Source organism: Lepeophtheirus salmonis, chromosome 8, assembly GCF_016086655.4.
Source record: "Lepeophtheirus salmonis chromosome 8, UVic_Lsal_1.4, whole genome shotgun sequence".
NCBI classification, from domain to species: domain Eukaryota; kingdom Metazoa; phylum Arthropoda; class Copepoda; order Siphonostomatoida; family Caligidae; genus Lepeophtheirus; species Lepeophtheirus salmonis.
The window spans coordinates 8869641-8941729 of record NC_052138.2 but is presented as its reverse complement, the minus strand read 5'-3'; the positions used below and the strand labels follow the sequence as shown (position 1 = coordinate 8941729).

Genomic DNA, 72089 nt, shown 5'->3' with positions numbered 1-72089 from the left:
ATCCAAAACAGCATTTATTGTACAAATCTAGCTATTTCTTTGATATTTCCAGTACCTAAGCAAAGCCACTAATTGTTTTTGAGGTTGATTTGTTTTAATGATGAAACCAGACTTTGCTGTCTAACCCCGGAATGCAAATGCCTCAGTACTCGACATATTCCAAGTTACATGCAAAATGTTGGGAACTAACTTTTCAGAGGAAAAGTTAGTTACAAAACTTCCTAATCCTAGCAAAGTAGTCACTAAAACAGTCAGTAATGACACCATTCATATATTGGCAATACATGGAATATTCGATAATTGCATTATCCTCATCCAAACTATTGTAAATCCTTCATTTAAAGTTATTAATCTCATTTTTTGCTTGCAATTTGTCCAATTTACTTATACCAGTTCCAACAAGCCACTGACGGCAAGAAATATATTGCATAAATGTTGTATATAAAAACTGCCACATTATACGTTTTCAGTTATTTTATATGGGGAAAATTGAGTGATTCGTAACTTGACTATTGCATCGCTTCTTGACACTCCTTCCAAAATGAATTAGCATTGAGTTCCAAGGTTCTACAGTACGTTAGACCTGTTCAAATTTCAACTTTTTTTTCAACTTTTTAATATTTGACTTTTTCTCGTTATCCAAGGTGTATAGAAACTAAATATACCAGTCATTTGGATTTCATACGACAGCTATGCCTGCCCCATGAGGCTTGAAAATTTAGTGTTGGTGGCTCTAAAAAATAGCGTGATTGTTTGTATTTTTTTGACTATAGCTTCGCAATGGCTAATTTTATAGCATTTATATGGGTATCTAAACTGTGCTTTAATTTGTATAATTATGTTATTAACCCTTTATTTGTACATATGGGTAAATTTTACCAGAGCTATTAAAAAAAATATATTTTCCCCCGGTCTTTGAAGTATTCTCCTAAGTTATTATTATCTTGACGTATGTGTATAAAAAATAGAATAAAATACAAAAATTCATTTTTCCTTGAACAAAGCTAATAACTCAATACTAAAAAACAGTAGAATATAACATACTGGAAATCTTTATGGCTTCAAATAGATTTCTTGAAACTAGTTTATGTATTTCTGTGGTAGCCTACAACTTGCCGAAAACAGTTTTTCTACTCTGGGTTGGAGGTAATCCGAGCTGCAAAGTCACTCATGAGTTTTACGCCTCTTTCAGCAACATCATTGGTAAATTTTACTGACTTTACAAACTCCCAGGCTACTTAATGGTTTTCACAACTGGGTAAAATTTACCCTTGAACACAAATAAAGGGTCAATAACATATTTATAAAAATAATTAAAAGGTTTGAAAAAAAGTTAAAATTTGAACAAGTCTATAAGTATGTTCTTAATATGTTTGATATTATATCTTCAGTATTTCAAATTCATTGGATATCAAAAAACGGAATGATTTTGTAATCCACTCTGGGCAGGGGATGTACGTCCTGGAGGGGATGTAATTATCGCTTAGATGGAAGAAAAAATAATGAGAAAAAACAAAACCACCTCTGCAGTTATCTACGTTTCGTATTAATTCATTTTAATTAATTTCGCTATATTTTAATAAAACAATAGAACAACCTGATTTATTTGTTGTTATTTTTAAAAAGAATAACCACTATTCTTTTTGTAATTTATATGAGATGAAAAAGAAAAGCCGACGTAGAGGTTTCAGCCCGAAGAAGATTTTAAGGAAATTGAGGGGACCTTACGAGGACTTTTTAAGATTTTGATTCAAGTAAACTGGTCCCGGAACTACAGCACCAAAGAGGACAAGAATTAGACTAAAAATAACTGGGGAAGCGGTAAAAGTGGTCAAATAAGAGTTCTCCGAAATTAATTGCAATCTGTTAAAAAAGGTCTAAAGATATAAATAGATCTTTAGATTTCATACACAAAATAATCAAGAAAGATCTCATGATATAGGCTAGGATTCGTCATTTTTTTACAGAATCCTCTCTTGCGAACTGAAGAAGTTGAGCTCCATCTCTTTTTGTAAAAATCGTACAGCCTTATCACATTGTATTCAGTAGTGAGATACTTTTTAATTCGGAGGCCATTAAATACCGTAATAGGCGTGAAATCATATCCAAAGACATCAATAAAGGATAAAAAAATTGTGACCAAACATATCAAAGCCCCTCCTGTGATGGCTTAGGGATCGATTTTTTCCAACGGGAAAAAGCTTCCTAAATTTTTCTAGAAAAAAGACTCAAAATCAACTTCAGAGTCTATATTAACATCCTTTTGGGCTATGTTGTCAAGCGCTAGTTTCAATCTAATACCATTTAAAAAGACTCATACTAATCAAAAATGAATGAAGTGGTTATTTTTTTATATCTGATTCGGTTTAAGGTGCCCTCCTTCTTCGCTAGATTTAAACCCTATGGATTATTTCATAAAGGGTTATCTCACAAGGAAGGTCAATGGCAAAAAACTTTATCAAATATTGAAGTACATTATGATGGAATATTTAGATGGAATTAGTTAATGATTTTCAAGAATGGGTGGATTACATCTGTGATATTAATTATGCCATTAACATGAGAGTCCAAAAACAGTTATAATCTCAGGAGTTAATTAGGAGTTACATTTAATTATCTAATAATGAACCCCTGGTGAATGAGAATTTTCCATCCCTTTATGAATCAACACCACAGTAAGGTATAGCATCCAGGTTTGTCATGTGATTCTTTTAAGTTTGTCCGTCGTCAAAATGGTGGATTAGTTGAAAAAAGTTTTAAATAAATATTTTTGATCTTTTTAGAGTATTGTTTCCCATAACTTTTCCTCTAAATTATATATATTTTCACAATAAAACAACTGGTTTACAAAGGGAATTTTGGTTTTTTTTGCTTGTTATTTGTGGCATGATAACATTGTGATTCCTGTTATATTTTACAGATAGCTTTTGAATTACATGACAATATTGGTACATGAGAGCATTGTTGGCCTATAATGATTAATGAAAGCTTCACATATTTGGCTGTAATTATTATCTTTTAGAAGGTAAAGTTTTTAAAGCGATTATTTTTAAAGTTACATTTGCAGTGTAATGTGACCATGGTCGATTTGGTAAGAATTATAAATAATTACTCCTTAATTTAACTTGATAGATAATTTCATACACAATATCTTTGGTCAAATTTATTTAACATCGGCCGTCGATTCAAGCACTTTATTTACGGATGAAATCCTGATTCGTATAGATGCTAATCATTGTCTTATACTAGGCACAATATAGGATTTAAAAAAGACAGCTTAGGTCAACCTAACTAATCAGAATTTATACTATAAATGGATCTGGCTTTGAATGATAAGAATAAAATTGAGCAAGGGCACCATGAAAGAGTGGTCTAGGGATGTTGCTAAAATCCAGTGGCCTCAAAATACTTTAAATATATTCTATTAAAACAATAATAATATCACTGAATTTTTTGGGGGAGATGCCACCCCCAATTCCAACGACATTGTGTTGCCCATCACCGTGACCAACTTATAGTGATTTTTGTTTAGACACACCTCAAGGTTGTAAGTGGTTTAGGTTGCCCAAGCTCTATCATTGAGTCAAGAAGTGGTAGGTTGGGGGAGGGAACAAACTGTGTCTATGTGTCTGATTTTGCCCTAAAAATTTGATCAAATAAGTATTTAATTGTAGAGAAACAAAAAATGGAGCAGGCCCATAATCACTGGGGAGGGGGAGTGCCGTGCTGAGTCAGTGTCAATATATTGTAAGTTTTTCGAATTATTTTATTTAGTTGTGAAGATTATGAATGATGTTGAACGTAACCCTAGTAACAATATTATAATATCAAATGTAGGCAGTTGTTTATATAACTATTTCAGTATTTCATTTTGACTTCTCAATAACAGGGCAGGGCTGTTGTTTGATTACGGAAGAGCGAAAAAGAAAGAGAGTTTGAGTGTTTCAATATAAAGAACCTTTCAGAGACTTGGTGGGTGGAACAAATGACGTCATCAATAACTTTGTTAAGAGCAAAGAATTGATTTTATTATATGAATAAAATCCTTTGATAGAAATATAATATTATATTATATAATTTCCATTTAAATGCGAGTCCTTGAATAAAGGGGCAGATGGCGCTGATACTGCCATGCCCCATAAAAATAATTTATTATATTCTCGTCTATGAATACACATATTGAAATAATAACAGAAAAACATATTCTGAAAAAAAAACCTCTTGGTTCGTCTTCCCTCCCATTGAGCGTGTTGTATATCAAACGAGGAAGGAGTTACGCCAAACACCCCATATAAAGGTACACCCGTCGCAGAATGTTATAATCCAGTAATTACATTTTTTATTTTGAAGTAAAGTAACTCCAATCTAGTATCAATAAATAAAAGGCCAAGATATGCTTATATCTTTAAATTATTCATCATGTCATATGGAACTATATACTATAAATATATATAAATTAATAGAATATCGATATATTGAATATGTATATTTATTTAACTTGATTTGAATAATTAATGTGGGATAATTATATTAAGAGTTGCGCTGATATTTTAAACGAGAATTTGACGTATCTCTTTTATCGAATACGAAAAAAAGAAAATAATAAAAAGAGAGAGAGAGAGAGAGACAAAGGGGGGAGAGGAAGGAACTGGAGGAATTGAGGAAAGGCTGGGGAGGCAGATCGAACTTTTTCTTTCTGTACTATAAGTTATAACGACTTATTGTGATTATTTTTCTCCTTCTTTTCCCTCTCTCTGTCTCTTCTAGTGTGTCTGTACATTTCTTTTCTCTCTTCCCTGATTATAAAAATATATTATGGAACTACTGTATACTAATAAGTAATAATATAATATGAACTCGCTCTTTCTAGCTGTATTACTTAACAACAACAACGACATGAAGGGAAAGAGAAGGTTATTCGTATTTTTCTCTTTCTTTCTCTTTCCCCCCCCCCCTTACTCTTCTCTTATTGTGGAAAAATAAGTCGTTGCTTCATTCCCACTTTTATCAGATGATAATAAAAGCGTCAAAAAGCGCGTATATTTTGCGTCAGTGCCCTCATCATGCACCATCATCTCTATTCTTCTTCCTTTCTTTATATGTGGATAACGAGTGAGAGAGAATATATATATATTAAAAGAAAACTGTTGATTCCCCGAAAAGAATTTCATTTATTTAACTTTATATTAAGTAACTAAAAAGACTTGCTCTTGTATGTACATACTAAATACATAAAAAGAGTATAAAAGATCCCATTCATTCAGAAAAGATAATATAAACTTAATATAAAGCAAGTAACTTTTAAAAACGAGACTCGTTCAACAAAAAGAGAGAAGAAAATGGAGATAAAAAAAAACAATGTCATCCACTTCAACCTTTGTTGATGTTGTTATTTTGACATTCTCGGAATTTGTATTCTTTTTAATTAATTCACCTCAATATTCAATAGAGGACAATGCTACATTTTAATGGTAAAAGATGGACTCTCTCTGTACCGTTGTCAGGAAATGAGAAGCAGGTTCTTCTTTCAAAGTCTCCTTCTGAGCTGGATACGAGTACGTATTCCTTATAGACCGTCATAGAAGTACAAGAAGAACCAACATTTAAACAGCAGTTCATAACCGAAGGAAGAAAGGAAGTAATTGCTTGAGGGAATTCTTTTCTTTTTCTTTATTATAAGTAACGTTTTCTGTTGTTTCATGTTCTCATAATCATATATGTCGTGTACAAGATGTAACTTGTACACTACAGATTGTACAAGTTGAGATGAAGAAAACTATATTAATTGAAGAATAGTACAATGAATGGATTTTCAATAAATGGTCGTCAGTAATGTGTTAAAAGTATTAAATTGATTGGTGTTATAATAAGGAATTTTTAGAAAACTGAAATGCAACTTGTACACTTCGAATTTTTATGACCATATTAGATGTTTTTGAAAAATGTGACCCATACTTATTTTATGAAAGATGGATATCCATGATGATAAACACCCTAACAAGATCATGTATGCTACAGTCCATAGGATGGCAGTTGCAATTCGTGTTTATCTCAAGATTTCAGCTTTAATAAAATGTCTGATAGACAAGGTTAATAGAAATACCAAGGTTACCAAAACATTTATCCTAAAAAAAATTGACTTCCACCACGCTTTTTAATAGTGACATCAAAGAGTATAACTGCTATACATCACCTTCCTCGACTATTACTGTTAAAGTACCGCTGTTATACTCTATGACGTCATATTTTTCTATCTCTCCCAGCAGTCGGTAAGGTACATCAAATTGAACATTCTAGCACCAATTTGACCAAGTTAAACTGGTATTTTGGTTAAGACCGTGGTCTAAAACCATCAACCGAAATTTAGTAGTTTTGAAACTAATAAAATTCATATGTTGTTATTGTGCGGATATTCAGAATTTGGATACACACATGTAGAGATAGATACTATGTACCCGGGTACGGTACAAGTAAACTTGTATTATAATATTATGTGTTCTGGGTGGATCAGTAGTTGGATTGAAATAGTTGGATATTTGGGTAACGTGCCTATAATTCAATAACTCATTAACGATAATGATGAGAAGGGAAAGGAATAATGACTCAACAGGAGCAATAATAATATTATTATTAGTTTATTGTATACATTCAGAATAGTTGTATATTATGATGTACACATAAATTTTATCTGGATAAATTTAACCACTAATCCCTCATATAGTATTGGCACTCGGTCGATTTTTCCTTTTCCAAAATTGGTAATTTTTTGTAGAACTATTTGAACTGATAGTTGTCTACAAATCCAAGTCTCAGATCGTGTATAGAATTATTCGCCCTCGATTTTTTCTCCTATCCTCATTTACGAGTTGTACAATGTCATTGTGTCGACATTCTCAATTTAGAAACTCATATAATGAAGTCATCAAGAATCCATGGATAAAACAAGTCAAAACTAAACAATAACGGTCCCAGACCGAAACATATCACTAGTTAATACATACTGGGCCATGCAAAATTATTTACCGATGATTTAATACACTTTTTAAGAGGTTTTGTGGCAACCAATCTGATTGTTTCCTGTTAAAATAAACAAAAATCCTTCCTGTGAGAGCGTAAGACCATGTCTAATCAGTAAATTATTTGGTCATAAAAACATTAAGGAACAGGTTGGGACCTCGTTGAAGACAATTCAACGTCCAAGTGCTTGAGGCTGGGGTGATCTCAAGCATTCCCCTGGGGCTGGCATTATTTTTAGTGAAGAGGACTCCCAACAGGTCCATTGCCGACATGGCCAGAAAGATGGGAACGTCAGATGTTTCAAGGGCATTGAAAAGGGCTGGAGGAAAGTCCCTGGCGTACTGAACGCCCTCTGCTAACTGAACGTCAGTGAGAAGTCAGACTTGAGCATTTCTTGAATGATATCAAGAGCTCATCTGGACGCATCATCATTTTTTCAGATGAGAAAACTTTTTACGGTCGATCCTGTTTTCAACAGGCAAAATGACCGTAGCTTTGGAGATGTTTGGAGATCCAACGGGAAGGCCATGAAGCCGGTATGATTCCCCACTAAAACAGTGGAATTAAAGATTCTGGTCCAAAGTCCTTCCGTGGATCAAACCCATAGTCGGCAACTCTCCTTTGAACAAGATGGAACACCCACCCACGCTTTCAAGAGTGGCTCAAGGACAACATTTTTGGCCAAGGACTAAAAACCCACTAGACTATCTAGTAGACCAAGGCCTAAAAACGACACAAGAACATAAATGCCTTAAAGGCTGCTGTCAACAAGGCCTGGGCCTCCATGGAATTAATCCAGCTTGATCGCCTGACCAACAAATGAAATTAAATTTGATCACAAACTATTTTATTATTCTAAAATGTATGAATAAATTGTTTCTCAAGTCATTCGAAATTAATTGTCCGCAATATGTTGTGAACAAAAATCGGTAAAAATAATTCTACACAGCCCGGTATATATGTACGAGGGCAGTCTCATCTCAACTTGAAGATGGCAGCTCTTGTTAATAAAAGCTAGTCACATCTATTCCGCATTTGTTGATAGGTAATTATCAAAGTTTGAGCACTTTTGGACCCTCAGTTGTTATGACACAGTCGTTTGAGAGGGTTGATGGGAGTGAGTGTTTTTGTAAAAATGGACATAATCGAAGTTCGAGCACTCATTAAATATTTGTTTTTGAAAGTGTAGCCTACAAATAGATTCTAACAATAACAGACATATACACTGGCAAGAAAAAGTTTTGAAAATCAAATGGAATTTCACTTATTGTTTTAACTGCCTATGACTTAATCATCAGGTAACATAGTAAGTAGACTATTAAAATGAAAAAAAATGAAGGTTCAATTATAAACATTTATTGTAAAAGAGCCATGTATTTTTGTTTAAATTTTAGCTTCATCAAAAAATCCTCCCATTTTAGACTTGGTATTCTTACATTTATTTTTTCAAGAAAGGCAGGTATCATTCCTAGTCTTTTTTAAAATTTACACTTATTTGTGGGGCACTTTTCCCGATTTTTTTGTCTTGGTGTTCCCACAATAGCTCTATTGGTATCAAATCAAGAGATTGAGCTGGTCATTGCATAATAGATAAGATGTGAGAGGCTTCATTCTTTTCCGAGAAGTTTTTGAAGAGCTTGGATGTGTGTTTTGGGTCGTTGTCTTGTTGAAAAAACAAGCGTCCTTCCAATTAATCTCTGTTCAAAGGAATGGCTTGCGTATTCAGATAGAATGGTAACCAATCTGAAGCAGCTGGATTTTTACAGACAAATAATTAAAAAGTATTGTATGGATCTATTTTTTTCATAAGAATTTTCATCGTGTTTAAGCAAAAATATTGATAAAGTCATAACCATATAAAAAGTATCTTGGATTTTGGACGGATAACAGAGATGGAAGCATCCCTGGGAGAAGTGTGTAGAATTACAAGGAGTCTACATTAAAAAGTTAAAATTCAGAAAAAAGGTCTTGTATCATTGTTAGGTCGACAACTTTTCAGACCACCCTTATGTATGTGAACCAAACCATTAACATGCCGTCGCTAATCATTCTTTTAATAAAAATAAGAATAAAAGTCACAATAATACATTACGTAGGCGACATTCTAAACTGTTGATATCCAAGAATAAAAACAAAAATAAAATAAAAGAGGACAGTGCTTGGAATGTTAAATATTTGATGATCGCTTTTTTCCTCTTCTTTCTTAGGAGAAGCGAGCCTTAGTTACTTATTAGTTCTTAATACATATCTAGTCTCTTCCATTCAAAATGAAGGTCAAAATAGCTCCCAGTACAAACATCAAAAATAAATACAGAGTGGACAAGGTAAATCCGGAATAACTTTAACGGCTAATTATGAGAAGGGTAGAGATTATTTGATAAAAACTTTAATACTTGTAACAACCTAAATGTGTTAGTTGTCAAATTTAATAACAGGTTTTTTGAGTAACTCGTTGTTCAAGATTGGAAATAGTCAGAAGAAGCTCGCCGCCCGGGACACTCCACACAAGAGATACTTTCCTTCTTTAAATATCACAAATCAAAAGTTTATGACGTGTTTAAGGCCTTTGATGAGGAGGGAAAGACTGATACAGCAGCTCATTCAACAAGATCTGATAAATTCCAGACAAAAAGGCTCATAGCTGGCTTGAAACGATCAATTGACACTCATCTAGACACACCAATTGCTAGGATGCCCAAGGACTTCAACGTGGCCAAACGGACTATCAAAAATGTCATAAGAATTGTCACTGATATATACATTCTAGCAAGACTCAGAACCTGCTTATAAGGGAAAGATTGTCAAAGAGTCTTTAGGACAAAATGTGCCAGATTTTGGACCTCCATTTTATTGGCCAGCCAACAGCCCCGATCTCAATCCCTTGGGTTTTTTGCCTGTCGGTCAGGGTAGAGAGGATTGCCTGCAAGAATTATCATATGCACAGTTGAGGCCTTGAAGGGCCCCATCGTCTATACAATGAAGGACATGGATCCGCACGAGGTAAAAGAGGCATCCAAGACATTCAGACGCCATTACCAGATTTATCGAGAACGAAGGCTTTCATTATGAATAATCATTTTACATTTAATGTGACTTTCAAATGTATAAAAATAATCTTTCTATTTCTTATACAAGTCTCATAATTAGCCTTCTCCACCCTGTATATGATGCATTTCTAAGGTCATCATTATCCTTTGACTCTGAGCTTCCTTGTTGTAGATAAAATAAGACCTTTACTCAATAGGCATCCGTAAAGAAGTTTGGGCATGTATTTTGATAGTACGTATACTACAAATGTATAATTTGGTCAAGACGAAATAGCTAACAGATGCCAACGTATTTTGATTTTTATCTGTTTCTTTATTGATGAGAAAATTTTGCAGAGACGATTAAGTTAACAAGGTTATATATACTGGGTAGGGCAGCAACCCGTGGACTGTTAATTAATGTTTATTTTCTCAATACTGTGAAAAGGTTTTTTTAAAAATATATATTCTGTTTCCACGGTCTTTTTTACATAAACAAACTTAACTAATCATATTGTCAATTCATCATCATGAGCTAGCAACAACAAGCAAAAAGACATTGTTAAGTGCTCTAGGAGGCTTTTTTTTAAAGCCTGGTTTTTTTAAAGTTGGCCAGGATGAAATAAAGGGAAAGACCTCTCTAGGATCTCAAGAAGAGTAAAACATAAGTTAACCATTTCAGACCCACACGGAATTGAAAAGAAAATCAAAAATAAGTATAGTCAATTCTTGATCTTTTGATCATATTAGAACTAATTAGAATTATTTCAATAGGTTCTCCCGAATTTGATGGGACACTGGTGCCCCTTTCGATGTGAACGGTAATTTTTTATTATTTATAAACAAATTACTAAAGTTACGCTTTACTTTTTATTTATAATTCAATTAAGTAATAATTATACTATGAAAAATTAATTTAGTAACTGTTTTTTCATGTGAAACATAAAGAAGCAATGTCTTACTAAGTATAAAGCAAGATTACAAGCCATACAACTGACCAAAGTTCGATTTTCTATATTTTTGCTTGCACAGTAATCACATATTTTTCTTTTTTTGTTCAAACTCCAGTAAATGTCCAATATAACAGATACATTTTTTCTTCTCGTTGTTATGTAGGATTGGGTTGACCTGTTACCCCCTTCATAATATTTAATCAGACTCTGATTAATTACAACTTTCAAGTCAAGAAGCGATAATTTATTTGGATATTTAATGTTATAAACAATATTAAATACTAAATCTGGAAGATTCTTAGATAAAATTGTGTTGATGATGAATCTTAGTGGTACCAAGCTACCTTCTTATCCATGAGATCGACATGCCTATGCCAGTTGAGTGCTCAAATGTAGGTACAAAATTTTTGTAAACATTCTATTTCTTAATTTATATGTTTTATCACTTTAATCATTTTGTATATTATAAAGTAAAATTTTTTAGTAGTATAACGATGTGAATGTTTTCAGGAGTCAATGAAGCATCTTTGCAATCGTTTATAAAGCAACCTCTTCATCAGCTATAACTTAAGTATTTTATTCCTATAATTAATTGTTTATGTTTTCTTCCTCACCAATGTCTGCTTCTTCTAAAATGCTAAAAATTTGTTTAAAATAGTGCTGCTAAAAAGGTCAAAATATCCCATTCTTTGATGAGGATGGGATCAGGATAATCTGTCTACTAATAAAGAGTACTTTAGGAATATCGGCGGACAAAAATACATGTCTCAGTCCTGAACAAATTTTAAAATCTAATAAATAGAGAAAAACCTTTCAATCCTGGAAGGCGGAACAATTTGGACTGTGCCATTTGCATTTTTCAGCAAATATAAAAAAAGGAATCAAAAATTGAAATGTCCATACATGAAAAGAAGTAGGTAGATTTTTCTTTAAGGAGTTCAAAAAAATGGCATAGTTTGAAGATTTAAATATGGACGAATAAAAAGTCCACTGATAAAATGTTTTTTAAATTTAAGAGATCTACTACTACTCCTTCTAATAATTGGAAATATTTTAAATATAATGAAAATTAATGCAAGGACGAATGAATGAAAATACGGGACAGCAGGGTCCCATGGATGCAAAAGGGTTAAAGAGGGATACGAAGCTCTTGTTAAGTTTGGAGAAGAATGTCAAGGAGGATTCCATTAAGTCTGAATCACCTTCCAACAACTTTGTCTCTTAGTACCATCCTGAAGGGCTATAAAGCACACCTCGGGATTAGTTTCTTTCTCAAAGACCCCCTTCTGACAGAGACACCAAAAGGCTAGAGCTACAAGAAAATCTTCACATGAATCAAGGCAAAGTGGTCAATTGTGAAAATGTTCTTCAGACGAGAAGATTTTCATAGTTGATCAATTCCACAACTGCCGGAACGACCGCTGGTTAAAAGAAACAAAAGAAAAAGTCCAAGTGCCTTACAGCACCAAATATCCGGCCCAAACAATGGTCCATGGCGTTGTGGCCTCTGATGGAAAGAGGATGACTCCATTCTTGTTCAAGGCTTGATAGAAAATCGGCCAGGAGGCCTACTATAAGATGCTTAGGTACAACATCTTGCCATGGCTGAATGCCAACTACCCGTAGGGTAACTACGCGTGGACTCAACTGCTGCATGGAGTTCAGGCAACTTGCAGAGGATGTGATTGATCATGAAGGTGGCTATATTTAGTGAAAAAAGTTTTGTGTCTACATGTTTTGTTAAAATTATTTTTCCCCATATTATTATCAATATAAAATTATTGATGTACTTCTACCTACCCTGTAAATATAACTTAAGTTGTGAAAACATGACCTTTGCTCAGTTTTATTTATTTTAAATAAGAAGTGCCTAGAATGAAACAGATAGCACAGAAAGAAGTTTTAGATAAAAAAAATTCTTTTAAGAGTTGTAGATAATTAAGTTGGGTAGATATTATATTTTATAAAGAAACATTCAACCCTTGCTTATTAGCTAAAGGCCTACAAGCACCTCAACCAAAGTCACATCCCTGCTCATGACCATATGTATACATAAGAAACAGGGGGTTACAACCATGTATTTCATAAGTTGAAATACAGTTCGGAAAATGTATTTTATAAGAAAATCCCTACCCTCAATTTCTATTGATTTATTTATTAACTCCCTCCACAAGTGATCATGTCCCAAATACTTCATTATCCTTCTCCAAATACTCCAAAATATCCCTCATAAACCAGCCCCTCATTTTGTATGACTGTGTGTATCTTGTTTAGATCATATATTTGGAAGGAACTGTTAAAACCATAAATAAAATTAACTTCTGCAAGCTCATAAATAATAAAACTGGTCATACATAGTATATACAATGTCAGCTAATACATTTTAATTATATTTATATAGATCCCTTTTGATATGTTCCAGTTCCTGCAGCATAGATAGGTATACGATACGTGCTCTCATTGATCCATAAAATATTTCTACAACCTCTGTCGTCATGAAATGAATTAATAAAAAAACCACAATAATGTTCAACCCTCATAAAACCACGCCAAAGAAGCAATAAAAGCCTCGGCAATCAGTGATCCTTTCAGTGATATGTAGGATAACCGTTGAGTTTGTTCCTCCCTTCTTTTAATTTAGAGGCACTTGGAATGTTCGTAAGTGTGTGATGAGATCGTTTTTTAAAATCAACTTTATTCCTTTTAGTTTGGGATAATGTTCAAATAATTAATCTAATTGGCATTTATAAATTAGTCAAGCATATCGACATGGATTAAAAGATTCTTGGGTGTCTACCACATCAACTAATCCCTATGACAAATCCTTCTCCACGGTTTTTAGCCAAGACGAATAGATTCAAAAAGTTTAAGAGTTTTGCATTGGATAGCTAAAAGTATGAACTTTAATTATAAAAAAAGAGCCTTTTCAAAAATGCTCTATATCGTCGTCAATTTAAGATAAGGCCAAGACAATATTTCAAGGAAAAACTAATTTTTGAATTGATCTCATAATAAAAGTCCATAACTATTCGTATGCCCCAGTTAGAAGAGATAGAAACAAAGAAAAAGAAGAAAAAAAGATATAAAATAAAGAGAGAGAAAAAGAAAAAGGATTTGCTCCGACTCCCTTAAATGTCCGTTTTTGGAATCCCTCCCACTTAAATGTCCGTTTTATTTATACAGTTTGAGAATCCAAAATAGTATAATATAGCTTTTGAATCCCTCACTCACTACGGGTATTCAAGGAGTCATCTTGTATTTATGAATCCGAAATAATTTATTTATACAGTTTGAGATATGAGACTTAATGTAATACAAAATAGTATAATATAGCTTTTTTTTCTATCTCTTTGTTTCATAGCAAAAATTAACAAAAAATGTATGGCCTTTTTTCTGAAGGCCACGAGGCTTTGAGAAAAAAAGTAAGGCCATATTTGGGATCAAATTGCACTAGGTTGAGGATATGCTGTTCTTGTGCATAAAAAAAAGTGTGATTTTGGTGGATAGTGTTGTTAGTGATGTCCAAATAACGCATAAAACAGGAGTAAATATAAAAATGCAGAAAAAGTCCAAAATGCAAATAAATCAGCTAAAAAGAGTTATTTTAGTTTTGAATATTTTTATCATATTATAATTTTTTATTCCAATAAGTCTTATGCCACTGAATAATCATCTGATTCCTGGGGTTGTTCTCCGTTAGCATGTTCCTCTTATAGGTGAGAAGGTCCTTGAAAATAGTAAAGGTTATTTCACAGTCCACGGATGTCATGGGGTGTAGTTGAAGCTTGCTATGATGTTGGATTTTTCTTCACGCCAGACACATTCTCACCAGAGAGTATCAAACCAATATTAAATATATTCTGAAATGCTGGAGTCTTCTTGAGAATGTCTTCTAGCTTGTGGGAAAACTTGGGTATGCTCAGGCTCTCACGGATGTTCTTAATGATGGACAAGGTCTAGACAAGAGGCAATATTTTCTTGAGCGGATTGAAGCTGTCCTTTTGGACCTTGACGTATGACTTAATGAAGGCAAGGTCTTGCACACGATCTCCTTGCCTTTTTTTCTCCCTGGTCTTGGTCATGGTGGTGAGGCTGGACATCGTCTTCTTGGTGGACTTCTCCACAAGAAGTCTTTGTACTCCTTGTTGTCAATCTAGGGGAGGGGAATGTTTGCAGAGACCCAAGGCCTTCATCAGGTCTGTATTAAAGATGCCTTTGCTGTGTTTGTTGGAAGATATGACGTTTACCAGGTTCATATCTCCTTGCAATCTTTTTGTTCCTTGGGCTCTAGGATAGACATCCTGACTGAAGTTGCAAAGTTTATACAATCGGTATTTTGTTTTTGGCACATTGGTGCCACCGATTTCCTGTATGAATACTGAGGGTTTCACAATCTTTGGTAAAGTCAAATACTGAGGTTTGTAATAATTAATATTTGATAAAACACGGTATAAAAGGTAATTGTTCTCCAGTAGAGTTATATATCGGTAATGAAAGGAAACATGGATTATAAAAGCCTCATTAGCTTTGGCGGCAAGATGGATAGTATAAACTGGGGTGAGGAACCTAAAAGACGGAGTTTTCTTGTTTTGGAGGGGGAAAATTAGAGAGTGTGTTATCAGGGAACAATTGCACAAATACACATGAAATGTTGAATAAGAAAAAAAAATGCAAATAAAGTTCGAAAATGCAAATACATCTTATTAACATAAATTGGACATTAGTAACTAAAGTAAACTTACTGTTTCGTCCAAATTTCAACTGATGAATATGCTCTTTTTTCTTCTATATGCATAGAAACAGAAACTAAATGAATCCTTTTCATCACTTTTTTATTGTTATTCTTATATTTTTTGGTCAATGTGGTTGTATATGTTGACTGTGTGTAAAACCATTCTTCTTCTTTTGAATTTATCTTTTATTGAACATTTCAAAAAACAATCTCTCTATATATGAATGTATGTTATGTATATAAATATCAAATCTCGTACAGAGTGTGTCTCCTGTAGATAAAATATATTATTAAAAAACTTTTGACCCTCCAACAGAAAATCTGTACGGAAAATAATTAAATGATTATTTTAAGAATGCCTTTTGATCTAGACACCCTGTATTTCTGTCTTTATTTTTGTCTTCTCCTTTTTTGTTCGAAACAAAGTATTTCTTGCTTTTGTTTTTCTTTTGCCTATTTGAAGTAATGTATTATATATATGGATATGTACAGCATTCAAATGCCTTATCTATGTATGTACCTAGAAAGAACATTGAACTTAATATCCAAGAAGTCCGTTTTCAGTTCTTTTGTCTCTCCTCCTCTTCTCGATATTAGTGTTGCATATATTTTATTATATATATCATGTAAGTCGTGACCCGCTATTTCATTCAAATTTCATAAAATTTCCCTATTTATATACAGTATATAACATTTCAATCTCTTTGATATCTCTCAATGTCAATATTTAATGTGTTCCTCGCACTCTTTTCCTTCATTTTTAATGACATTCATAGTTAAAAATGTGATGTATAGTTTGTAACTTGTATAAGTAAGTTGTACAAGTTGCAAATTATTCGTCTTTAACACTAGAACAATGATGTTATCATTTTTATTACATTTTGACTTTGATACTTATCAAAGTGATACTCTCTGATTTTGATGAGCACAATATTGCATTCGTGGTTACACGAACAGACAAACTTTTTTATAATTAAAATTTTCTTTTGATGAATATCAAAATAGTGGTACTGATAATTGATAAGAGCTTGAGAAAACAACTTTCAGGTTCCCAACAACAAAATCTATGCTTATGATTTACTGCCCTAAATATATGTACTCTTATTTTCTTTTCTTCCTAATATAACGCGCTAAGCTATAGCTAGACATGCTCGTTATTAGATTGTTATTTCTTGGATCAAGTAGTAACTCTTAAAAATGAGGTACCGACAAACATACAGACAAATCAGAATTCATTTTTTATAAGTACAAAAAATTCATCATTCAAAATCTTATTTTAGGGTGGCAACAATTTTCTTGTACGAGTTACATCATATGATATAAAACCGTCAATAATGAAAGCTCCTTTTAATTGTCAGAGATTGAGAATCGCTGTAAATGTGAATGAGGAAAGGAGGGAAAGGACGAGGGATTATTCAATTAGTAAGGAGATTCATTCCTTAAATCCTTTTTTTTAGTAGAATGTCAAGTTTCCTAAGAGATGCATCCTAGTAACTAACATCTTTTTTACTCTATGATGAAAGGTCTTAAGAAGCATTTGATTGATAAGAAAAGACTAGGGTCAGGTTCTTGCTGTTAAGATAAAGCTTTTTTTTTCTTGTTTATTTTTTATTTATTAGAGTCTACTTTTACTTCTTTGGAACTAAATAGATACTCAGGGCCTATTTAGAATGAAGGATCCCTCCCTATGCATTTAAGTGACATAATGATGCTTTCATACTTATTAGAAAAAAAATCTGTTCTAGGATGTAAAGAGAATCGCTATGTTAGACTTCAAAAAAAAAAAAACCAGATATATAGCTTAGGTAAATTATAGTTACACCACTAAATAAGAGGGGAGAAATCACTCTCTGTGACATGTAAAATCTGCCAAAATCGTTGATTTAGCAGAAGAGTCGAAAGATTCAATGTTGACCCTGAAGGGAGTAAATTGCATTGCTAAAAAGTCTAACCTTATATCTTTTAATGAGCATTATTAAAGGGTGTATTATTCTCTCTCTCTCAGACCACCTACTCTAATAGTCCCATTTATTAATACCTCCGGTTAATATTAAGGTCATCATTGGAATGTAACGATTTCAAAATGTTGACATTCCGTTCTAAATCTTAAGGACACGTCTGAATTTGAAGCAAAAGTCGTCCCGAATACAATCTTTGCTGAATAAAATCATTATAGTTATACCCTATAACATAATCATGAATCAAGCTTAGCCAATTCTGATGACAACAGCAAATACTTTAATTATCCCTGAATTAAAAATAATGTTAAGCAATTTTCGTGCATCAAAGGTACTTAAAGCTTCGTAAAACTCATTCAATTGGTAAACTGAAGTACTTTACTTTAATATTACTTATTGAATTCATAAATTCAAGAATTCCCTTCAGAAGAATGATTTAGACTTAGATTTATTTTTAAACAAAACTGTAATACTTTTTCCTCCAGGAATACGTATCAATGTACAAATCCGAACTGGATGCTGAATAAATAGGAGTATGTTCAACTTTCAAATTAATAAGAAAGTCTAGAAAATTGGATACACATTTTAATGACTAAGTAGCTTTGCAATCATATATTCATTCATCACTCTTTGTGATATTTCTAATCTGGAGGTCAGTAGGATTTCTTTGTCCATCACCCTTTATGATGTTACTACGGACGTTTTATGTGGTATCTGGCTTAGGACTACCTAATACTTTAAAAGAAATCGTAAAGGAGAATTATCCATCTTCAACGGATTGAACTCTGGGAGTATTTTCAAAAGGTATAAATTGAAAAATCTTTGTCTCTTCCGTTGAGACGTGCTATCAATTAATCGTGCATTACCCTCCATACGAATATTATATACTTCTGACAACTAAACCTATCTTAGCTTATCTTCTTTCCATTTCTAGAAGGAAACTAGGGCGCTGGGATTTAGTCTTGGACACTTATACTCGCTTTAGATCAGGGCCCTCTCTTAAAATAATATGAGTACTTAATGACAAACATAGAACATTGTTTGACATGTTGAACCATGTCCAACGATTTGTTTGGTTCTCAGGCAAACCCAAATCTAACTACATATATCTTCTTATAAAATACCTCTTTGAGTTTCCTGCCCAAACGTCACCATTATTTTGAGCCTCTATGTACCTAAAGATATGCACATCTACACTTTCTCCCAATTCCTCTACTTCGTTTTTCTCTCTGTACTAAATATACAATATTAAAAACACATTCTTCCAGGTGTTAAATATTTCCTTAATCACTCTTTGACAGGTCTAACTACATACATAATTCTACGCATATAGAGTTTCAGAGGGAAATAATAATATAATGAAATAAAAAGACGTTTTAAAATACGTTTATTCACTATGTAACTAACATAAGAAAATATCTTCTTCCTTCTTTTTATCTTAACAATTTTTCAAATGCATTAAGAAATAGTTACAAAAATAAACTTTAAACTTCTGATAGAAATTTAAAGTTTATTAAATATTAATTAATTCACAAAATGTTCTTGTTGTTTTTTCTCTGACTAAGTTTTGTATTCTTTCCATTTCTTTGAGGATAAGTGTGTTTACGCACATTTATCCTCGAAGAAATGGAAAGTTTAAAATGAAAGTTTAAAGTGTTTCATATTGCATTGTGTACCGCTCGTAAACCAGAGATGGTGAGAAAATTGGTCCATAATAGAGTAAAACCCAAATATGGATCCATGGTCTGAGATGACAATGGTCTATACGGAAATATCCGTCAAGTAAATGTAACCTCTTAAGACAGAGCCGAAAAAAGTCGGTACGACTCTATTATGTAAATACCTCATTTTTTTAAATACACTTTTGAAAGAATGACTAAATGATATGCGTTCATAGAGAAAACACATATTATGTACTGCATTTAATAAATACAGAAAATAAATCAGCGTCATTATAACCTGTGATTTTTTTGTCTTCCTTCTTATTCATCCACTTTCTCAAGAGTATATTTTTTAATTATATTTATTTGTGATGTTTGTTATATCCAAGTACGTAGAGATATTATGTATGGTATGTTATTTATTCTTAGCATCATGAGAGATGGAAGGGGGTTTCTTTGTATGAGATCCCTTGTTTGCTACTTCTATGTACTTGAATCCGAGTAGATAATGTTGTTTTTCTTGAAAAAGAGGAAGACAACACAATACAATAAATGATTTGTCATTTTGGATGATGATAAAGAGAGAGAGAGAGAGAATTGAGTGAACTGTTGCTACAATACCTCTAAAATGGATGATGACACACGATGTAATGATCCCCTTAGCAGAAAAAACCTTCATATCCATGTGCAATACATAGATTAATATACGACTAAATATTTAAGTATAGAGGAGATGACCTTGAGAATGGGTCAAGGTCATGTGACTTAATATGGTAATTATATATATCTTTTGAAATAGCGATAATTATCACAATAGTATATATTTGAATTATTGGTAGAATGGGGCCTAGGGTCCTTAATACAGGACTTCAAATCCCTGAGTGTTATCGATCCTGAAAAAAATACCCAGTGTTGTACATCCCGTCATTATGCCAAATATTAAATTTCAATGTCTACCTTCATGACTGAACCAATTGAATTCGTTCAGTACAATCTGGTTGTCATTATTCTTACATAGATAAGGCTGTATTAAAGTATTTTTCATTTTTACGGCAAAAGTTGGTAATTCAACAATTTCCAACACTTTTTATTCAATATATCCCCCTCCATTCCGAAGGATGGTGTCAATACGGGGACGAATAAAAGCACAGATGTCTTTGATAAAGTCAAAGGACAAGTTTTTCCACTCCTTCGTGATTACGATCTTCAGAGGATCGAAATTTGGGTGAAAAGACTTGTTTCTCTAGCCATCCAAAACGCACCAAACAACGAAGTACCGGGGGGGGGGATCACGTCAGATGAGGACGAAGGTCAGAAGGCAGCCATGTTATCCTTGCAGAAATTTGGCACCTTCTTGGACGTGTGTACCGGGACTCCGTCTCTTGTTAACACTTAGTTGTCCCTGGGGAACGTGCTGCTCAACCATAGCAAAACATGGTACCTTAGGACCTTGTAGTAGACGTCCATATTGACTTTCTCGTTTGCCTTGAAGAAGTAGAGAGGCATCTTGCTGCCGTCAGACACTACGATGCTAAGGCCAATTACCTGAGCTGGATGTTTGGTCCTGAATGTTCCCTCCACTTGCGCTCTTGATTAACCCAATAAGCGATCATTTCTCTTGTTCTGAACAGCGTCCACTTGTCTACTTCTGCGCGGAGGAGATCGTTCACCCTCTGCCGTTTTTCTTGTTGGTTGCCCTTTTTTGATCCCACAATTTTTGTCAGCTCATTCGAATGGCGCCAATGGTATTTTTGTACAAGTTTCACACTTGTAAATTCCAAAAAAAACTCTGTATCTATGTATTCGTATAATATCATGAGAGTAAACTACTAAATTAGATTACATTCGTGTTTTCAAATAGTGTATAAAACCGTTTTATGATTCCGTCGAATAGAGAAGGAGACTTCTCTATTCCAACAGAAAATAAATAAATATGTAATAAAATGTGTACTCTGACTCTACTCAATTTATGTAGAAAGGCAGGTGAACCCCGGAATCAATCAAAAGATCCAATAGAACGTACAACTTCTCAAATTTCACTACTCACTGACGTTCCAAAGGTTCCAGAAACCCTTTTGAGTACATAAATATTACTAATATTGTACATAGATACCGTGTGCTCTAGGGGATTGGAGTGCAGTACCCTTTGCTATACATAGAGAGAGCCCTTCTTTCCCTCCATTTGATGGAAATTGGGTCTTTAATCCCCATCTGTGTGTGTGTTTCTCTCTTCTGCCTCCCTCCTCTGAGCTGAGTGGATTAGTAGTTGTTGTAGTAGTGGTAAGTACATACATACATACAACCATTATAAAGAGAAGCCTTCGCAATGAAAAAAGGGGAGAGAGAGGAATAAAAAGGGAGAAAAAAATATGTATTCTAAATAAATATACATATATAAGGACTGGGTGATGCTGCATTTTGACGAAAATGTTTTTGAAATAATAAAAAAGTAATTATTAATACATAGAACATATCAAAAAAAGAAGAGAATGTTTCTCTCTCTCTTCTCCTTTCGTTCACATAATACACAAACAAGCTGACATACATAACATAACTAAGGAAAAGAAGGGAAGAGAGATCCATCCATCATTTTCTAGTATAATCAGATAGGCTGGAATGGTAGTGGAGGGAGAAGAAACGAAGAGAAAGAAAATCATTCTTTTGGTACTAATTGAAAAAATATGTGTACTTTCATTTTGACAGGGTTTGAAAAGAAAGTTCGAGTCTCACTCGCTTCATCACTAGAATAAGACTTTGACAACACTAACTGAAGTAGATGTACTTTTTCTTATTATTACTTGGTTGGTTCCTTGGAGCAAGTTGTCCAATGACGTCATCATTGGACAATTCATTATCACAGAGTTTCAAAAAGAAACTCGGCTTATCAAGTTTTATTAGATTGAGCACATCACTAACTCTCCTTCTCTTTTCCTAGTAGTTGGTTGGATCTCCTTGAAGTAATAAAAGTGACGTCATGAGTGGACATATATATATCGATCCATCGCTTCTTCCTTTCTCCTATTATTATCAAAGTATGGTTTTTCTTTCCTTTTTTCGGGATATATACTGCAGATTTTTCCTCCCTCCATTTTAAATAATTAATAAGTTTGAGGCAATAAACAGAAGGCTTCACCTACAAACGAGAGGAGAAGTATTAAGTTATGGTGCAGCGCCCTCTATGACTTTTTGCTAGCGTAGATATATACTGTTTTAATATATGTATATAGATTTATATTACGGTTGTTCAATTTTAGAATAGGAGGAGGACGCAGATTATTATAAGTACGGGTGGAAGGTTATATTTCGTTTTGATTTATTAGCCACCTTATGTACCTTATGTAGTCGAAGCAGCAGACGCTCCTCGTCCGCTTTTGCTCAGATGGAAGTACAACATCAACATTAAAGTAACGTAATATAACAGCCCTGATGTTGAAAAAAGAATTTTGTATTCTTCTTCTTATTTTTATTATTGTTATTTAGGGTCGAAGCAAGAGGGAGAGAGAGAGCTGAAAAAGATCATTCGCTTCGTTTTTCTTTTCTCTCCTTCTGTATGTTTATGCTTCTATCTCTCTCTCTTTATCGTATATATTTTTGTATTATATTTCTTGTTTTCCTAGCTTTAGTATTTTTCTCCCTTTTACCCTACGTCTTTAAAACGTTGATAATATTATACCCGTACATATTTTTTTTCCTCTTTACGATAATCACCTTTTTTCTTCTTTTTCGTTCAAGAAGAAATGCACACAAAAAATAACAGAGTGATTCATTTATAGGCGAAAGAAAAATGAGTACCATGTGACTAGTTCTTTTTCTTTGATACGTTCACGTTACATTGAGTTATATTATGAAGGAACCTGGATATAAATGTAACTACATAGATAATAATAATATTAGAGATACGAATGTTTATGAGCTTCTAGCATGCTCGAACTTTTAATGCCGATTGGAATAACAGTCACACTTATGAACTTGTGTATATTTGGCATAATATATGATGTTATTTAATAATAAGTATTCCCCCTTCCGTCATACAGCTATTTAGAATGGTGAAGAAGAAACATTTCCCTAATGGTCTGAGAAATTTATAACCGGTTCGAACTTATACTACGGCCGGGAGAATAGGAATTATTCAAATAAAACACCTTTTTTAAATCGGTTCGAACTTACTAAAGATATTTTTATAGGAGGGGATGGTTATTGTTCAGAGGAATCGGATACATTTTTCAATTACTCAGATGTTCTTTAATATTTAGAAAAAAAAATGGTTCGAACTTTAATTTTTTTCAATAGTATGAAAATGGTTATTGTTTATGGAAATGGACTCCTTCAACAATAACTTTCATTATCCACGTAAATTAATCGGCTCGAACTTTGTAGGAAAGGGCAATTTTCAGGGTAGAAATGGATTCATTTAAAAAAAATCACATTATCTACTGTTTAAAACAGTACATGGTTCGAATTCTTCAATTTGACTTTAATTCTTACACGAAATTTGTGCACTCGACATCGTACTGAACTATTTCTCTCTCTCTCTCTTTCTTTCCCTAACCTTTACTCAACCGTCACGTTCAACTATTATTTATTATTATTATTATTATTGCATCTTCTTCTTAGCTCTTTTTATTAACCTGGAAGAAGAAGAAGAAAACGAACATAAACTATTATTATTCTATTTATTTTCAAGGCACGATTTTTGAAAATATAAACATCGAGTCTTTTCTTTTTGCGGTAGAAGTGGAAAGAAAGAGAGAGAAAAAAATACATTTTTATTTTTGTATTTCTTACGATTGATGGGGAACCTATTTTCCCTCCTTTTTTCCTTTTCTATCTTTTTATTTGTGTACGTAACCAAGATTTTCACTTGCAAAGAAGAAGGGGAAACATAAAATTCAAAAGAAAAATGGGAAAGGGAGAAAAAATTAAGATTAAATATTAGTTGTTACATTTCTCCTCCTCTTTGAATTGCTATTCATAATATCTGATATAGTGATATGGAATCCCTTAGACTGTATTTTAGGGTCAGCATTTCAAACATTTTTCCTTCTTATGTGGACATATTTTCAACAAAGTCAATTTTAAGAGGGGGACACAGAAAAAGAGCGCGAGAGGAAAGAAGAAGAATAAATAGCAGATTGTGTTTTTAAGTATAAATCTAATCTAACTGAAAATGGGTGGACCCATTTTTTTTCTGTCTTTCCTCCTCGTTTTCCCCTATATACATTGAACAACATATGTATATAACCTGAGAGAGGAGAGGACTAGCTCAATTCCTACACCACTCCACTACCAAGTAGTGGCAGCATCAGCTCCCCCAATCTCCTTCAATTAGTGTACTCTCTATACATCTACGACTGGGGAATGGAAAAAAAATAAAAAGTAAAAGAGAGAGAGAGAGATTGATTTGAAAACTTAAAAAAACACACATTGTGAGTGACGTGACATGACGTCAACAGCCCTCCTCTATAATTATTTAAGGAGAAGAAAAATACTAAGCTTTTCGGAGGTTGTACATTGTATACTGGTTAACCTTTGACATAAAAAAATACATAGACATGTAACAGGGCTGGGGGTGGAGTGGGTTCTCCAACAATATCGATAAAAAAACAATATCATTGGTTTTTCATTACCTATCATGGAAAAAAATTATGTTTTATGTGTAATAATAATAAATAATGTTTACTAAATTATGTTTATTAATAATTTCTAATTATGGGATTTTATTCAAAAAGGCTTTCAAGAATAAAATAAAAATATCATCTCAAGCTATTAAACCCCTCAGAAAAAATTATAGTTAAGAACCTCATCCCTCCTTGTAAATACAGGGACTACGCCGTCACTTTGGCGTGCTCTCTTGGGCAAACGCAAGCACATAGGCAGGTCTTTTTTTTTTGTTAGATAGGTTGTTTAAAGTTGGACTAGTTAGAAAATTAGAAATCAATTTGACGAATTGGTTGTCCCAAATATTTGGAAAAACATAGACCCCTCCATGGAATCCGTGCTGGGACAATAGCATGAACTGTTGGATTCAGTAAAACGTTCGTTCGCAACGTTAAGAGGTAATTTGTAGCCTCTCAATGGGATTTTGAGGAAACAGCACATGTGCGGAATATGGGGGTTGTTAGCTACGAAGGCCGTGTAATGCCTCTTCATGTGATCCCCCAAGGCCTCAAGGTCAACTCTAACGTACTAGAGACCATCAAAGTAAACCACTGAATCAATATGGTTGCCAATGGGATGCCTTGCATGTGGTAGCAGGACTGTGCTCTCAACCACACTTCGAAAAAAAAGTTTCAAATAGCTCCAAGCCAATTTTGACAATTTCATCTCAATTGAAATTTTGGTGTACAAACTTTGAAAATTTGATCTCTACTTCAACACAAGTAATCTTGGGCACCAGAGTTAAAATATTTATTAAATTAAATTGGCAAATTTCAAAAAAAGAAAAAACTTCGAAAAAACTTCATGAAATGGCTACAAAGAAGAACAAAAGGCTTAACATTTGACAGGTCTGTGTTCAATACAATCCGATGCCAAAGAAAAACAGTGATAAATAATTAAATCAAATGATTAATAAGGATCGAAAATCTCTTTGAAATGGCTTGATTTGTACATTGAATTTTGTTTTGGATTGATTTGGGATGAGAAAAGTAGGATCCTCAATTCGAGGAAAATACATAAAGCAAAGTCCTGTAGCCCATAATAATCACAAAAATATTGAGTATAATAAATAGTTCGAATCCTGGAAACATTGGTATTCATTCTACTAATATGTATCTAAACAATTTAGATTTAAGATTATTATCATAAATTTTACAGCTCCTAATACAGATGAAGTTCCTGCTGAATGTAATGAAAAAATTGCAAAATCAACTGATGCCCCAGAATGAAAAACTCCTAAAGATAGAGAAAAGATCAATGTTCATTCAGTTTCTCATTTTACTCAAGCTCTTACTAATAAAAAACTTCATTATAACATTTATTATCAATAAAATTCTGGAATATGAAAAGTACAATTTATTTAGATATAAATAACAGAAGTAAATTACAGAAATCATGTAACAAGGTTACATTCGTATTCAATAATATGTCCTGTTGGAATAGTTGGAGAATCAATAACACAAATGTAATGAGTCAACTAGAAATGACGCTTGAGTAAAAATTTATGTAATTAGCCTTTTATTTATTTACTTAATAAATATTAACGGCCAAATAGTTATAGGCACATTTGTTCCATTATGGGATTTATGTTCAAATTTGAGGGATGGGATGAGATACTCAAGAATATGATCTATAAATTAAGAGCCTTCCATTAATTAGTTGGACTCCAATTGGCCCTGTAATGACCTTTTGAATATAATTGGTCATATTCATAGCCTCAGATATTTGATAATATTTATTAAAACGGAGTTGCATAAAAATAAAGCGAGTTGATCCGATGTATATTTACTCCCAGAGCAATTATAATATAGTAATGATGTGCTGTTTGTATTTTCGCGCCATTTTTTTGTGAAAAATAAGTTACGTCATCGAAACGGCAAAGCCGTTTCAATAGCAGTAATAGTTATACAATACATATTTAATTAACATATGTAATCTATCATCAATGCCTTTGGAGTAAAAATGGAAAGGAAGAATAAAAAACTATATGTGCCGTTGCTTCATGCAATTCTCCAAATGGAATTACTTACTTTGGATTCCCTAAGGATTCTCATTTTGTGATATATGGGTACAAGTTTGCAGAAGGAGTGACGAAATGCCTCAGTTTCCCAAAATCTGTTCCAGTCATTTTAATGATGAAAATTATGAGAGATATTCAAAGAATGAATTGTTGGGAAAGGCCGCTGGGAAAAAGCTAAAGAAGGATGTCATTCCAAGTTTGAAACTGTTCAGTTCTGGGGTGGATGATGGAGATCCTAATCCTTGTGAGGATAAAAGAGGTGAAAGATTGGATAAGAGACAGAGGAGAGAAAAGCTTCATCAAGTCATGAGAGAAGTTCAAACTAAAGCCAAAAAGATTCCATTTTTGACAAAACCAAGAGTGTTAAAGGGAAACCTGAAATGGCAACTACCGGATCCCAGACCGTCAAGGATTTTCAGACTAAGTTGCTGAAAAACAAAATCAAAGTGTTGCAGAACCAGGTGCAATCCCTTACAGAATCCCTTAATCCGTATAAGATGGCAAAGGTAAGATTCAAGTCAAAGATTAGTATTAAACAACTCGTGAGAAAAAAAACCCCTTAAATGGTTCACACCTTCTCAAACAAACATGCTCATAGCTAAGGACAAATCTAAGAGACGGTGGGAATAGGAAGACATTATTAATGGCCTTGCTTTAAATAGCCTCTCAAGCAGGACTTATAAGTACATAAGGGACAACAAATTATTTCCTTTACCGAGTGCGATAACCCTCAAAGGGTAGATTAAAGATTTTGAAGCACTTCCTGGAGTACAAAGAGATATCTTAAAAGTTATTGAAAAACAAGTTGAAGTCAGTAAGGAGCCAAACTATGAATATGGTGTCCTGTGTTTTGATAAAATGTCATTATCCAAAGAAGTGACTATTTGTCAAAGAAATGAACAAATATTTGATATCAAAGGAGAGTCCCTGGTACTCCCATTATCTTACTAAATGAAAACCGCAAATTTATTAATCATTGCAGATTTTTTCAATTATATAGCTTACCTATTTTATCATGATAGCACCCACCATTTTAATATTACTACAGCCGTATAAAAAATAGAATAAGGTAATAATAATTTTTTATTGTATTTTGTATTTCCTTATCTTCTCTTCTATTCAACTATTTCCTATTCAATTACCTCCCTTTGCAAAACTTTTATTGTATGGAATTATAAAATTTTTGTTTCATCTTTCATTATAGTTCATATGATTTCATCCTGGAAACAAGCGATTTTTTATAATTACGATAGAACGATCACCAAATATTTATTGTTTGAAATTATTTCCGAGTTAGAATAAATATGAATCAAAATATACACAATGGTTTCTGACATGGGAACGAAAAATCAAAGATTGTGGAAACAGTTGGGGATAACGGTTGATCAAACGTCCTTCGTAAATCCAGCGGATTCCAGTCGTTCAATTCCCGTTTTTGCAGATGTTCCTCATTTAATCAAGCTATTAAGAAATCACTTCATCGATGATGGTTTCAAACTACGAGATGGCGCAATCATAGAACCAGACTCTCTGAAAAGAATTCAACAAATTGACAATAATGAGTTACAAATGAATTATAAATTGACCCCCAAACATTTCAATTGCGTGAAAAATGAAAGACAACGCGTCCATTTAGCTACACAACTGTTTAGTAGGAGCTCTGCTATGAGTCTTCGTTTATTATTTCCCCATGAAGAAGACTCTCAAAATGTTGCTAATGTTGTGGATTTAATCAATTCTTGGTTTGATGTTATGAAGAGTCATGGCTCTTACGATTCCAAGAATGACGTTGGAAGTGGATTTGGAAAGTACCTTGAAAAGCAAAAAAAGGTTCTCGTGGACATCATCGAGATCATTTCATCCATGAGACAACTTTTGGTTACGAGCAACAAGAAAACCAAATTAAAACCGTATCAAAAAGGAATTATCATATCATCCAAGTCTCTTATCAATTTGCATGGTGATCTTACTCCTCAAAATACCACCATTGAATATATTTAGTCGACTCGATGTAATCAAAATATCGTTGAAAATTTTCTCTCACGTATCCGAGGAATTGGTCGATTTCATCAGCACCCTAACTCTGTGGAATTTATGGATCGATTTCGTATACTAGTTATATCCAATTCATCACAATTTTCTGTTTCAACCACCGTTGTTAAATGTCAATTAGAAACTGCATCATATGACTCCTCTATTTTGGATCAGATAAAAAGTACCATGGTTGAAATTTCTCTCTTAGATGAACCAGAAGAAAATAACTATGATGAAGATGATATTGACATACAAAATGATATACAATTGCTGCTTGAAGAAGGTGAAATGATAGCTGAAGACCCTAATACGTATGAGTATGAAAATTGTAACCATGAAGATAAGGACATTGATGATATTTTAGAAGATGAGGTTAACAAAATCAAAGATGATGAACTACTGGATCCATCAAAGGAATGTGAAAAAGAAGCATTCACTTAAATCACTAGAGTTTTGGCAAATAAACTTCATAAAGAATTTCCAAGTCTCGGTACAAAGACAAAATATTTAGATTCTGATCAACTCGTACAGGCAAGTCCATGGATTGTTTCTAGATCTCAAGGAGGTATCATGCAGCCCTCAGGAGAATTCTTGGAATTTTGTAAAGAAATGGAAAATTACTTTTTAAAATTTCATAATCCTAGAGTTGACTGTGATCCTTTTGTAATAATAAGACTGACTCACTTATTGTCTACAAAATACCACCACCAAAATTCCAAAATCATTAAGAAATTTGTCAGAACAAGAACATTTTATCGTATAAAGTACTTAAACTTTCTCTAAAAAACTAAAGACTGCAAGATTAAAGCAAGAAACACAAAGAAATTTACTCATTACTAAGTCATACTCATATATCATTTAATTAACTCTCCTCTCAGCATATAACTAAATCTGACATGTTATTTATTGTATGTAATTGTCCATACTATTATACCATTATATGTCTACTATTTCGTTGTAACTCTGATGTTTTTTAAATAAAGTAATGATGAACATTGTTAAACCTATAAAATTGAATTCTTTTGTCCTCATTATTTGATTTGTGTTTTCATTTATTTAAATATGTATATTATATTAAATGATCGAAATTTGCCGTTTCAATGACGTCACAAAACACTTTTTTTCCTTTTTGCGTTTTAAACGCTGCGAGAAGAGGATGAACCATCATTATTATATCATCATTGCTCCCAGAGGAGCAATATTACTATTATTTCTTTATGATACACTATTAATAGTATTATTTATACGATTAAACACCATTATTATTAAGTTTCCAGGCGTTATAAATTATTTCAGTCACCATTTTTACCACCTCCTATTTCGATATTTGGCCCTATTCATCATGACGTGACAATTCGTTGTGTGGACAAGGAAGAGCAAGAGATTGGTTCCCAATTTTTTCAAAATGGGATGCAATTTTTAATTACGACCCATGAATCCTGTGTAAAAAGAGGTCATGCTTTAATTGGTTTCTTCCCCAAAAAGTTACATTTTGTACAGATTAGTCCTTGGAAATGGTGACAATTTCCAAAGATTCTCTCAAAATGTGTGTTCTTTGACAATTTTCTTGAATGAGTGAAATAGAAGATAGGATGAAGCTCTTTATTGAAGGGAAGCATCTCAAGCCTGTGTACTTAATCACTTTTCTTTCCTAATGGGAATGTTCAAAAGTACCCTTGGTGGTTTACATACTCATTATCTGGAAAATGGCCTTAGCTTGAGGACAAATAGACCTATTAAGAATCCGTCAAACAACCCTTCAATATGAGCACACGGGAAGGTATCAAGATGTTGCTTCAAACCTAATAAATAAACATGGTGTTTTTATACATCGAAGGTCATCTTCTCATTCAGACTTCAAAGCTGTTGGTTTTCCAAGTCATTGGAGCAAATTCATCTTATACCAGAAATATGGTCAATTATGCCAGGGTTTTTGTTATGAAGGATATGGTTGAAAAAATACACTTATAAAGTAGTGGAAGAAAGCATGCCCACAAATAGGAACTTTGACGTTTGCCATATATGTTAAGATCATTCGGAAACTTTAATCTCCTTGTTTAGAGAGTTAATCATAAAAATTTTTTTAGACGATTAGACATTAAAAATGATAGTTTCAAAAAAATTATTGGGATTGTGTTCAAGTGGAAAGAAAATACTACAAGACACGAGTCAGTTATGCTAAATATAATGAGAATGAAGTTCAATTGTTGATAATGGACTTTTCAGAGGCTAATTCCATTCCATATTCATCTATTTAAAGATTTAGATAGTACTCACTTTTATATTTATAAGATGAAAATGAATTTATTTTGCTGTTGAAAAATATTATGTATTATTCAGATCTTATTACAGGAAAATTGCAAAAAAAATTGCGTCAAAAATAAAAATCTAATATATTGTCCCTAACAGAATAATCCAACATTAAAGACATACAGGAAATTATAAATGCAGAAACATTATTTTGAGCTGCTTCAATAAACACTTACTATGTTGCTTAGAATGAAGGAATCACTGTCCTTATCATCCTTAAAAGCAATTTGTTGTTTTTGCAAATTGACAAACTCTTTTGTCGTGTATAAAAGATCTTCTGAATGATATATTTAATTGAGTTTGATTGTAAAGAATGCATAACATCAAAGGGAGGATTAAGAGCAATTTATGTCATAGATCCTAACTCATATTTGATATTCATCTCAATAATATTACAATTATATTCGTCAAAGGCTAAACCATTGAAGTGAAGGAATTAGTGGGAAAAGAGGGACGGAAACAGTCAAGACTTTCATTTTACTATTTGTATTTCGATTTGTGAGTTCAAGAAGTTGTCAATAGTCAAAAGAGCTTCTCACTCTTTAATATCGACTACGAACCTCATATTATATTAATAGAATGAGTTCCTTCAATAAAAATTTCCAAATTAGGTGTTTCATTGAAGATTAGAGGCTCAAACGCTCTCTTCATTGTTAAATCCTATCATCGACTCGCGAAGATAATATAATTACTTTATAGATAATTATTGTAAAAAAATAAACTGTGTTTTTTTCTTTATCTTCATTTATAGACAATATAGTAACATAAAACTAAATCAGGGACACCATATGGTTATTTAATTTTATAGTGACCGTAAATTTTTGCAATCTTTAAGAAGTAATAACCGGGCCTCTTTCGGGAAATCAAAATAATTTATTAAAAGAAATGGAAGATAATTAGTTGAAAAATAGAAATTCATCCCAACTTTTTTGAAAAAGTACTTCAAGCATCATTTCCAGTTGACTCACCACTAATTAATCACACTATACTTGTCATCAAGTATTGATCCATTTTGTTTGTATATTTTGATTAGTTTGCCTACAATGAGCTGTTCGAAACAATCTAAAAAGCAAAAAAATTGAAAATGTATTTTTTTTTCTGTCGTTGGAGTTAAAGCTTTTTGTTTGATTTGCTGTTTTCAAGGAGTATTATTTGAAACGTCACTTTCAAACCATCCTCCTAATTACGGTCACAATTTATCGAATCATGAATTTATTCTTATACTTTATTTCATAGATTTTGTCGCATGACAACTTCGCCGCTTTTTTATATTTTTCTATTATTGGTTCGAACTTTACAGTTTCACTTCAATCAAATTAATTATATAACTAGGGAGAAGAAGAAGAAAAAAATAAAATGGTGTTGAGATAACTAATAAATAATAAAAAGGAAGTAATCTGTAATCTGTTTATACTAGAATTAAAAATAAACAAAGGAGTAAGAAATTACGAATCTGGGATGATTAATCTATTTCGAAAGGACTCATTCACTTGTGGCACGTTAATGAATCATGGTCCTGGCCTGAGTTGAGGCTTGAAGAAATGGAAGAAGCTCCATCGATAGAAAGAAGGAATATTTATTGATGAATCATGGTTCTTGTACAAAGATGGTGGGTAGCCTCATATTTCTCTATCGTATCTACTGTTACTATCAATGGAGATTAAATAGCTCACGAAGGTGCATCTCTTTCCTCGAATTCATCTACCTTGGCCTTAGTGTTATCCAATTGTGTAATATATATTTGATTAATATAAGTTATTACGATATCACTACTGATTCTTTCATTCTTTGTAGACTTCGCCTCGACTTCCCTCTCAAGCTGGAAATCACCAAAGAATCTTATCAGGACAAACTACTTTTAAAAAACTCTATCCCAGATGGTCGATAAAATCATTATACTGGACTATCTCTTAATCAATGATCTCCTTTTTATATATCCTGAATTTACTCCGTCATTCTTCAGAAGAAACTCTGTCTCTCTCGATCATGCTCAATCAAGAAGGTTATCTTGTCAACTTTTTTTGGGTCATTGTTTTATTGGAAAAATCATCAGCCCTGGAGAATACAAAATTTTCAATACTCTAACGTTGTGGAGTACATTTATTTAATATGATTTTGCACTTTTTATTTTTGTGCTATCAATTTATAGATCAGCTCTGGAGGAGCCGAAAGTTTGCCTTATGTCTATTTTTTTAATATATATAATCAAGTCATTAGTTATAATTCATATAAAATAAATATTTTAATAAGATGATTTTATATCCTTCATTCTCTATAATAACGATCATATACATTGTTTTAACGATTAAAATAAGAAGACACATAACGTACACAGACATAACTGATTGTAAAATCTGTGAACATTCCAGGCAATGTTTTTCATTTATTTTAATTTTTTGATGGGATTGTAATTTAATTTAATTTTTCTAAAAGTGCCATCACCTCTTTCAATATCCACTTTTTTCTTTTTAACAACTACCTCTTCTTTCTTTAAACAATTTATTACTTTCCATAAATTTGGGTGCGTGTTTGGGATAGACCTTTGTGATGCCCCATTTTTAAGGGATAACATAAATAATACTTATGTGAGATTATGTGTATTTCTAAAAAAAGTTAAGTTTATTTGACTTCGTTGTACTTTATTTAAAAAATAACTCTTGGAGAAACTAATTTATCATAGAAAGTACCTACAAACACCAGAATGATATTTACATTTCTAAATATTTGTTGTTGAAACTTTCAGATAATTTGGTAATAATGATATTTTAAACATAATTTTTAGTTATGTTTGACTTTTTGAAGCTCAAAAAGAAGTGTTACCTATGTGTAATATAGTCACACATAATTACATACCTAGTATAAGTAAATGAAGAACTTCAGTTAGAACTTATTGACGTTGATGGTGATAACTCTGTGAAGAAAATGAGTAAAAAAATGGCTGATTAAATTTTATGGATCTCTTAGCTGTGATAAATTTATAAATGCTTATGATATTACCATCAAAGTACATTTGTAAGTAAACTTTTTCAATACTCAAAATTAACAAATCAAAAAACAAGTACCTGATCGCAGTCTCAATTCTTCGGCTTCAAGGACTTGAAAATGTGTAATGAAGGAGCCAAAGTTTAATTATTCCAATTTCAAGCTCCTTGAATGCCATTAAAGTATGACAAAATTGAAAAATCTGTATAGATCAATGTTAGCAAATATTAAGATTGCAAAGTTCCAAATAGGTTGGCGGATGTTATATTACAAGACACTATGCAAAGAACAATGATTCCTAAATCAAACTTTCCTATTCAACCAACCTCTGCAAAAAGGTGTCAAGCGTATTGAATAATTTGACATGGTATGTGCCACATACAACGAAAAAGTTCGTGGAAGACATTCCTTTATCTAAGCCTGAATTGCTTGAATATTAATAAAATGTCGCATATACTTTAATTATAATATCTAAATATTAAATGTAAATGTCTCTCTGTGTCCTTCAATGGATTTTCCTGAAATTTTCCATGTGGGTTCTTAAGGCTCCAAAAACGGTTCAAGTAACATTTTTTTGCCCTCTCTTAAATGGCATATTTTAGCACTTTATCAGCACAATCTGAGGGCGGGGGGGTATTTTGGATATTAGAAGGGTTTCTTGGTTCCTAGAAACACGGCAATGGTAGAGTTTAAACTGTACTAGCTGGGAGCCGGGGTATATTTTGGGATATTATGAAGGCTTTTTGATGCAAAGGAAAGTGGCATTGTATCAATTTACCTTGACTTGGGCCCATCAGTTTGCCAGCACAACCCGTGGGCTGGGGTGTAATACAGCATATTAGAAGGGTTCCTTATATATATTTATACTGTGGAATTAATAATATATTTGAAGAAGAAATAAGAGTCATTGTTCATTTGAATAGGCCAACTAAATAATCTGTGTATCTGACAAATAATCAACTTAAAAATGAATCCCAATAAAGTTTTTTATCCATATCCTAGTTAACTTAAAAAAATAAAAATAAGGAATATCGTTAGGTGAAAATTAGCAATACTCTTAAAACTGGTTGTATGCGACTCTCGACTCTTGGGTATAACTAATGTGGTTCCATGGGAATTTTATTAAATGAGCTTACTCAAAAGATAAAAGCTTAGATTATCATCATTCATTTAGTCCAGATAGTCTCCTTACGTAAATACATGCGCACTTGGAGGAATTTGACGATGAGTTCGAATCAATTAAACTAAAGAGCTCCACTCTGCAAGGTCTAATGCTACTAAAATGACACTCAAGTAGGAATAAAGTGACTTTGGAAGTTCTAAACAGATGTTCTTTATAAAGAGAACCTAAAAATATTTCGGAGCTGGTCAGGAAGGCTTCGTTTTGTAACTTATAATATTAAAAAAATAAAGAGTACTCAGTAAATTTTTTCACAAAGTATTCCTCTAATGATATGGACGTCAATTAATTGTTATATGTATAGCGTATATATTTTATAAATGACAAATGATTTAACGAATAACAAATATTTTGGATTAAATGGACAAAACAGAAAATTTTAAGATAGTTGTGATTAATTCCTGTTTTTTTATGTTACAAATGTGAAGTTAGGTCTACTTAAAAAATGCTCATTTGTTGATGTTTCAAAATTTATTTTCATTGCCTTTTGAACAATATAAGCTTTTATTAATTATAAGAGGTTTCAGAAGAAATATTATTTTTTCTAAGGAATTTATTGTATTATTATTCTTTTTTTAGATCTTGGTTTCTTACTTTTTTCTTTAATTCTGATTAAATATTGAACCGCTATTATTCTTTTAAATGTTCAAAGAAAAATTGGACTACAAATGAAAAAAAATGGAACTCTATCAAAATATATCATTTAGTTATTCAAATAAGCAACAACCACTTGCAATTCTATAAAAGATATGTCTAGTCTAATCTACAGAGTAAGAATCAAAGTTTATAACATTGAGGATGCAACACAATTTGTTCAATAACATAATCGATATTTAAAATCGATGGTGAAATTTCTGAAATTTCAAAAATAATTTTGATCAAATTTGAATAATTCTATAAACTCTATAAATTCTCCATAAATTGTGAGTGTAGAAAAGGTTCTTTAAAAAGACGTACGTCAGTAAAAAAAAAAGAATTTGGTGAATAAATTTCTTAATTTCAATTGTTTAGAGGGATAATTAAGTAAATAAAGCTAGGAATAATTTCGTGTTGTGATCAAATTATCTCAAGTAGTCGAGTAAGCTAAAATGTTGAAAATTGGACCCATCCCATGTTAATATCCAGATTAGGAGAAATGGAAACAATTGAAGGACGATTCGAGCGAATCCGAAAGTGAAGCAATTTATTCCAAATCAATATGAAGATAATATTTTTTAAGTAATTAGAATAACGAACGCTTCATAATTCCTTAGGTATTATTTCTTGAAAAATTATTTGTAATTAGCATCTACTAATAATACGTTTAGTCAAAAATGTCTTTATGGTCGTTTTTTTGTTGACTATCTTATAATTATTTATTTTATCGAGCTGACATTATTTTTCAAGAATAATATTAATGGACTATTGAAACTCTTTATTTCAAGTATGATATTTTTTGAGAACAGTTTATTAATTTGACAGCAGCCAATGTTTTTCTTGACAAAATGTATTAAAAAATTTGGATCACATTTTTTTTAATGCCGAGGCTCAATTCTTGTTCAGAAATGAATTTTATGTCCGTAATTCAATCCAGCTCCAAGTATTCAGGATGTCACATAGAGTTTTTGATTATTTTAGTTGTAACTTTTTAAACAAATTAAAAAAGTCATAAAAACAGTTTTGGAGTTAAAGAAGACCCGAGAAGGTCGCTACCCCAATTGCGCCCATACACTGCATCAATAGAGATGTTGTTGCCATACACTGAATACTAAACTTGCCCTGAAGCTTCTCAGGCCATAAACTCAATGGATATCATTTTAGAGCACTTTTGATTCAGTTTTTAAGAGGGGAAAAACTCAATTACATTATTATCCCCTTGTCCTATTTTAAATAATTATACAATTTTATAACTTTAGAGCTATAAACTTTTTCTTTTTCCCGTCTTCAAAAATAGAAAAAAAATAACAACAATAAAAAGTCAAAGGACTTTATTATTCAAAAAACAAAAATAAATGATAGAACTAAAACAAGTGAAATAATTCTTTTTCTCTCTCTCTCTCTCTTCCTCATTCTTTCTCTATTTATTTATTTAATAAGGTATTATATAATCATTTGGTTTTTTCTCACTTTCTTTTTCTAGTAGGAAAAAATATATACGCTACGTTTTAATTCGTTATTTTTCACGTTCGTCCACATCGTTATACATTTTTTACAGCAATATTTTTCAATATGTCCGATCTTTTTTTTCTCTTTCTCCCTTTCAATCTATATATTATTATTCTTTTTTTACAAAAAAGAATAATAACAACGAGAAAATAATCGGTTTAGGAAGGTGAGTTGAAGAAGAAGAAAGAGGAGGAGTTACCCTTCGTCGAGAGATTGTGTACTTGTCCATAAATTAAAAAAGAGCGCGCTTAGCGTCTTCTCTTAGAATTATTTCTTATTTTGATCTTTTTTATTAACTTCTCACTCTCCTTACCTCTCGTCCTCCTTATTCCTTCAATAGAGAATAACTGACTGCGTGACTGCGCGCTTGTTGTGTATATAGTAGGAAAAAATAATCTGGCTTTCCAAGGCGACCAGTTTTCCATGCCCTTTTTTTTCTCTTCTCCTTCATATATACATTATATATATAAATCTCTCTCTCCCTCTCTTTCCTTGTCCCCCTTCTTTTTTTGTCTAATGATTCAGTTGGGTTCTTTCTCCATACGTGTGAACATAGGGTATCTTCTCTACGTTAAGTGTTACATATGAGTGTAAATGTATCTCAGTTATTTTAAAAGAGGATAATTTGTTTTCTAGTTAAAAAAGAAATTATGGAGTTGTTTGTCTCCTAGTGTAGTCTTCCTTAAAAAAAAGAATTCGACTGCGAAGAGTCTATTACATTACTTCAACGTGGCTCACGCAACCTTTGCCCTCTATTATGATTTTTTAGTGCTTTAATATATATTGTGCGTTTCTACAAGTCAATAAATAAGAAATTCAACATGAAAATGAGTGGAAATAGTGTAAAGGCTGGGGAAGGTTCTGCACCTCAGATCACATATTCTCAACAAACAGGTTTTCCTACGATCGCCCCCGCCCCACAACAGACAACTCTTGGACAGGGACATCAAGGGATCATGTCCACTCATCAAGGACAATTCCAAGTGATTTCCTCTCCTCCTTATGGGACCTCAGGAGCCGCTCAGAATGCTGCATCTGCAACCACACAATACATTCCTCAATTTGCGACTTATAATCAACAAGGACAACTCGTCATTTCTCCCTCCAACTTCCCTGCCTCAGCCTATGGGCAGCATCAAATCTTTCTCACAGCTGCGCCCGGAATGCAACAGGCTCAGCAAACACAGCAGCAAGCAGTACAACAACAACAGGTTCAACAGCAGCAGGCGGCACAACATCAGCAACAACAGTCTAATCATCAGGGAGGCTCTGCCAAAGGACTTCTTACGACCACTCAGGGGAATAAACAGTCTGCTACACTTGTTCCAATCAGTCAACATCAGGGCTATACTCTCACTCACAATGGACTTGTTCAGAGTAACAGTCCGGGGCAGCCAACTTACATGTTTGCTAATACCTCTCCCCTCATGACGGCATCTCAACCCGGCCTATTCACCTCTCTATCATCCAATGAGGCGAAGAATGATTCTTCCAAACAGGGACAATCCGGACTAGCGCAACAAAACACTGCTGGGGCTACTACAGCACAAGCTCATCAGGGATCCTTCATTATGCATAATGGAATTGCCTATATGAATCCTCAGCATCAACAGGCCATCCTCTCATCCAATGGACAAATCATTCTGCGAGCTCCAACGTCTCATGAAACGACTCAGCAACCAATCATGTTCTCTCCCAGTGCTCTTACACAGCAGAGTCATATCCAGAGTCCTGGTGCCACCAATCAGCAGCAAGGACAGCAACAAGCTGGACAACAACTTAGTCTAGCACCTCCAACATTGCAGCCTATGTCACTGAGTGCAACCAACACTGCAGGAACTATTCGTCATGTAACGACTAATTCTAACAACGTGTCTACGCAGTCTGGAGCACCTCCCGGTAAAACTGCCATCTCTCGTGCTCTCCCTACCATTCTTCCCACCACGAATGTTCGACCCACTTACACTCTTCCTCAGACCCCTGTTGCACAGGCCTCTCTTCAAGTAAATCAACAGCAACAATCGAGCCCCAAGAGCAAGAATAAGTTTAGTCCTCGAGGTGGTATGGGTTCTAGTGCTGGACGTCAGCAGCCAGGAAAGGTCAACTCATCAGTAGGAGGAGCCACAGCCAATTCCATTCTGAAGCCCTCTATGGTTCAACAGAGAGCTACACCTCCTGGAACCATTATGAGTTCCTCTCCAAGTCCTCTAGCCATGGGGCCACCAATTTTATCTCAACAACAACCTCCTGTGAATTCTCAGAGCCAACCTCCTGTGAATTCCCATAGCCAACCTCCGACACTTCAACCCATGCTAACGGTGGCTTCTGGAGGAGTTTCTACTACACGAACTCAACTGCACAGTCAGTATCCATCCCTCATTACTTCAGCCCCTTCTCCCTCATCAGGAGCTAGTGCTACTGTCCTTGTATCCACTTCGAGCAGTACTTTAACATCAACCAAGGTTCTTTCCACTTCATCCACCGCTTCCAAAAGCAAAACTTCATCGGGGAACAATAATACCCTCATCAAGGCTAAACCTCCCACCTCTACTCCACCTCCAGTTAGTTCTTCTTTAAACTCATCAACAACCAATGGAGTGACTGAAAGTGGATCCGTCAACAATGGAACTAGTGGCGGCCGTGATACTCCCAAAGCCTTTGTCAAACCCAATGTTTTAACGCATGTCATTGATGGTCATATTATCCAAGAGTCCTCTCAACCCTTTCCTCTGGAGGCCGGAGATGATAAAGGTAGGTCATGAAGGAAATATTCTTTTAATACATAATAACAGTGTGTTCAGTTTGTATTGATAATAACATTATGCTGCGCCCCCTCCTCTCCTAAGTTGGGGTGTTTTGGGGGTTCATGGGCTTTGTTTCCCTAGCAGTATTTATTATACTATATAACCAATGATGGTTACTTGTTCAAAGTACTCAAGGTTGCGTGGTATCTCCCTCTTCTTCAAGAAAGGGAAAGTGAACCAACAAATGTTGTAATAGTACATCTGTATTTGAAAAAGAGAGGAAAAAGAAGTCATTTTTACAGACTTCTTTTTTCGCCCTATTCAATGATAAATTACATATCTTTCTATTTTTCGTTGGATGAGAAGAAGTCATTTTACATTTAATTATATATGCTTGATGGAAAGAAGGAAACATCCGGTGGTCGTATACATAATAGTATTATTCATATAAGGGAGTCAGAATAATTATGACATTTGTAGGGGAAGGAGAGAGAAAAGGTCGTACAGCAGCAGCTGAGCTTCTTTTCTTTCTATCTTTTTTTGTATTAAATCCTCCTCATCAAATTAAATATTAGGAGGAAGCATCCTCTCATTGGATTTTACAGAATAATTTGTATGCTTAGTACCCTACGCGCTCACTCACTCCTTAAACGCGCCTGTAATTGAGAGAAGGAGAGAAGAATTCTCTATAATCTGGCAGTCAGCGCAACCATATAAACTCCTCCTGCTTTGTTCTGCTCTCCTAGTATTTTATTCTGTATTTTACTTCTTCAAGCCTCACTAAGTGAAGGAAGAAGAATAATACTCTTCTCTCATTGGAAAGCGCTTCTTCTACAAGAAGAATACAATAATAGTTCCCTCCCACTTTTCAAAATTTATTATTATCATTATGTTGCTCCTTCCACATATGACAAACTGTTTATGTAGGATGAAAATACGCCTTGAGGGCTTATAGAATAGACTCTACGGGGGCTGGGGGTGAGTGTGTCTACGGAGACACACTCTATGTTGAAAATTTATAAATAAAAATGTGACCCTTCATGTAGAAAGAGATAGAGTGCGATGATCAAAGTTATTTTACGCGCTTGTGTGGAACATCGTCGTCGTGGTTCCCTGAATACTACAAAGATTCTTCAGCTCTTCTCCCACTTCACACATAGATCACATAAATGCATAATAGGATGGATGTTTGTAATGATGTTCATTGATAGGTTTAATAATAATTGAAAGTTTCTCAAAAACTGCTTTTCTTTTCCCTTTTCATACCATAAGAAGTAACTAGGTGGAGTGATGATGATAAATGTAATGTACTACACCTCATGCTTGACGGAGATCGAATTAAACCTCTTATTTATTTATTTCGAATACGAAAAAAGCTCTTCCATTTCGTCATTCCTTCCTCTATAAGTTCAGTCTTTTCCTCTCCTTCTTGCCTGCATTAATGAAATAATTCCTGTTACTAGCTACTATTAAAAGAGGGGACAAAGTCTCTTACAAATCTTAATACAAACACAAACCATTTCCAGATGTTTTCCTTCACAGAAGGAAAAAAAGTTTTTCTCCTAAACAAATATATGTACATAGATAATGGAAAGAAAGACTGAATAATTTTAACATATTCCTTTTTTTTTATATCTTCCAGCTCAAAATCCCGGAGGTGTACCCAAAAAGGAGTCTTCGACGGAAGAGTCCTTCTCCCAAAAACCTAATTCTTCTTCAAACAGTATTAGCTCCCCCGCTACCACTGGCACATGCGTTGTTTCTCTGAGTGTCTCTTCTGGGAGCAGTAGTACTCCTATTATGACCACCACCACCCCATCTACAAAATCAAGTACTTCCTCGACCAACTCCTCAGTGACTACAGGAACCACCACGCATGCCGAGAAAAAGCGTGGTCCTGGTCGACCGTCCGGTAGTACGCGTCAAAACATTGATAATCAACGCAACCCTGGCTCTGGGAACAATCAGAGTAGCAAAGGTATGTTGAAATATACTCATTGTATCTTGAATCATTCTTAATTATTCATTGATTTGTTTTTGTAGGAAATAGTCACCACATCAAAGATGGGAGTGGTCCACCCAGTGAAAAACGCAGAAAACTCACAGATGATCCAATCATCAAACCCCTACCTCTACCTACCTCAAACTCCGTTTTTGGAAAGAACGGAAATCCCCTCAAATGGTCTGTTCAACAAGTCTGTGATTTCGTCAAGAGCCTCCACGGCTGTGCTGAGTACGTGGAAGACTTTATGCTCCAAGAAATTGATGGGCAGGCTCTCATGCTCCTAAAAACAGAGCATCTCATGGCTGCCATGAGTATTAAACTCGGTCCTGCTCTTAAAATTTGCTCTGCCATTAACGAAATGCGTGAGGAGGTCAAACAGAACTGACGACGGTGTTCCACTACAAAAAGAGTTACCTTCAAGCTGGGGTCCACAACTGTGGGTCAAGCGGATCTCGTCGAAGAATCTAAAAAGGATCATTATTACATCAAGGATGATGATGCTCGTCAACGTTGAGGATTCATAAATAGTGATTATCCACTTACTCTAGAACGTTCATTATTGTGTTCACACATTAAACCTTAGTCATTCATTCATCGGTAGACCTGAGAGTGGAGGATTCCTCAGATATATATTATTCAAAACATATTCTCCTACTCGTCTCTCCTTTTTGTTTGTGAAATCTTTATGTTGCATAGATTTATAATACATATATATCTCTCGTATGTTGTACATACGACTGTGTTTAAGTAGTTTTTGTTAATTCTTTGATTTATTGTGTATATTATTTGAGTCCCTCACATTATCAAGTATTTATTAATAATCGTTGGACGTCGTTCCCTTCTCCCTACTATTTTGTCCCCATGTAGAGAAGTACATTGCAATATACTATTCAGTGTTAATTCCTCTTTACAACAACTTATAATCATAGCAATGTTTTTGCTCAATTTCTTTCTTATAGTTAATTAAACATGTTATACTCAAAATCAATATTTTATATACTATATAGATAATATAACAAAGACTGAAGAAATTGAACGTCTTATTCCATCAAATAGTAATCATTTAGAATAAAGTGTACGGTTTCACTCTCGAATTTACATAACAAAACGAAAGTGATGAAGTACCAACATTCTTTCCTTTTTGATCCAAATCAATAATCATCTTCCAATTGTTTTTCAGTCACAAAAGAGACTCACAAAAATTAAAGAATTCACTAATTAAGTATGCGGCTTAAAGTGTCCAGGTTATATAATTATCTATAGAGACAATACATCTCAAACTCCACCTTATAAATTGAATTGATATCAATGTGATTGAGATGAGTTATTTCTGCGTTATATACCCCCAAGGACACTTATCAATGAAATAGTTTTATTAGAGTAGAAGACGAAGCAGACTAGACTTAAGGAAAAAAAGATTAGTTTTCTTATTCTGTCGTTTTATGGAACTTTAAAGTTCATATATGTAGAAGTATACGATGATTCCGTAGAAGATCTGGAAGAATTTATGTATGCCTGAGTATAGATACAGTGATTCATAAAGTCCGAAGTAACTATCACATACCTTGATTTGAAGGGGCATCTGTACAATGAATGATTCCTCCATTACAGGAGATGAAATCTACAGATTTTAAATGGCTTTTTCCGACTCTTCTGGATCTTATTTTGACTTTCTGTAACAGAATCATCGTCTTGAAAATGAGGAGAGCAAACTCGTGAATTCTTAGAAGGTGCATAGACTCTACCATATTGCCTAGGAATTGCTCTAAGCCGGGCACCTTTTTAAGAATTTATCATGACGGAACAAGTGTAGAGGGTTCTTTGGTGCACTTTTATATCCACTGCGACGATTTAGTACACAACAGCAGGCTGGCATTAGGAAGAAATATCTGAAACATGATTTCAAATTCATTAGGCACATATATTATATAACTACGACCAAATAATGGTCTCTTTTAAAAATTATTATCATTAATGTAATAATAATCGTTCAAAAAAATAATTATGGAGTCAGTTTAATCAAATTACATCAATTTTCTTACTAGCTTCCATTAATTCCTGTCTCAACAACATTGGCTTCATGATTATTAGAATATTCCGTGATATGGAGTGAATAATCAAGGATTCAATCCAAATTATACAAATGACAATTGAGGAATAATACGAAATTTCGTTGTTACGTATAAAAAAATATAATAAACTAAATAAAAACACGAAGCACCTAAACTGTAAGGAAAAAAAACAAAAAAAAAAGAAAATCTTGAGTCTTCCATGTGTCTAGAATTCCGTGTATAGATTAACTTAAGATCCTTAATCTTTTTTTCATTGTTAAATTTTCGATCATTATCGATTCCTCTAGGGGTACAATACAATACAAAGGAGAACCCTGCTTGAGATGATAAGAATTTGGACACCTCATTTCTTTTTGTACTGGCTTCCATGTACATTCATTTTTGTTTCCGATTCCTATGGAACTAATTAATTTGCAAAAATCTTGCAAGAAAATAATTGCCAAATCAAACTTTTTTATGTTGGTCTTCTTAGTGCTGTTCCCAAGTTTATTGATGTCATTAAGTCAAACCAATGACCAACTTGCTCACCGTTAAACAAGATCCTGGATAATCAAATTTATCACCCAAAAAATCTTATTGCACTTCCATTCGCATGACTGAGAAGGTCTGACGCAAATGAAACTTTTATTTTTTCAAAATCTCCAGGATTAATAATCTTGGGAGAAAGACGAGACTGGAGTTTGGGCTCCCGATCTCTTTGGGATAGTATTAAATCTTAGAAAGGCTTCAATGATATCGTAGATGAGAGAGGTTTATACGTAGAGACTATGTCTACTGCTAGAGTAATAATATCTTGGTCATTAGTAAGATGGTTACGCAAGATTAGGAATTTTAGTCATGATTTTATTCCAATTCCTTAAAATTTCTAACTCCTTGATTACAAGGACCCATATCTGATGTTGTGTGGGTGACTATCAACCTGGACTTATGAGCAGCAATTGCAATTTAAATTGATTATAAATACAACTTTATCATGTTTATTTAGCTTCTCCTTCGTCATCTGATTTTCTAGTATTCCGTGTTTCATTCGTAGTATCCATTTCTTTGAGATACTCTTATCCATTGGAAAGTAAAAAAACGTGATATCTTTGTCTCCAGATTAGCTTGAGCATTTAACAGCGCTACGCCAAGGCATTTCTATCCTAATTTTGGGATTCTAGGTCGAAAAAAAACTTCACAGTTAATAAGATTTGAATAAAGGCAAAAATTTATTTCAGCTGATTGTCAGCTGACATAAGGCAGTTCGCTTGGTGTTCGAGTTCCTACAAGAAATGTTTATTTTGAAAAATACTCCAGATCCTGCTACGAAAATATCGTTAGCTATGGTGATCTTTGCCAAACACAAGACTCAAGTTTACCTCGACTGAATAAATTTTATTATAATTTTTTAAATTCACAAATTGACCCAAAATGGCAAAATACAAGGAACCTTAGAGAAAAGGCATTAGGAGCAATATCAATTACAGTTTTTAATACTTTGGGCATTTGTTCTAAAAGCAAAATGGCGTTGGAAATTGGAGATACCGGGCCGTGCCAAATTATTTACCGATGATGTAAATATACTTTTTAAGAGGTTTTGTAGCAACCAATCTGATTGTTTCGTATTTTTACTGTTAAAATAAACAAAAATCCTTCCTGTGAGAGCGTAACAACTTCCACACGTGAGACCATGTCCAATCAGGAAACAAAGAGGTTCGAAATTGCAGCCCTCCTCCGAGCAGGAGTGCCTCATAACAACATTAAGGAACAGGTTGGGGCCTCGTTGATGACAATTTACAACGTTTCCAAGCGCTTGGAGGCTGAGGGTGATCTCAAGCATTCCCCTGGGGCTGGCAGGAAGCCCACTGTCTCAACAAGGCAAGTAAAGGCAGTATTCAGGAGGACTCCCAACAGGTTCATTGCTGACATGGCCAGAAAGATGGGAACGTCAAGATCAACTGTTTCAAGGGCATTGAAAAGGGCTGGAGGAAAGTCCCTGAGGCGTACTGAACGCCCTCTGCTAACTGAACGTCAGTGAGAAGTCAGACTTGAGCGTGCCAAGAAAATCTTGAATGATATCAAGAGCTCATCTGGACGCATCATCATTTTTTCAGATGAGAAAACTTTTACGGTCGATCCTGTTTTCAACAGGCAAAATGACCGTGTTGTGAGCTTTGGAGATGTTTGGAGATCCAAGGGGAAGGCCATGAGGCCGGTATGGTTCCCCACTGGCTCAGATTAACAGCGGAGGGATTATGTGAAGATTATGGCGTCCAAGGTCCTTCCGTGGATCAAATCCATAGTCGGCAACTCTCCTCAACAAGATGGAGCACCCGCCCACGCTTCCAAGAAAGCTCAGGAGTGGCTCAAGGACAACATGAACTTTTGGCCAAGGACTACTGGCCCCTCATAGCCCAGATCTGAACCCACTAGACTTCCTATCTAGGCGCACGTAGAGACCAAGGCCTGCAAAAAACGACACCAGAACGTAAATGCCTTAAAGGCTGCTGTCAACAAGGCCTGGCCCTCCATGGACGCCGATAACATCCAGCAAGTCTGTGGCAGCTTCAGACGTCGCCTGACCAGTGGCATTGAGTCAAATGGTGGCTACATTGATTAAATTTGATCACAAACTATTTTATTATTCTAAAAATGTATGAATAAATTGTTTCTCAAGTCATTCAAATGTCATTATTGTCCGCAATATGTTCTGAACAGAAATCGGTAAATAATTCTGCACGGCCCGGTAGAGTAATAATATAAAATCTAGATAGAACTCGTACTAAGAGATGGGATAGGACAGAGACTTTAATGGAAGACAGGAAAAATACCATTTACATGTTGAAGGCTGATGGATATGGTAGATGCTACGTATACTTTCAGGAATAGAACATTTGATGTTCCATTAAGGACCCTGAATATCAAAAATGAAGATATAGTTCGAGATGAACAAGGATCCAATTCTAAAGGCAATGCCTCAACGTTCACAATCGTCCAGAAAAAGGTAAAAGACTAAATTATACGACCCCAGTTTGTGAGAATAGATATGATCAGAGTTGCATAAAATGAATGCTATTTAAAAAGTAGGTCTTTCTTTTTGCAGTTGTTAACTGATTCTTAACATATGTTTTTATTTACAAAAGCTGTCATCGTTATTCCTGTATTCTTTTTCATCAGCACTACGCCGTCATTAAGTCAATAGAGTCCTAAAGTACATTGGTGTTGTCAAAGATGGGGTGAAGGATATCTCACCTTAGATGAGACTACAAGTAGATCCCAACAGTACTTATTTTTCCATGGACACGGAGCATGAGGACTTGTACTTCCAACCTGAAAATCCCACAGCATGATCACTCAGGACCAGAAAGACCCCGAGCATGATGACTCGGACTTGGCCTAAACACTGAGCAGATGGACTCAAGTACAGCTCTAAATCTTTGCTCTTTTCTTTAATTATATTTAGTATTTACTATTATTTACTATTTAGCATAACTAATTAATAATTATTTATGGAGTACAAAGAGGATCTACATATAATGAAGATGGAAATGGGAAATATGAATTTCTTAATAGTTTGTTTCTTATATTGATTCTACTATGTAGGTTTTTATTGATGATAACCTCGGCGAAAATAGTAGCGGCCTCATTCATCAGTACACATTTAAGTTTAATATTTTCCCCGCCTTAAACGAGACTACAGGTAGACATTGTTTATTTTTCCATATACTCGGAGCATGAGGACTCGAACTTTGCCTCAACATTGAAAAGGTAGACTGAAATACAGGTCTGATTAATGGATCTATACTCTTTTCTTTATTTATATTTAGTATTTACTACATGACCGATACAGATTTTGATTATATTATTTAAAGTAAATAATTATATATGAAACATGAAGAGGATCTAAATGGATATGCAAGATACTTAATGAAAATTACGAATATAGGTATTAAAAATATATATGTTTATATTTGGTTTCTTATATTGATTGTACTATGTAGGTTTTATTGACAATAATATTGACGACATTTTAAAGGCCTCATTCACCGGTACATATTTAAGTAAGGCGAACAAGTTTCACTATAAAAAAGGTTTTATATGCCGTGAATGGATAAATTTATTGCAGTTGATTTATTTATTGCATCAATGTTTTTCCTGCATACCATTGAGACTGAATTGAAGTGCTCGTCGTAGTAATCAATCGTTTTTGATCACCAGAACTAAGAAACAAAAAATTTACTTTACTCGGTATTTCGTAGAGAGCGTTGCTATTCTGTTCAGACCATGAGCGATTCAAGTGTCATTCAACATCATTTGGAAATTTGCTTAAGATTTCTGACTTAGTTTTTATTATTATTGACCTTTATTGGCACGTATTTAAAAATTTACAATCTTATTATAATATAACACAATATACTCGAAAAATAATTCGTTAAAACATGTAGAGAAACGAAAATTAAAAAGACCATTATAAAATATGGCACAATCAAGAGTATTTAAAATAAATAATTTAGAAATAACATCAATTGAACGATGAACTAAAAAAAATAAAAGAGTTTAAATCTTCAATAAAAATTCGCATAAAGATTAGCAACATGTAAAATTCCATCGAGGCTGTCTTCTTTTACTGTCTGTAATTTATAGACTATATATTGTGTTTTAATAATAATTGCATCAACTCTCTCATTATTTGAAGTAGAGAGGAAATCTTCTTTAACCAGTTGTTTATTGAATAATGTACTAACCATTTTAATAACGTCCCCATAAATTTTAGATAAAGATTTACATTCCCACAAAATATGATCGGTTGTCTCTTTTAAACATTGGCAGAAGAAGCAAATTCCCTTTAGGCAATAAAATACTTACATAGAAGCAACCTTGAGATAGTATTCTGTAATTAAACCATCTTTCGCTCGAACTAAAACACTTATTGGTAATTGCCTTAAAGTTTTCTTGGCAACGTTTTTTAAGGATGCGTCGTTCCAAATATGCGTTGAATGGTATTAAGGTTGGTGTATACATATGTATGTTTTCTCAAGTAGAAAGTACTTGTATAACATGATTTCCGTCTGAATGGGACGAGATGAGGTTTTACTGAAATGTTTGGTCCAAAAATAGATGAATAAAAGACAAAATCCATTTTATTCATTAGACAATCTGTCAAGTTAAAATGTGTAACAATATCTGTTTTTTATTTTGGTTAATGCAACCTCTTGTTGGCATCGCCCATCATAAAGATAATTCAAACTTTTTGACTACTTCAGTAGCACCATCACAAAAAATTTTAAAACGCTCCGAGTATAATGACAACACTTTAAAAACATCAAAAAGTCCCAAATGAGGGCTTAGCTGAAATTGCACGTAGTTTAGCTTTAAGAATTCATTTAAATTAAAATTTTCCAATAGTCGTCATATTCCCATAATTTTTCCATAGAAAAACGCAATCACCCCACCCAGGCCCCCAAAGTTCAATAGGTTATGGACTCTTTGGTGGTTTATGTTTTTTCGGTCAATAATTTCAGGTAGGAATCTTCTAGACATAATATTTCCTTAGCGATACTTTTGTTGAAAGGTGTAACACGGAAGACGTGCATTACTTTAGGAATAATATAAATATTCCATGCCCAGATCCTATCCCATACTTTTAAATTGAAAGAAGAGAAATAAGAAGCCGTCTTCCTAATTCTCTTAGAAATCTCTTTCCCATTCATTTCGCAACTTCCTTCGCCTATCCAAGATCCCAAGAGTTGTAACTTTAATTTCAATTTAAAATGATGCCAAACCTTTCCAAGTAACCCATTATAAGGACTGATAATTTCAGTTTTCTCTTCATACAACAACAGACCAGATAATTTAGAGAATGAAAAAGGAAACCAAACGTGTTTTTGATTGATTTTATTTTCTTATACAGACTCCCGCAAAATATCATTGTTATAGCATAGACATTTTAAATTTGAGTGTGGCAACTGAAAGCCTTTTATTCCATTTCTATGATCTATTTCTTGTATTAGCCCATCAAGACATATAATAGAAATTATCTCCCTGACGAACGCCCCTGTTGTTCGAAAAATATCATTGTACGAGTACGCGCTAAGGTAACTGCAACCATACGAGTTATAAAATCACCAAATCCTTTTCGTTACAGCGTTTTAATTATGTACTCATGAGACAAGGTATCAAAGGCCTTGAAAAAATCCAGTGGCATCAGTGTTAAGTCACTGTTGGACTCGACAAGAGTCTGTAGTGTAAAAGGGATACTATTCATGATTTTGTTTTTTAGAAGACCTTATTGTGATACATGTAAAATTTTGGTTAAAACTTTTTGTATACAATTAGAGACTACGAATGAAAAAAATTTGTACAAACAATTTTGCATAACAAGAGTTCTTAAATTTTTAAGATATTTAGTATCCTTTTTTTGTTTCGGAAGCGAAGTCGGGGAAAAAACCAACACTAAGAACCTTTGCATAAAACAAGAGTAAAATCGGTGCAAGATAGGAGATATATTTCTTATAAAATTCGAAGGTAAAACCCGCTGGACCAGGAGCCTTATTTATCTTTTTTTTTAATTAATAGCACATATAATTTCTTCTATTGAAAGGTGTCCGTCAACCATGTTGTTATCTTCATTTGATAGCGAAAGCTCTTTATCAGCCCTGCATCTGAGCTCTTTACAGAAATAAGCATTTCTTAAATTGCATCTCATACATTTTGATGTATGTTTGTAGTCGAAACAATTATACATATTGGAGTAAAAAGACCACATCTCCTTGCAAACTAATTCTGGATCATTCGATTTTTAAGTATGATTGATAAGTTATTATAAATGTTATTTTTCTTTTCAATCTATTAACAATGTAATTTTGATTTCGATAAATCATCAATTTAACTCTATGAAAAAGGTCTGCTTATCGATAAAGTTTGCCCAGTATATACTTTTTAAGATTCTCAGGTATTAATTTTGTTTTTTACATTTTCTATTTTATTCAGTTGTTTGCTTCTTTTCGCGGCACGTCTTGCACCTGCTTGTCGACAAACACCTTTTATTTGGATAAACATTTTTTTCCATGAAGTAAAACGTCACTACCATTCTTAACACTTGATTTTGCATTTTAAATTTTCACAATTATTCTATCATTCACATCAATGTCCTTCAGTAGTAAATAATTAAGCTTCCAAAGACCTGTAATTGTTGCTCTCCTTGAAATGGGTGCATTTCAATAAATAAACCACGATGGTCAGATATTTTAGTGTTTATCACATTGTAGGACTTTAATGTGGCTGAGGGATAACCTTTAAAGGGAATTTGATCTATTCTCGAGGATACAGATCTGGAAAATCTTTCACTAGAAAAAAAAGTATTATTATAATCTTTTAATAAGTCAGTACAGTTATAAAACCCGTGGGTCTTTAAAATAGAAGAGAGGGACGCCGTAGCTCGAGGATGATGATTCATAGTACGCTGAATAGAATCTCGGACATATTCAAGTTTTGTATTAAAATTTCCACTCATTATGGTTGGTACGCGTGAAATAACAGTTGAAAGTTTTTCGTTAAAACTAAAAGCGGGATCGTCACAATTTGGCCCGTACACCCCAATTGCATTAAACAGAGAGCTTGATACCCTACATTGAACCTTGATTAGATTGCCATCAGAACAACGGTATTCCATTTTTGGCTGTAGTTTTTTTTAATCAATAGTGAAACACCCCTTTCTGGATGTGAGAGGGACACATCAAACGCAGAAAATGAAGAGTAGCATTCTGGCAAGCAAAAGTGATTCTCTAAACTGCACCTCGTGTCAAATAATATAATAATATAAGGGGTTTCTAAAAAATTAATAATCTAATCAAATCGTATTTTCTCCCCAAATTCTGAAGGGAATTGCAATTTAAAGATGAAAAGGAGATCATGATTTTCTAAATAACTTTTGGAGCTGCTCATTACCTTCTGTCAACATTTAAGATTTTTGACTTAGTTATTAAAATAAGGTGTGCTATCCACAATGAAAACCTTTAGTCTCTTGCCACAGAAATCTGTTACAAAATGTAAAACTTTGTTAACATCTTTCAAGTTTATTAAATATGGGAAACCTAACAATGACGCTGGAATTGTTCTTTGACGTCCTACATAATATTGAATCCGATTCTGGCCCATAATAATTGTGTAATTAAGAAGATAATATGATTTAAATATTTAAAAGACATGGAGGTATAATATTGTAATATCAAGGATCCATTCGTATACTCTTCTGAAACCTTTATTAAGAGTTTTACCATTTTAGAACACGAATGGTCTAGGATTGGATCCTATTCTTCAAGTTTGAACATTTGGTAAGTCACTCAACCTTTATAAAAACTGAATGAGCTAATGAATTAATATTGTAACCATTCTTAACTATACAACATCCTTGTTGGACTAAGACTAGAGTTGACAACGACTCCGAAGTAATTCTTGGCAATATTTTTACAATAGATACGGAGTTGGATTTGTGTCTACTTTTTTCCTACCTTCTTAGGGCTGTTCACAGCTAAGCCAGTACACGTCATGACAGCTAAGCTTCTCTTCTCCTAAACATTCTTCCATTGTCAGGGATATCACGTTAATTTTTGGTTATTTTTTTTTAGCATACCGGGGGATAGTATTATTTTCCACTCTTGATGGGATATTGTATAAATATTGTAATGATAAAATAGCAGGGAGGGAATAAAGAAAATATCAAAGGTTGTGTGTTTAAAAGTGAAAAACGTTGCGTATATTTTAAATACATTTTAATTAGTAAAATAGGAATCGTATGAAATAATTAGTTTTGATTAAGTCATCATACTCGTCCTCCCTGAATACATTATGCAAAAGAGCGGGAGAGAAAGAAAGGGAAAAATACGGTGCCGACCCGGCAGTTTACAATATGGTGAACCACGCGCGCACAATTTATTCTGTTAGTACTTGCGCTTGGCTTATCTTTCTCTCTCTCTGTCTAATTATCCCTCTTCTCTTTGGTGGTGGTATGTTTGCGTTGTTACGAAGCTAGATTATTAACGCAGTTAAACTTTGGAGCTGAGGAGGCCCTCCCTCCCCATCAATCTTCTGTCCACTCGGCCAACCTTGTCAATTTGAACTCATTTAGTGAAGCCAAAGCTAAACGACTCGTGGAAAAACATCATGGTACTGTGCTACAGACAAAAAAACTGCAATTTGATTACAACTTTCAAGGCCACTCGCTCCGGATCGTTGGCTCTGCCAAAACCATACAAAAGTTCGTGGTTGGCTGGCTTCCTACCCAATTTGGACTCAACACCCTGGCTAATTTCTTGTATTATATACTTCAGGGCGCTGCAATCTCTGAAATTATGTGTTATTGTCTTTTTTTTACAACATTCCTTGCAGATTGCCTGGCCGTTCTTGAAGAGACCTTCTGTGAAAAAGACCCGAGATGAGATACGGTATTTCAAGTGCATCTGTTTTGGTGTAACGATAGGATCCCAAACACGCTTGATGAAGTCTTGAACTCTTTTTGTTTCACTTGCAACCTCTTTAAATTTTTCTGTGTGGTCTTGCCAAGAGATGTTGTCCCTAATAGTCGATGTGGCCACTTTGAAGGGATCCCCGTCTTTTTTCCTTTTTGAATTAAATGAGTATTGTTGGCGTTGATTCTTCAGCATCACCATGATGAACCCCTCTCGCATTTAACACATCTTCCACGGTCACTAAACCCAATTTTTTTTTTCTGGTAGATATATGGCAATCGCCTCATTTCCTTTGATTGGCGCCCCTAAGCCTATAGTTAGCCAGTATGCTATCCGGGATTCAATCGGAACGCCATTCATTTCTCTCATCGGTGACCACCGTAAACGATCAAGATACTTTTTACCTTAAGTTTAAGAATCACCCTCTTCCATAGGAACCCTACATGTGGGGCCCTCCTCCTCCAAGATAATAAAAGTAGATGCCACTGTAATTTTAAGTCAAGCATTCTCAATCCCTCACGTTGCTTGGGAATGAACAAACGACTCGCCCCAACCGTTTTTGGGAGCCGAACGAAATCAATTCCTTTCTTCCTCCAAGTATGGCAAAATAATCACTAAATTAAACATCATGGTGTACATCTCAGGATGTGGTTTACTCTTGGAATTACCACTTGATTCCAACCTTTTATTCTCTCAACAAAGAGTCTATGTTTTAAAATTTCATCAATAGATTTGCTAATAATGCTATCTGTCTTCCTTAGATTTTTTACATTCTCGTTTTTGATGGAGATTGTATTCCCCAGGATTGTTGCTTCTTCAACTAGATTGAAGGAACAAAGATTTTGAGGAATCGTTGTCATATTCGTAAGTATCTGAGATTGAGATGTATTTACCCTTAAACCAGATATTTCTCTGAATATTTCCAACACTTCTCCCAGCCTCGACGCTTGGGAATAAATATTGCGACCACTAAGAATGAAAGTTCCATCATCTACATAAAACAGGTTTGTCACTTTTTCCCCTCCAATATTTGCCCCTCTTATGTCAGCATCTAACATTTTTTGTAGGCGAGCAACAGCATCGTACTCACAGGATCTCCTTGTCTCACACCGCGCTATAGCCTTACTGTTGGACTCTTTTTAATATCAATGATTGATTCTTATTCATTTATCAAGTTTTTCACAATCTCACAAAAAAACTGAGGGAAATTCATCACCTTTAGTTCATAAATAATGAAGGAATGCTCAACTGTATCGAACGCTTCTCCAAAGTCCAGAAGAATAATGCAACATCTTCTCCTTTTGCCTAAGAACAACCAACAATGGTTTTTAATGACATCGTTACATCTTCCATTTGATGACCAGGACGGAACCCGAATTGAGTTCTAGGAAGCTTTTGTTAATGGTTTTAACCTCTCAGTAATACAACCTGGATAAATTTTATACTCAGATTCAAGTAATGTAATTGGACGCCAATTCTTAGTCTTTGTCTTGTCTTTTTCTTTTTTTTTTGGTACTAAAATTATAAACCCCTTTTTTTTATCGTTTGAGAGACCTGGCTCAAAAAAAGTTTTGCAAGATATAAGGTTAATTGTGGAAAATGCTTGTAAAATTCAGCTGTGAATCCGGTTATACCTGGGGATTTTTTTCCTTAAGTTTTTAGTTATGTATTCCCAAATCTTCGTTGGAGTAAATTTCTTTTTCCAATCCCTCTGCTCTCCTTCAGACAATTAATTTTCATTTATTAATTCTCCCCCAGTCCCAAGCTCTTTCTTGTCAGTGTATAGGCGTTGATAATAGTCCTGAATGAATTTAATCTTCTGGTCAATGGTGCATTTTTTTGTATTTTCAGTCTCAATGACATTAATAATATCAACTCGATTAGTTTTTACCATGTTTTTTAATAGATTTAAATTTCTTGAATTTATGTTTTCATTTAAAGTACGGGTTCTTGTACGTGCCCCTTCCATTTTATAATTGATTAAATTTTCTAATTCTTCACTCAATATACAGTTTTTTTTTCTTCCAATAGTTTTCTTAGAATCTTTTCTCAGTCTCTTCTCTTCTTCACCTCAGTTTTTCCAGCGAAAATTAAGATTCTATTAGCAGTCTTGTAAAAAAGACCTAATGTGTCTTCCACCGTCCATCCAGAATTTATATCTTCCTGAATGTCTCAATTTTCCTCCTCACCTTCTGACTCTTTAGTTTCCATCTAGAGGCTTAATGCCTTTGAATAACTTTTGATTGTTCTATGTATCCTTTGCTGACTGTCAATTTCATTATATTCTACTTTAACTCACCTTCAATCGGTGATACTTGATCTTCTTCATCTTCTGTTCCAAAAAAATTTTCGTGGGATCTGTGACCGCTTCCAGTACTTTTGGTTTCTCAATTTCTTGATTTCTAGATTGATAGTAATAGGTATACGATTATTGTCAAGATAAATGTTTCATTCTTTGTGGTAGCCATCTTCTGTATTCAGATGGTGACTTGGGACGATTCACATAGTCTTTCATAAGGTGCCCAAAATTGTAGCACTTTGTTCACATTGTTTTTCCTTCCTTTGAGGAAATATAAAGCCCTTATTGGTTGATCGATGGGTAGATACGAAGGTATATTTTCAAATTTTCAATAACAGTCAGTGAAGCATATTAAGTTGCTCATCAAGTTCGAATTTCCTCTGACCAGTCTTTAACAATTTTGGCATTATTTGCTTCAAGTATTTCATCTGCTCTTTTTTTTACTTTCCCAATTGACTCAACTTTAGCAAAAAGGGCAACACAATGTTAAATTACATCAGTTACAATGGTACCTCTAACTTCGGGAACTTTAATTTTGAATGATACAGACTCATTCATATCTTTTAAAGAGCTCTTGATTCTACTTTTGCAGTAAAAGTTTCTCCCTCGCGTGAGCTCAATATTACAGGGCAAGGCTTTTTAGAGAATATTTCCTCTTTCATGATCCTCCGTGTGGAAGTGAATAGAGGTCTGTGCGGAAGACGTAAACTGACTGAGTCTAAATCTATTGGGCTTAGTCCTAAAACCTTCGTCCAGAGAAGGACTGCATTATCAAAATTCAAATCACTTGGTTCTATTATCTTATTTTCACCTAATTTTAAAATGAATAAAGGTAATACGAACCAGCCTTTTTCATTGTTTACTTCATCAGTTTCCGATGGTTTCCTGTATTTTTTTATTGAAAAATGATTCATTCCAGAATTCCTGATTGTGTCACTTTGTTGTAGGATCTCTTTTTTCCATTACCGTGGGGTTTTCTTTACAGGAAACCTCCAATATTGTCTCGGTATCCATATCCAAATGGATATCTTCCACTATTTCAGCGGGTTCGAAGTAGGGATAACATTTTTTTGTGATAGAAAATTTTGGATGTTGGTTTGCTTCTTCATGGACGTGACGGACGGGGTGAGTGACATTCTTCAAAGCTGTTCCCCAGAAAAGGATTAATCCTTATGGGGAAAGGACTTTGGATACTTTGCACTCCAAATATCTACGGTTTTTGTTGCTGACAAAACATCACCGCTAGAGAACACGTTTGTCAGCTTAAAAAATAATATTAACTTAAGAGATAATAATTATATTTTTTTTTATTTACTTATTTTTTTATATTCCAAAATACATCTTAATTATATAATTTAAGAGGATTTGTAGAGAGAGATCCTTGGGCGTTGCTGGATATGAAATCATGGAAACGTTACATGCCTAATTTTTTGAGACTTCTACTGACATTAAGCTAGTATTCCTATCCTATAAAACTGCCAATTTGACCTATTGGAAAAGTATTAATAAAATGAGCCGGTGTTACTACAGACGATATTTGATTTTTGACTAGTGGGATCGATTATTTAAATGTGAACATCATATTATGCGATTAATTAGAAGGACTGAAATTGATACCGTATTATTTCATAAACTATGTACTCACAGCATTTATAGCTACACTTTGATTTCCAGATGCAACCTTTCCATTGACTTTCTCCAATGCTTAGATAATTGCCCTTGCCGATTTATGTTATGTTGTTATAAGAATTTTCATTTAAAACAAATCCATATTGAATCTCTTCTCATGTCCTGAACGGTATGATAACTGATGAATCGAATGACCCTAAATATCATATTCTTTTTCCAATCAAAGGCATAATTATTAATTAATTATTCATCCAACCACCTTCTGCTTATAAAAAGATTATGTGATATTGATCAATACTGTGATATTTCAAATATTCATCCACGAAATATTTAAGGGAGTTGAGTAATTAATATTTGATAGATATATTACGAGTAGTCAATTGTAAGCATTCCATGCAACATGAAGCCCCTCTTTCTCTTAATTATAGCTTTTGTAACCAAATCAGTATACTCAACATTGTCAACAACAGGTGATATATTATTAATTCCAAAGGTGCTACTACTTCTGTGAGCCTCAGAGCGTTTATGTTTTAGAAATCCTCGACATTGACGACAGTAAGTATATGACTAGATTAAAAATCAAAGTAAGAATTCGATGGACGGATTCTAGATCCCACTTTCACGCTAGTTCCAAAGGGAGGATTCAAGTGGACACCGTTGAATTTAGTAGCCTAATTTGTTTTTCACAATATTATACCAATAATATACTTGACAACCTTAGAACTAATAATGTACAGTACATTCGTAAATGGGTTGAGTGTTGATTGGATATTAAGTCGTTAATTTTTTTAACAAAAGAGAAATTTAGAAATATTGTTATTTACATGAATTATCATTTTGAGCTCTTAGAAGAAGAAGTTGACGAAGAACTAATAAATAAAAGATCTATTTTTAAGATATTATATCAATCTTATAATTTCTCTTAACACATCTGCTCACAACATTAGTTTGATGATTCTACACATTTCTTCCCCTTCACAAATTATAAAAAAAAGTGACAAAAATAATCTTTGATGACGTGTCAATTATATTTAGTTAAGCAATGACTCTATTTTGAGCTCTTATATTAATTTCTTAAGTGCATTCTTCGCGGTAAGATCTTTGTTCTATCGTCTCTTAACCCCTTCTCTTTGAAATATATTTATTAATTAAAACATTCAATTAATGCAAAAATAGAATATGTATTCGAAAAATCAATTTCACGATCTACAATTTCTATAATTTTTGATCAGCTGTCAATTGTCTACCCCCTATTTTTTATCTATAATAAGGATCTTAAAGTAGGACCTTCAAATTTTTTAAAACGCTCTCTATATGGAATCAGTATCATAAATATCAAATTAAAATACCTCCGTTCGTCAATTCACCAATTAAATTCCACTTTCAAAACCTTTAGACTATTTTATGCACAATAATGTTTTGACATTATTCTTAAATAATTATGATTTAATTAAATTATTTATCCTTCATATTCAATATTGGATGTAAATACCTTCAGTCAGGCCGAGATAGTTTGATGATGACGTCATTTAGCAATGATTATTTCAAGAGACGTCTTTTGTGTCCAATTTCGACACATCCTTAATATTTATGACAAGCTTGGTCGGGATGTGAAGATCTTGGAACCGATACATCCCTTATGGAGAGTGTCAATGGTGTTTGTGGTTGACTGCTTCGCAATTGCCCAATATACAATTGTATAACATTACTTTACTCTGCATAGATCAAAATTTACACTGTCGATTTTTCTGATTCTTCCCCCCCCCCCTTATCTGTGTTCTGGGCATTGATTGCTTGAATTATAGTTAGCTCTTATTAAGCTGCTGTGAATAATTTCAGACATTTATTAAATTATATTTATAACTACTAAATATTTATGTTGGATCGGTTCTAGAATTGCATTGATAATCGGGCTTTTTCAACATTCATCAGGACCGATTAGTTGGTCCTTCAGTACTAGCTATATTTTAATTTTCTTCCCTCGTAGATAGGATTGAAGAAAATACAAAGAGAAAAAAATAATGAAAAGCTAGAATGCATAATAATTTAGTATTATACTTTCTAACAACACATCTCCTCCATTAAACGTCAGGTATTTTGTCTCTTTAAAAGAAGTTATGAGAAAACTCCAACAATTGAAATGACGTAGTTATTAACTAACTTAACTTTTATAATATCGAGGTTATACCTTTGATACTTTATGTAGCTGCTCTATCTCCAAAAATTGCTGAAAACGTCAATATAGGAGATACAAAAATTGTCTCATAAATGCTATTATCAAGCTTTTGAAAGAGCACATCAAGGTGGATGAATTCATCGTCTGTCAAAAATAATCCCTAATGCTTATAAGAGGATAATTAAAAGTACGGCAAAATACCCGACCATGGAACGGAGGAGCACAATTACAAAAATGAATATATACTCCAGAATAATTATGGGAACAGATCTCATGAAATCCACCCTTGGTGCAATTTCTCAGGATTAGGCTACTGCAGAAAGAATCAAGTCTGTATATCAAGGAAATTTATAAATAGACTAAATTTGGCAAAATTTAGGGAAAGTTTTTTTTTCTTTCACAAATGCAATCAATAATGGAATTTTTACCATTAATGATATTGACAACTTTGTACCATTTGAGGACAGAAGATTTAAGTTTTCCCTCACGAGTGCAGCAAATGACCACATTATTCCTTATCAGAAAGTTTACAGCTCAATTCTAAATCCTTGCTGTAATAATTAAGTTTATTATGCCATGCAAGGGCTGTGGTTAGCTTTTAATGACACTCTACATATCTTCGTGGATTGTCCCGCTGTGGTATTTTAAAATCACTGATAATTCCGAATATAGAGGAATTAGCAAATATTAATTCGACCAAAAGTATGTTTGTTTTCGGGATTTCCAAAGGCTTTATATTTTGTTTCATTAAACTCTAAAACTTTAATAACAAACATAATAATTATATGTGTTATATCCTCAGGAGATAAGGGGAATTTTATTGGTGCAACAGTAAGATATGCTGCATTTTTCATTATTAAAGTTCCGTCTCGGGCGAATAATTTGTGAACTTGTGCTGGAAAAGAAATTAGCTACTTTCTGTCAACTTCGAGACATCATTCATAGGCCTTGAAAAAGATTTTTAGACTATCTAAAATTTAAAGTATCTTAATTTTATTGTGAATACCGTATTTTCTTTACCTTAGATAGTATTGATTTTATCAGTTTTGCAAATATATATTTTTTAAATTTGATTAACATTGCAATGTAATCATACCCCGAAGCTTTAATTTTAAACTAAAATGTTCATTTATGTATATATTTTACGTAAGACGTATTTACGTCTTAGACGCCATTACAAGCAACAATCTGAATTATAATTCAAGACATAATAACCAGATCATATCAATCCTCTTTCATTTTGTATTACCAAATGTTATGTATTTAATATTTCCTTACATGTTCTTAACTTCGTGTATATTCATCTATGTATTATAAGTACTGTGTTTTACATATTATAAATAGTCTCGTATTGTGTAAATAAATTAGAGTATAGTTAGAATACACATGATCATATAAACAGTGTAGTCTTATTCCTCCATGCCATTTCATCTTCTCATTTGTCTCTCGGTCATCCTGAATCTCTCCACCTTATAAATAAGTTTGTGTCTCTCCCTCGTCAAGACGCAACACCAAATTTACTCAGGAACCACTTGTATAAATTTGATCTAACCAATCAAAAATGCTATGGTGAAATATATCATTGGATATTTAAATGCTCCTTCGTCCTTAATGGCTTAAAATGTTTTAGTAAATATAGAACCGATAAAGAGTAGTTCTAGGACTGAAAAAATTAATCAAAACCTGATTAATAGGAGTAAAGGCTTTTTAGACTGATCCAGCACTACAATCAATTTGATTCCGGGAATTTTTTGTGTTTCCTTTTTGAGGAGAAGTTGCGAGATACAGTGAATGCAACATTGTAAACAAAGTTTAGTGTGCCCCATCCAACACGATAACTGTATACTAGGTTATGAATCATCTACAAAACTTTCTTAATTGCTCATAGGTAGGTATACAACTTAGCAGTGACACGGGAATGTATTTGCAGTATATATCTATTTATAATTTTCTCGTCATAGTCACGCAACCTTACAATTTGATTATATAACTATTCCACTCAGTCTAAAAAAGTGAGTTCTAATTGTCCTTATAGTTCCAGCGAGAGAAGGAATCATTCCTCCTTCCATCATAATTCATATTCATCATAAATAGGGGTGTCTGAAAAAGGATTTCCATGGATGGAGGGTTGTTGAAGTACAACCAGGTGTAAGGAATCAATTTATTCAGTATTAAATGATAAGCTTTTTATATGTGCTATTATATCTGACTTGGTATTCTTTCTCTTCTTCTCGTCAATTACGATTTTCGTACATATAATGAGACGCAATGGAGGCATGAAAACTAGGGGATATTTATTTAATGTGTCGTCTTGGGAATAGGGTCCCATAAGAAGAACATTCATTGTATATACAATATTATCAACGCCTATTCATTTAGAGAAGGCATTGTCTATACCTTACCTTATCGACACAACAATCATGGAAAATAAATAAGTAAATTCAAATATAGGTAAACTTATTTTCTTCACTGATGATTTAACAATGTATATAATAAGTATAGATTATACATGGTACTTATATTATATACCCATTTCAAAACGATTTATCTCTTTACCTTATATAAGAAAAATAATAGGTATTATTATAACGACCAAGTTGAATATGATTGAAAAATGATTTACCTGCTTCTGGGTTAAGTAAGTTCATAACTTAGATATATATATATATATTAGATTGGCTTGTCTGTGAAGAGTATTTTAACCCCTCATACAGAGTTGCTATAAACTACTGTCCTTTCAATTTGTAGAACTATTCCCTATTAATACCAAGGTATTCTTGAGGTTTCGATAGGTTGAGATTTGTGAAACTGAATTGCTGCATCCAATCAAGAGAATTGCTTTCACTTATTTATCTGTCAATCACGTTCGATGTATCTGACTTTCCATAATTCATTTTGAAAATGTTTGCTCACAGACATAAGTCGTACCAGCTGCAATGTTTATCATTTTCGAAAATTCATCATCAGACAAGTAGCTGTAAAATGCAACAAGTTTTCCTTCTATGTGTTTCTCATTCAACAAGTCATTTGCTTTTCAATCAATGAGCTCCATCTTTAGTTCAACTGGTACATAATCCAAATCACAATAGACAATGATTATGGAAAAGAAGAATGTCACTTTATATTCTGTTATGAATTTAAAATCTTCTCAAAAAGTGTTTGTTCAAGTTATGAACTATCTTTTTCCGAAAATCGAGGTTGACTTCATCGTCAACCAGTCAAAATAACATCCCCTGATGATTCTATAAAGATCTTATCCAAAAAGTTTCAAGTTCAATTCATTAATGTGGGATGTAATATTGACCAAAATTACATCATTAATAGTGAGGTAGGTTCTGACAACTGTGGACCGCTCTTTATCTTTTTTGTGAGAAAAAAGATTTATTTTATTTCGAAGGTTGTAAAAGCGAAAACAGGAGTTTACTACAGCTGAGCCAGCTCTCTGCTCCATGATAAAGAAAGTCACATATATCTGAAATAATTTCTTGAAGAAAAAGCTTGAAACCGAGGGTGTATTTAAATTTCCAGAAAACTTTATATGTTGATATATGTTTTGTTTCATAGTGACGCTGAAGATTGTACTTATTTAATACTCCAACACTTTCGCTGGATTAATGCAACTGGCTTATTATTGAACAATGCTTCAGTAATATGACAATTGCAGTAATTATACCTATTTTGACCACATTATGCCTCAGTATTTTCTTCGTCCTTCATCAAAAGAGTAACAACTTCCTCTGCTTAATATTTAATTCACATCAAATTCGGTATTTTTGATTGTATAAGGATATAGAAGGAAGGTTGGTAGTTTGATTTCTTAAAGCTATTTGATGATGGAGTTCAATTCATGTTTCTGAAATAACCTTCAATCATGATTTGTGAGAAGCATATCATGGATTTAATTCCACGAGAGTACGTGTACATTGTGTATATAATTACCCTTTATTACCTTATAATCACTCATGGTAATGATTATATATAATTTTACTACCTTCAGCTTATTTGACGAATAAATTATGAGAAAAAAACATTTGTTTTTTTTGTTCAGAGGGAGAGGAAAAAATTCTTTTTTTTTTTCCTTTACCTTGCCTCAGGATGAAAAGAAATCCTCTCCAACTATATATTACGTATATATATAATATAAAGGTAATCGCTTTTCCCTTCTCAATAATTTAAAATAACATTTGTTATTTCGGTCCTTCTAATGGGGATATTCCAGTCGAATGAATAAATAATAGGACACACTCCACTTACTTACTTTTTCTCTTTCTTCTTTTATTCAATATATATTGGATAATCCTCAAGATATAATTAATAATCCTTATAGAACAAATCAAAAAGGTTCCGTGAGTTATCTTCAAACAGCAACAAGAGACGGATGTTGGAACATCAAAAATAGACAAATACATGTGTTGTCATAATAAACAAAGCTATTTGCACTAAATAAATTTGAATGTTTTGAAATTTTTTTCTTCAATATCATAGATATTGATTTGTAACAAATTAGCGAATATAAAGAAATGATTTAATGTTAACAATATTAGACTTATCTTTTATATATTTACAATGCACTATGCCATTTTGATCTTGTTCTTGACAATTATACTGATCAAGTTTTACACATCCATTTGCTGAGCAAAGAAAGATCGATTCCTTTCCTAATTTACAATTAACTTTTCTTAGAAAAAATAAAATTCAACGTTGAATAAATTTGAAAAGTGAAACAGATTTTAAAAATAACTTATTAACTTATTGATTCATAGTATATTCAATAGAGTAAGTATATTAAGTTAACTACTAAAGGAAGGGAATGTTATGACGACTAATGTAGATCACGCAAAATATTAGTTTTTCTTGATCCTATTCATCTCTTCTATAATCTATTATTAAATATTATCTTATTTGTTTAAATATTCCCTTTTTGAAATAGTCAAATACACAATATCTCTTTCCTTCATTGGCTTACAAAAGTTGACTTTTGCATAATTCAAGCTGCTGATTCTACATACAGGAAGCGGGGATCAAATTGTCGCCAAAATATTTTTCTACAAAAAACAACACAAAATATACATTTTTTAACTTTTTTATTGAAAATCAAAACTATGACGAGCATATAGGTATAGAGTAGCCATTCATTCGATATAATCACCGTTGGCATCAATAACGGCCTCAATACGGCCTCTGAACCGGCCGCAGGCTCTTCTGACCATCTTATTGTCCATGTTGCCGAATACCTCCTTGATGGAGTCCATTAGGCTGGCCTTGGTACTATGGGGATGTCTGTTGGTATGTCTCTCGACATAGCCCCAGGCAAAATAGTCCAAAGGATTAAGGTCGGGAGAGTTAGGAAGCCACAAATCCTTGGTTACGACGTCATAACAGTTCTCGGTTAACCACTGCATGGAGATTTTGGACACATGGCAGGGTGCTGAGTCCTGTTGCCACACCCAGGGTCTGTCTCCGGCCTCCCCTTGGATCCAGGGCAGAACCACCTTCTCCATAACATCCAGGTAGACCTCTGTATTGAACTTTAGACCCGTTTCAAAGATGTGGGGAGGCATAACATGACCTTCACTGCTGACCACCCCGAACATGCAGGGAACTTGGTCTTGATTACCTTCCTCACATGGCTGGTGCAGGTGGCTATCCACCTGTTGTTCTGATTGTTGACCTTCTGATCTTGACAGAAATTATTTTCATCAGAGAAAAACCACAGCATCCCAGGCTGCATTGGGTGCTTGAGCTTGTTGAGCAATTTTGTTGACTTCATCAGCCTGTTGTCCTTTGCCTTCTGGGTCAAGATCTGGCCCACCTGCATCTTGTAGCTCCTGCACCTTAAATCCTCAGATACACAGTCCCTTATTGTTTTCTCATGGCAGCCCAGATCCCTCGCCATGGCCTTCATGGGCCTGGTAGGGTCATCCTCAGCCATCTTCTTCACCTTGTCGACAAAATCGGTGTCCCTGACCTTCCTGTCGGCGCCCTCCTCCTTGGGTGCCCTCTTTATGGTGGCATCAACATCCCAGGTGTCCTCTAGCTTCTTACGGATACGCTGAACAGTCTGTAAATTCACTCCTAGGGTTAAAACACTCGTTGAATTGGAGATTTCACCTCCATTATTAACCAATGCCATGACTACGGCGGACCTCGAAAGCTCCTTGTTCCACTTATAGCTCTTTATCTCCTCATATGATGACGGCATGATGCTAACTGAACTACGTATCGTCAACTGACGAGAATAGCTTTCTTATTTGGTAACCGGTTTTTTATTTGGAAGGGATCTATGTAAAGAAAAAACACATTTTGACAATTAGAGAAGAAAAAACCGTTATTGCGTATGCTCTTTCTTCTTTGTAGTTCATTATTTCATAGGTTGTGGTGTTAGTAACATGTCCCTCTGAGAGGAGAATGTTCACCTATGTAAATAATGTAAACTTTTTTTGCATAATAAATATAAAAATATGAATTAAAATATATTAAATGTAGAAGATTATCCTCTTTATAGAAGTAATTCATTTCGCTCCCACCTTTTGCTCGCGCTCTTACAAAAACCCATCTCTAGTAATGATATAGGCAGCAATTACAGCGATATCGATCCTCAACTCTTATTTGAGCCCAACTTACAGTTAAACCTCCACAACAAATCCTAAGACTTACTCTTCATCTTTCCCTCACTAGTGATTATTTTATATTTATTGTTCTCTCTTTAATAATAAACAATAATGATTAGAGTTTTGGATGAAACATAAAACAAATATTCAGGTAGCAACTACAAAAAGCCCATTCCCTTATAATGTGAGTTTCATCTATGAAAGGACGTTGACTTAATGTGCAAATAAGTAATACAAAAACCAGAGAAAATGTAAGCAAACAAATTCTTGTTTTGTGAGTGCTCGTGTCGCTTCTCAACCTTTGGCGGTTAACCACATTACCCATATCAAGAACTGCGCCTGAGGATACTAAACTCCCCTAATAAGAAGAAGCTCCCTCCCCCCTCAGGAAGAAGAAGAAAAATCCTATTAACAGCCTTGTCAAAATCAAATCATATCATTAAATATTTATTTATTTTTGTCAAAAATCAAATGTCTGCAACGTAATATTATTGGTTATAAAAAGTTGTGCTGTGATATCATTAATTGTAGTTTTAATGCTAGTCCATTACCCTGTTACTATTTCTAGCGAGTTAAAAGTACTTCCGTATTATATTTATAGGGATAGGTACTTTTTTGATGGGCTCGTAAATCACCCTTCTCTTTCTTTCTAACTCTCTCTTACAAAAAAAAAAAAAAAAAGTAATATGGGGAAACTAAATGTAAAAATAAAAATCCATTAAAACAATTTGTATTGAGCGTTATTTATTTATTTCTGGGTATTTCTCTTTGTCTCTAAGAGTAAGCAAGAAAGTTTCTTGTTTCCCCGTATTTTTGCAATCCACGCTAAACAGAAATCTATTTAAAGAAAAATTATCAACATCTCTTTATATATAATTTATTTACTTCTTTTAGAGAAAGAAAATGATTTTTCTGAAAAGTTAAAGCATCCACATACTAAAATATAATTCTACAGCTAAATGTATTTCATTATGAAAAATGTCAGATAAATGTGACAGGACACATAATTATTTGTTTGTAGAGACTATTTTAAAACATATGAAGAGTTACTTTTTGACGTCATTGCAAAATGTATATGTAATCTTAATTTTAATGAAGTAAGGCTTGTTTGTCTGTTCTGTATGTTTGAAAAGGTGACGGAAAGTTGCGCCCTAGGAAGTTTCGCCCTAATACATATATTATAGCATAAATGTACTTTCCACATATATTTTAAGGTCTTCCTTTACTTCAACTTGAAGTCCTTTCTAATTAATTATGAAATTATGGCATTTGAGTAATTAATATCAAATAATTGTTGTTTCTTATTTTAAGGAATTCAAACAGGGTTTTTTACCAGTGTACTTAAGCTGAGGGAAAAGAGGTAGAAGGATCACAAACAAATAATTTTGAAGGAACATAGACATAATAAGTATTGTTACAGTTAGGACTTTAATTTTACATGTTATTACTCAAGAATTTGTTACACTTTTTAACATATACTGTGAGTATTTGTAATACTTTATTGCTTGTTAATAACTTTTTGTCTTGAAATGTTTAAATTAAATAGGATGAGTCTTACAACGATCAGAATCCTGCTAAGAAATATAAAACATTCAATCTCTAATATTTTGCAACTAAATCAAGGTACCTTTTTTTTAGTCATCATATTTTTAAGATGGATTCAGATCAAGGTCGACTGTATACCCAATATAAATTGCATATTTTACGCTTTTTTTTTCTTTTTTTTTTGCATAACCTTTGAAAATGAACTATTAGGGCAGGATCAAAAGAGGCTGATCATGGAAACTCTCTTTCAGGATACCAATCTTCCTTAGGATGGTTATTACTATTAACTAAATTGGACACCCCATCTCTTTCGCGATCTTGGAAGCACGCCGACTAATGAGTAAGGATTGCTTTTGACGCTCAAACTCTTACTGTTTACATATTATTTATATTTTTCAATATTTGTATCTATTATGAGCGGTCTACGCGTTTTGAGGATATTGTGACAATTTTGCTAAAAAATACTACTTGAAATGAGAATGAATAGTGGACATCACCTAAGCGATCGAGGGCCGAAATGTTGCCTGCAAACCACAGGTTTAGACATCCTTGCACTAAATTATCAAATTGTGTGCACTGAAGTTGTGTTTTAATCAAATCCTTTATTGTTTTATCTGACAATCTAAATGAAGTTAAAATGACCCTTGATCACTCTATTGTAAATTTTATAGATTGCCCGGGCATTTTGCATACACCGTAACATATATATTATATCAAAGTAAGTATACTAGAAGAAGAAGTGAGTCTTCTTCATCCATCTAAAATGAAATAACAATAGTAATTATGTCTTGGAATATAAGACGAAGAAGTTGGAGAAAAGAATAGGAACAAAATATCAGATGTTATTATTATTTTTTTATTGTTTATATTCAGGCATATTGTTTGTTATGTGGCGATTGTGTGGGAATATATGGGTTACATATGCATTGAGTCAACATAAAAACAATCTGTAATAAAAATCAACCAAAGCAAAAAATTTAACTTTTTGAGTTAGCTCAAGTTAAATTTGTGGGTTAAGCTAAGATACCCAGGAATTTTAACTATAGTTTAAAACCTATCCTATCATTTTTCTCAAAAATAATTCCTTTTACCTTTCAAAATGAATTTTTAGCGAATATCTGGAAGAGAGTTTATTAAATTTTTGTTTCAATAATCTACAATACATTGCACAAATATTATATAAATTTTAATGTTATAGAGATAAAGGGCCTGAAATGGCCACAATTTAAAAAAAAGTACAAGCCCTGGCTAAAAAGTACGGTTGGTAAAAATAATATTTTCCTTTTAAATTATAGTTACTGTCTCTTCTACTTCCAAAAACGGTGCGGAGCGGGCTTTAGTACCGGTCAGTGGCGCCAGAACTTTAAGGGACATGGGGTCCCACAATTTTGCCGAATTTTTATAGTTATCATAATAAAAAATCCTCTCTTCTAAAAATTATTAAATTTCCCTGCTAAAAGAAAATATTAGTTCGTTCAAATTTAGCCTCTTGTGAAAATGTTCACATCGAAATTAAGAAAAAAGTTTTTTGTCTCTTCTAAAAAATGTATTTGTAAGATTTGGCATTTATAAAAACATACAAAAAACTTTTATTTCAAAATTGTCGAACCCCCCACCCCCTTCTAAAAAACAACCTTATGGTGCACGTGAGGAGGTTACCATTATATAATTTGCCCCCTTCCCTTCACACTTGAAAATAGATTCCGTCGCTTGTGGTAGTGGTATACCGAACAACACAAGTGTACACAGAAAAAAGTTAATGAAGCACTGAAATAAGATATAATGAGACGTAGAAATTGTAGTTGTAACAAAATGTCTTATGGTTATGTCTTTTTTATAAATATATCGTTTTAGAGACCATTAATTTGTAGAAAAAGGGAGAAAAAAGAAATGATTCTTCAACATTGGGATACAATGTGCCTCCTCAAACCCCTTCCTTTTTCACAATATATGTATATTTGCCGGGTGCAGAGGGAAAACATTTTCTACCCTTGACACAATATAAACTTTAAAAATTCACAACATCACATTTTTTTATTTAGCATCAGGACTGTACAGGGTCCAAATCTCCTTTGCTCAAAAGTCTATGGTTATCGGAGGTTGATAACCAATAGACCAAAGGGTTTTCTACCCATTCCACTTTTCTTTTGATTCAGTCCTTCTTCATATTTTTGTAATCACTAGGTTTGTACACTCCAGCTTGCAAAGAAAGCTCTGTTGTTGTCTTGCCTACCTCCAAAAGGACACGGAATATCAAGTTTGAATGTTATTTTGGCCTTAAATTAATGAAGTTTGCCTAAAATACCAGTAACTCAGTACAACTAATGTATTAATTTATCGAACAACACTTATATATAATTTGATGGAACTCTTTTTCCTCATTCATTTTTTTGGTGAGTGTATTTTCCCCCATCGCACCCAGTATATATAAGAAGTAATAATAATATGAAAGGGATAGAAAGGAGAGAGAGAAGAGAGGGGAAGGAAGGAAGAAAAAGCCTAAAGACAATTCTTCTTCTTTCTCCTTTTGTAATATTCCTTCCTTCCTCTCTTTTACTTAGGACAAGAAAAAAGGGGGAATTTTTCCTCCTTGGTTGTCACCCCAGAGAATTCTTTCTCCATGTACATTGTACTACGTATTTCACTCCATCATTACTATTATGTGTACATTATAATTTATATTATGTTATGTATAAAGGATATTGGATATTTCCTTTACTGGAGAGAGAGAGAGAGAGTTGCAGGAATGAGGAGAGGAGACCTTGTTTTTATTCCATCATCATTTCCCTTCATTACACTATAATTAAACTTGTTACTTTCAGCATTTTCTGAAGGAATAGAGGGAGTCCTTCTTATTATTCTTTATCTTGAGGTCATCTTATTTCTCTTCTCAACCTGTGTGAGAACCAATCAGGATGTAACATTTTTTCTGTATTTCCTGGTCATTACCATATCCTCGATCTTCTGTAGTCCTAGATTATCCATAACAATTAGCCCTAGACTTTGTAGATTCATGATGAAATAACCAGCATGACTAGGACAGGAGGTGACAAATTTCAGTTAAAGAAACATGTTAAACTGCTTTTAACTTTGAACCTAATTTGAGCTCTTTTTCATTTCCGTTCAATTGATTCCCTCAGTTTATAACTCGAGCCCAGTGAGAAATAAATACAGAGATAGGACAAGATGTGCAAAGGATTGAGCATGGGTATCAGCTGACAAAAGGGTATAATATGACGTCACATTTCGTTATTTTTCTTTGATTAATAATTGAGGATTCCAACTGGAAAAATGATGGATCATGTTCATACAAATCAGCTGTTGCAATGATATATAAAAATAAATTCAACTTCTTAATGACATAAATTCGTTTTAATTTGATCTAAAATTTTAAGATAATACATCTTATTTACAAAAAATGACTGAAAAACTCTATTTTTCTGTTTAACTCTGACTGCCTCTACTGATAGTGTAACAAAAAGGTAACCCATCAACGTCTTTCTATTAACTTATGTGTAAATTATTTTACAAGAGATACAAATGTATGATCCCTAAGCCACTGAACTCAACTTTCTAGTGTACGTATGTAGGAAACATAAATTGACGTAGATCTGCCTCGACTAGTTTAAAATTTATCGCTCCCGGACAATATCCCAGGAAGTTGGATCGATCCTATAAATTGAATATTAGATTCATTGTATTCATTTCATGAATATATTGTTATGTTTTATTGTAGGTTAGTTATTATTATTTTTACTAAACTAAGGAAATCCATTTCTTGTTAATAGGATTAAAAGGGGATCTGGAGGGCTTCTTGAATGTCATTTTATGCAAACCTCCAGTTTTTCTAACCTATTTATTTATTTCCTGAAGGCTTCCTCTGAAA

The 72089-nt window shown here is 33.5% G+C and overlaps 1 protein-coding gene across 1 annotated transcript; it reads left to right on the top strand.

Moving 5' to 3' along the window:
- The first annotated feature begins 38204 nt into the window (after nt 1-38204).
- LOC121122658 (uncharacterized) lies at nt 38205-43468 on the top strand. The gene is made up of 3 exons (XM_040717687.2): nt 38205-40427; nt 42063-42398; nt 42464-43468. The coding sequence occupies exons 1-3, from the start codon at nt 38498-38500 to the stop codon at nt 42808-42810; spliced, it is 2613 nt and encodes an 870-aa protein (XP_040573621.1). The 5' UTR covers nt 38205-38497; the 3' UTR covers nt 42811-43468.
- Nucleotides 43469-72089: the final 28621 nt, after the last annotated feature.

Bases quoted from the DNA above. Each gene is read 5' to 3' on its own strand.
- LOC121122658 (XM_040717687.2), top strand. From the start codon at position 38,498: ATGAAAATGAGTGGAAATAGTGTAAAGGCTGGGGAAGGTTCTGCACCT. The intron at 40,428-42,062 runs GTAGGTCATGAA...TATATCTTCCAG, and splicing joins GGAGGCCGGAGATGATAAAG to CTCAAAATCCCGGAGGTGTA. The intron at 42,399-42,463 runs GTATGTTGAAAT...TTGTTTTTGTAG, and splicing joins GAACAATCAGAGTAGCAAAG to GAAATAGTCACCACATCAAA.